This window comes from Rhyacophila brunnea, unplaced genomic scaffold (genome assembly GCF_057557595.1).
Source record: "Rhyacophila brunnea isolate RB1 unplaced genomic scaffold, BYU_Rbru_1.0 scaffold_3, whole genome shotgun sequence".
NCBI lineage: Eukaryota > Metazoa > Arthropoda > Insecta > Trichoptera > Rhyacophilidae > Rhyacophila > Rhyacophila brunnea.
This window is the reverse complement of record NW_028232965.1, coordinates 58,520,842-58,592,930: the sequence shown is the minus strand read 5'-3', so window position 1 is coordinate 58,592,930 and position 72,089 is coordinate 58,520,842. Positions and strand designations below refer to the sequence as shown.

The 72,089-nt window shown below is 33.7% G+C and overlaps 3 protein-coding genes across 4 annotated transcripts in view; 2 read left to right on the top strand and 1 right to left on the bottom strand.

Annotated features, from left to right (window-relative positions):
* The window catches only part of LOC147068621 (uncharacterized), a 17,221-nt gene extending 10,211 nt beyond the window's left edge, over positions 1-7,010 (bottom strand). The window contains exons 1-2 of the mRNA XM_085952696.1: positions 6,849-7,010; positions 847-902 (exon numbers count right to left, since the gene is read on the bottom strand). Coding sequence (XP_085808822.1) covers positions 847-902; positions 6,849-6,869 — 77 coding nt within the window. The 5' untranslated portion in view covers positions 6,870-7,010. The remainder of the gene's footprint in view (positions 1-846; positions 903-6,848) is intronic.
* A 33,006-nt stretch (positions 7,011-40,016) lies between these two features.
* Positions 40,017-49,297, top strand: LOC147068620 (GPN-loop GTPase 1). Its single transcript, XM_085952091.1, has 9 exons — positions 40,017-40,210; positions 40,372-40,497; positions 40,628-40,795; positions 42,635-42,831; positions 44,513-44,695; positions 46,238-46,290; positions 47,112-47,200; positions 48,805-48,921; positions 49,110-49,297. Exons 1-9 carry the CDS (start codon positions 40,123-40,125, stop codon positions 49,205-49,207), a joined length of 1,119 nt encoding a protein of 372 aa, XP_085808217.1. The 5' UTR covers positions 40,017-40,122; the 3' UTR covers positions 49,208-49,297.
* Positions 49,298-51,083: 1,786 nt separating this feature from the next.
* Positions 51,084-69,823, top strand: LOC147068619 (putative protein kinase C delta type homolog). Of its 2 annotated transcripts, none has more exons than XM_085952098.1 (5): positions 51,084-52,307; positions 61,163-61,398; positions 63,166-63,281; positions 67,980-68,065; positions 69,398-69,823. In XM_085952098.1, exons 1-5 carry the CDS (start codon positions 52,227-52,229, stop codon positions 69,614-69,616), a joined length of 738 nt encoding a protein of 245 aa, XP_085808224.1. In that variant the 5' UTR covers positions 51,084-52,226; the 3' UTR covers positions 69,617-69,823. The 2 variants fall into 2 exon arrangements, with proteins under 2 accessions (XP_085808224.1, XP_085808225.1); XM_085952099.1 differs by having other exon boundaries at positions 51,563-51,712.
* The last annotated feature ends 2,266 nt before the right edge of the window (positions 69,824-72,089 follow it).

Sequence of the window (72,089 nt, the reverse complement as noted above, 5' to 3'; positions counted from 1 at the left end):
ATATCATAGGTCTATGAATAGCCTTGACTAAAAGGTCATTCAATTAATTCTTACAAAGATCACACGATATTGGGCTATTGATAACAAGGTGAATGACATAAAAGTATGTTTTTAGATTCCATGTCAATATTGAACAGCGTCTAATGTTTACTGTACATATTATAACGAGATAAAAATTGCGGCAATAGCAATATTTTTTAATATCTACAACAACAAATGCCTCAAATTGACTCATTTATGAGTGTCGATAAACGCTGGCTAGATTAAAACGTATTGTCTCTTAAATATATTTAGGCTTTCATGCTGTTACAAAAACGTATATCTGGATATTTAAATAGTTATCTGTAGGATTGACAATATTTTTATATACTTATGTATGTGCTTCTTTTATTTTAGTGAATTTATTAAATCGCTGTAAAATGGCGTTTTTCGGTGAAATACTCCAAGTAACTCAATTATACATTCGATTTTTTATAATACTCGCCGAATTCTCGGAATGAATGTATTTGAGTAAAATTATTTGTTTTCTTATTGTATTAAACCCCGATATATGCTTACGGAAAAATGAAAAAGTTTGCTTTTTATAATTTATTTTAAAGAAATTGATTTTTGGATAGATAACATGCATGTTTATGTTTTTACATGTTATGTTGCAACATAATTTTTATTGCCAATATATATGAGATACCTATAAAGTGTTAAAATAATTTTTGACAAAATAAACCAATATTTAAAATTAATTGACAACACGTATGCACAATTAAGTAACTCAAACGCCACTGTTTTATTGAAAAATTATATGTATATCTAAATAGTTTAGTAATATGTTATAAAATTTAAACTTACTGAAAATTTTGGGGTCTCCCAGATACGTAGGCAACCGCAAATAATCCGATTATAATCTGAAAATATACAATAACCAAGTATCATTATATTTGATCGTAGTAAGCCGGAGCCGATCCTTCTATTATGTATGTGTAATCAATAATCATAATATGACAATTGTCAGGGGTTTGAAGTAAGATTAAATCAAAATTTAATTTAATATAATATATTTTGAGTAACTCATCCTGTTGTTACATAGTGGTAGTACTGGGATTATAATTATCTATTGATAAGTAGATATTTAAGAAAATTATCTGGTAACAGATTTTTCTTAATTAGTTACGAAGATGAAGAATATATGACGCATAATATGAGAATAGGATAAATACTTCAGCTAAAAAGATTCTGAGAAAACCGATATTATATAAATGTTTTAATTTGCAATAAATATATAATGTCTTTTAAACAAGTAATGAATTATCAGAACCTCCGAAACAATACTTTAAACAATAATATACCTAAACATTTTTCTGAAGTCAAATTAAATAGATTCGATACATCGATTCGTTGAAAATGTTATTGAATTATTTTATTATTGAATCATAACCATACCTACTTAAATTGTATATATTGTCATTATTTTATCATTAATTGTCATACTTCTCAAATTGTATTGTTTGATTTCATCGTAATAAAATTAATCCGAATTTGGGAAATTTTTATCTGCTGTGCGTGTGCAGGTTTAAAATTTTCATTTGAACTTGAATTAAAAGTATTAGGTATTAGAACGCCATAACCGATAAAGTCACCATTGCGTGACACATTAATTTAATCTACGAAGTATAAAGTATGGAACATGTAGAATTCTATATTATTAAAAATAATATGCTGAATTTAATATTCAGCGAAAGTATCAAGTAGTAGGTAGCGTTTGTTTAAGTTTGTGTGTTCTTCAAAATGTGTGTCTTAACATAACAATATATACGATAAATAGTTAAATTAATCAATTTATAAAATAATCTAATGTTATACATTGTTAAAACGTTCCCTGGTATACATAGAAAGCCAAGGGTCGAGAGTCGAGGGTTTGTACCGCGGCGGGTCTAAAATGAATGTTGTTTATACCGTAGGCTGTAGGTATTCTAAATCACCATTTTGTTTTTTTTTCATAGTAATATGAACGAATTCACGAATACGAATTTGAAAATACATTGGGAAAAATTAATAAATTGTTAGTATTTTTAGTTTATAAATAATATTCTTCTTGGGTTAATTTACAATAATAATATTCATTTTAATATTCCGACCCGTTTCACTTAAAATTCAAAAAACGTGATGTTTGAAGATGCCGTCTATCGCACGGCTAACATGTTTATATTTGATAGCACCATTAGGATCGATATATTTTGTATATATTTTTTAATGTTTATGAAATTGTAAAATAATTAGTTAATATTTGCATCCATACATACACACTCAATGGTACACTTTAATACATTATCTTATTAAAATAGCCTCTGCAACGGTCCCGAAGCAACAAAGAAAGAATGAGGAAGAACACACGGTGAGAACCAAAAAGCCCAAATTATACACATATAGGTTAACAAACTGTTAATAAACTGTTATTCTTATTACATACCTATTTAATTTATTTTATGTATTAACGGTCATAATAATATTATAACTGTATTCCTTCAAAAATTCTTAATATCAATTATTGTTATTGTATAAAATGATCTTACAATGGCCATTCATAGTCATAGCCGATAGCAGAAGTCACTCAGAAAAAATAAGTTATGTAAAGTGAGAAAATTCTTACCCAACTTTAGACTACTTAACCGTTTGCAATAATGACTTAATGATATTATTTTGGCGATCAAAATATTATCCTAATTCTACGCGCATTGACTGCTAATTAGCAATTATTTGTGCACGCGTCAAGTTTGGGCATTTTGTCACCTGCCACCCGTCACTTGCGTCACATACCATTCCGTAATAATGAATTGCTTTCTTCTTTTGTTTATTGAAAGAAATACGCAATGTATTGAAGCGAAATATGTGTCCCGAATTGGATTCAAATTAATTAAGTACCAATGAATAATAATTTACTGACGTTGGTAATAATCGTAACGCTATACTGTCTACAAACTAATCTATACAAACTGTTCATGTTCTGTTCATAATTGAATTGCATTAGAATGAGATATGATATAATCAGAAACCATAATTATGAAAATATGAAGAAGTAACTAGATCAAAGGGATGGAGTGAATACATTTCTTTGAACATAGTTCATCTTTGTGCATCATTTTTTTTAGTAAAATACCTTATTTATATAGGTAATAACCGCATTGCATAATATCATTTTCAAATAAAACACCGTATGTATTATCGATTCTATACATAAAATTTAAAATATCTCATGCCTATGATTTTTTTTTTAAATAATAATATTACCAACTGAGCTATAAAAAAATCACTTAGCGCCCAAATAAAATAAAAATAAGTTTATTAGAGACATAATATTTTTATAAGCAAAAGTTATGTTAGCCAAGCTCCAACCAGAAATGTTAATTTAAAATTGATTGTTCAACAAACAGTGACAGTAATATGTATATATTTGCGAGATCAACGCCCTGCGATGTCTCCAAATTTGTCATCGTTTTTAAAATACCAACTTTATAAAAGTGGTTCAGGTTCAGAGAGTAATATGTCGGTGCTTGCAATATGAGTGAGCGGAAACGATGTGGAGTTCAGCAGTCGATAGCAACCGTTACCAGCGGAATGTGTCTGCCAAATTTATTAATACATGAAACCAGCACACGACATCTTTGTAAGTGTAAGGTGTATGTCATAAAACATCCATTTTCATAAATTTGAAAAGATATTTTGCACCGTTTCTTGTTGTGCATGCAACGTAGGTACATGACAGTAGTCATGTAGCAGTAAAAAAGTAAATTATCATATTCGCTCCTAAGCAGACCATATAGGCTTATATTAAGTGGCGGTTATATCACAAGTTTTTTTTATGCTTATAAACAGCCGCTTTACTATCTCTGGTACCATGGGTGCTAGCGTAGCAGGGTATCAGTTTTTATTGATCTTATCTACAGCGTGTGTTTATATCTTATATATATAATCTTGTATTTATTTTGAATACATATTAAAAGAAATTATTAATTCAAATCGTGCATGGATTATTATATAGTTGACATGAAACGAATTTTAAGCATTTTTTTATATTTCTATATTTTACATGCTTAAAATCTTTCATAATATACCCACTTTCACTATCAGATGTGAGTAAAAAAAACATTACAATTTATGTAAACAGAATAAAACAAAATCTATAGTAGTACGTGTTACCCATATACAATGAGAATTAGTAAATTAGACCTCATTGACAATATATACGATAGCCGAAAACCCCTGTTCAATACCTACTAAATATGTTATTTTTATTCTAGGTGATGAAATATAATAAGTAAAAATAATCTCTGTGTCTTAAGATAATTTTGATTAGAACCTAATAATATTATAACCATGTTTCACTTCTTATACTAGCTAGCAATAAACAGTATTCTCTCATATTCATCAATACAAATATTAGATTGTTGTTTAATTTAATAAAACGCATTTTTTTGTAGGACTGTTTCTACTTTTAATCAATAAATTAGGACCGGTTTCGTCCGCCTCAGAGGGACATTTTCAACTGAATACATTTTTTTTTTAAAACAATATTTATCAAACAAAATCCAAAGCGACAGAAATAATATAACAATAGGTACATAAATTATCCTACCTATTGTAATATTATTTCTGTCGCTTTGGATTTTGATTGATAAATATTGTTTTTAAAAAAACATGTATTCAGTTGAAAATGTCCCTCTGAGGTGGACGAAACCGGTCCTAATTTATTGATTAAAAGTGGAATACTGCACTACAAAAAAATTGCGTTTTATTAAATTAAATGCAGTTCCACCATGAATTGACAGTTAACAAAATAAAAGACAAATATTAGAATCCTGAAAAGGAAAGTTTTTACGATAAAAATGTCGACTGGATGATTGAAAACAGAAAGGACATAACATAACACGCAGTTAACAATACTGTCGCAAAAGATGTCAGAATATTGACGAGCGCCCACGCATCAACACGTATTTTGAACTTATCGGCTTGCGCAGCAAAGTCATCGACCGCCATTGACCCTCTCTTCATCTATTTTATATAAACGTCGTCATCTTTATCTTGCTGACCTTCAATATAACTTTTATGGCACACTGTGAAAACTGGAGCAATTACATATCACTTACCTACTTAAGCAGAGAAGTATGGTTATCTTTTGCAATATAATATTATGATATGAACCTAAAGATAATATACTAACAGGTAGCTACTAATTATTGTTTAAGACTCGCGATTCGCATTTGTTTCTTATATTCTCTGGTAATCGGGATATATAATGAGTTATACGTTGTCAATTTTTCTTTATAAGTCGGTAACAATTATTTGTATCAATATATATTTAAAAGAACATCGCACCGCTACTGTTAAATTTCTAAAGAAAAATAATGAACAGTTCTATATGTATGTAGTTGGTTCAAATATGTAAAGCTTTGTATTGGATCAGTAGTATGTATGCTACCAAGTGAACTTGATTATATTATATAATATTCCCTTGTTGAGGGAAACCGGTTCTCATCTAGAATTAAACGTGTCGTTGCGTATTATAAGAAAATAATTAGATTTATTAATAATAGATATTTTAGGTAGATACCTACGACAAAGTATTTCTTGATTATATCGGTTTATACATAAGGAATTTTCTATATCTCTATATATACCTACCTACTTACTAAATAGCACTCATATTAATGTTCAAACTTAATAAATTATTAAAAATTGTAAATTAATTAATAATAATTGGCCGGAATATTATTTATCGTAGGTATTATACATAACTGGGTAATAAAACAAGTAGAGTAGATGATGTGTCAAAAATTATGGCCACGTTCGTCATTGTCAACATGTGTAGCTAACAATAAATTTATCAACAATGTCACCTACGTGATCTAAAAAAACAAAATTATTCGATTTCACATACTTATATCGTATACCTACTGTATAATGATAATTTACATAGTCATCTTTCAATACAGACACATAAATAATAAAATAGTTAGTTAATTAGTTTTACTTTAAGTAAGCAAATAGGTTGCGTTTTTTAGTTAGTAAAGGACAATAATTTGGCTACTAGGTAGCTACAATATTAAATTGAAGGTGTTTTTGAGATGAGTTTAAGAAAGGGTACATATTATGTTAAGTAACTACATAGAAAATAGATAAATGACAAAAAAAAGTATGGGCATTGCATTCTATCACAAAAAAAAAATGTAATCTACAAAAGTGTTTCCCAAACTTAAACATGAGTAACTTTATATTTAATTATTAAATTTGAATGGCTTACATTACGTTTTTTTATAATGTTACATTTAGAGTCAGATTCACGAACTAATACTATGGTAAAATATAATTACAGCAAGGTTGGTTGATAAGACTGCGTGAATGCAAATCATTCATAAGTCACTCGTTTCAGTTCTATTTATTTTGTACCCAACCGGTAAAGCAAAATGTTTCATGAAAAAATTTCAACTGCGTCCCGTTTTAAATGTTTATTATTTGTTTATTGTACATACGCGGACCTCAATTTGGGAAGCACTCTTCGACATATATACCGATAATGATATCCAAAAAAAATGTTTCTGCGAGAAATAAATTTAATTCTAAATCTTCAAACTGAAAGTAAAATGTGAAACGAATTCGCGATATTTCTGATTATACCCTGTATTTATTACATACCAAAAAAATTAAACAGTATTTTAGTATGGCTTTAAGTACGTAGGCAGAGTTGTAAATTACTATTATTTTGACAACGTTAATAATAAATAGTTGTAAATGTCAATATTACGCACAATGTTAGTTTCAAATAAAAATCAATAATATTTTTAATTATATGCACTAACCGCTTGTGAAAAGGACGACATATTTTTCGCGGCGTGTTTGACAGCCAAGCTATGTGACAGACAAAGCCGACTAAACTAGCTTTCTTAGTTGTGCGCCGGCGAAGAAGGTTTATGTCTTGTCCTTGCGTTGAACTTGCGCCGCTTCGGATGGCCGGAAGACTGAACGGCTGACTGAGACCGATCTACTTTTAAGTTTTATGCGGTTTTGGTAGTGAGGAGAGGGGGAACGATTTTCCAGCCGCCGAATTTGATTTCCCAATAAAATTAGATGGTCCGACGTTAACTTGCAACCGACTAGACGGGGGGTGGTAATCATTAAACATATTAATTACAATATTAGTATCATTGCCTGCCCATATGCAATTGTTGACCTCTTATAAGCCCACCTTAGAAAATTAACTAATTTACTATTATTTAAAATAAAACACAAAATGACAGTAGTACCTACTTAGGTATTGCACATGATCTAATAATAATCAACACCGGTTTCGTCCACTTCAATAAGATATTCTGTTTAGTAGATACTGTACCTACTATCAAAGTGGACGAAACCGATCCTGGCCATTATTAAATTGTGTGGAATAAATACTAGGTACATACTTGTTGTGTTTTATTTTAATTACTACGATATCTTTCCACCAATAATTGAAGTGAAATATTTTATTCTTACAGACATGGACATACATAAATAGTGTAATATATTGATACATAATTATATACTATTCCCAAGCAGACGTAGCACATTGCTCGTTCCAAATACGGAATGTTTGGTGTTGAATCCCGTTGACTAGGTGAATTCTTTCATTCCACTCCTCTATTTCTAGCCCATAAATACCTATTGGACGATAGAATGGTTCATAGATAGACATGATATATTCCTATTGTCTACTTAGGTTTCACTCTGCATTATAATTGAGATCATACAATTGAACTGAGATGCTGAGTCAAGAAGGCCAGGGATGCTTTTAACTGAGACTGAGAATGAGAATGGTAAGATGATATGTCTTTTCGGTCCCACTATATACGAAGTGGAGGCAAAGAGACTCACAGAAACAACGCTAAAAATTCTTTATAAAAACTAATTTTTTAAATGTACGTGTACAGACGCATGCTCCGTATCAGACGGAACGACAATATTACGAATAATGTCGAGGATGAAAAGTGCCAAATAAATAGTCGTCTTATTTTTCTTCGGCCATGTCCACTTAGCCGGACCATATAGATAGACAACACACGGCGTCTTCAAGAAACTCTGTCGCCTGGCAGTCTCTTTCGTCATTCCAGGTCATGTCCTTTCATCCGGGGGCTCCGGGTTCGATTTTTGGTGAGGTCACAATATATTTATGAGATTTTATCAAAACCTGGGTGTTCATGATCGTTTCACTTATATTACTACACTCATGGCCCCCTGGCTATAGCTCTGTGAGCCCCCCTTGTGGAGGCCATGACTACACTACTGTTTCACTACACTATTGTCATTGGGCCTCATGAACCGTTGTAGTACTAAAAAAAAGTATATACATGTATGATAAATTGGCGAATCTATGAATGACTAATAAGCTAAGAAAATAATACTTTTTGTTAAATATAATTATGTAGGTAAAGGTGATATATTATTTTCAAATAAGTAGATAATTGGATATTTATCTACATACCTACTAATAATCTTTAACGTGTTTTGAGAAGTATTTTGTATTTACTACGTCTTATATTATGTAAATATCTACATACTTATTATGTACTTATACATAATTATATGTTTTATAGCAGTTCTAAAAATTTACATGTAGACGATTAAGATGACTTCACTGCAGTCAAGTTTTATGAATGTAATTTATGAAATAATTATCTTAAGTATTAATAATATGCTTCATATTACTCACATCTTTATTCATACATGTTGCCCAAATATAAAATTTAATGATGCCTGTCAGTAATGATATACATTCAAATATTATAAAAATACATCTGAAATACCTACTTATCGAGATAACCACTCATGTTTGTATGCATGTAGGTACACCCACTAACTGTAATGTAAAGTGTATGCCTAATGCTAACCAATGTTTGTGATTAAATAGCTTATAAATATACTCGACAGCATACCTACTCTTTTGTATTGAGATTGCTAAGCTAAAAGAGCTTAAGTGAGAGTTAGTAAAGTTGACAAATATGAAATAAGACTTAATTGTTTTCTTCGTTTATATTTTGTTCTGACCTAATACCAAAAAATAGTATTATTTTCGTCACTGAATAATTCTCACTGACATACTTTTAAGACGCTAAAAATGACATAATACTGACCTAACTACAAAACGTCCTAAACCTATAAATAACTTATGTTTCCAAAAATACCCTTAAATGATGACTTCGCTGATACGATGATCGCCAAACAGGTAAGTAGATGAAGTCGTTCAAGGCATCCAGTACGATGATCGCATGAGTACAAGTATAAGTAGGTACAATCAATACCATTTGAATTTACCTAATCATTCAATTCTGGTGCGATCATCGCATAAGTAAAATCACACCATTACTCCCTTACCCTAAACGCAGGGGGGAGCAAAATTTTTGGATGGAGGGCCAAATTCAAGAATTCAAAATGAGCGGCGGGCCGCAAGTAAAATACCATTTTTAGATATACACTATTTTTTATCACGAAAAACAAACATTACAAAAAAATGAGAAGAATGAAACTGTGGTACATTTTTTAACATTTTTTAAAATTCAGGTGTTAATTTTGTAGTTGATATTTTCAAAACTGCTTGTACATGGGCATCGGATATATTTGATCGTAAAGAATTTTTATTGAGGTTCATGATCGAATATGTTTGTTCACATAAAATATATAGGTTGATCCAAAAATAACGAACATTTTTCTTGAATAATCTTTAAGTTGGTCGAATTTGTCTGAATTAAGGGCATTGTAAAATTTGAAGATTTCTTCACGACGATGCAATTCTATTAAATCAGTGTCACACTGCAGATCAATACTCTTCAGTTGTAGCTCTGTCGGTACACTATCAATCTATTTAAAATAGATCGCGTACTATTGCTAAACTTGTCTCAATTTTTCGGAAGTCACCAAATCTTTGTGAAAAATCATCATCCAGAGCTTTAATAATTTTACCATATTATTCAAATTTATATTCTGGTATATTCAGCAACTTCAAAGTTGGAAAGTGGTCCACGTTGTTATTCGATATTTGTCGAAGGAATAACTTGAGTTTTAATTGAAATCCATTCAAACTTTTTACCATATCATGGGCATATATTTTCTTTCCTTGCAACGCGGAGTTAAAAGTTTTTAAATATGTCACGATGTTCAACGTAGAAAATAGTGGTTACATAGTGTGAGACGAGAGGCAAGGAAGACGTACAAGGAAGTTATTCGTAATCAGTAGTAAAATTAATGATGGCGGGCCGCAAAAAAATACCCGGCGGGTCACATGCGGCCCGCGGGCCGCAGTTTGCCCCCCCCCCCCTGCTAAACTATGTATTTAATTGGATTGTTTATTACAAATTCCTTTCAATATTATTTTGATTCTCATAATAATATATCTAATCTATATAACAATATAACCACCAATTTTATTTTAATTGATTCTTTATTAACATTTAAGTGTATCAGAAAAGTCACCTATTCAGACCAGGATAAACGTTAATTTTCATTTCGAAATAAAGGTAATTTTGTATTTTAAGATAAAGCAAAAATCAATCGATATCCTTCTTTACTGAAGTACCTATTACGTATTGATATTGGTACCATGCAAATTAGAAATCTTCTTCTCGTGCCATCCTCTATTGGAGATTGGCCATCATTAGAGCAATTTTGCTTCTATAATATGCTACCCAACAGTTTAGTAGAGTTGCACTCGTACCGATCACGAAGGTTCTTAAACCACGAAACGTGATGTTGTCCTCTGTTACAAGTACTGTTGATCTTTCCTTGGGTAACGAGTTTGGGAATTTTGTTCTTTTAGTTATCATATAATGGAGCCGAGTACTGTATTTTTCTGGTTTTGATACTACGCAAAACAACTTAGTAAATGTTAATACTATCGACTGAGGTACTTTATGGAACTTGAATTTAAATCCATTAGAATCTTAGTAAACCGTTAAGTATATTAATTTATATATTATACAAAGTTAAGATAAGATAAGACAAAATAATAACTGAAACTGTTTCCAGTCTCATTTTCAATGACGACGTCGTAAATCTATAAACTCGATGATGAGTGTCAATAATAATAATGACCCTAAAAAATTGAAAACCCGTCTCTGCGATGGGCAAGGCTCTTGACACGTCTGAGTGATTGATCACCAACAAATTTTTTTCACATTTAATGGATTAACGGTGTCTATAAATATCTGCAATGAGTTAAACATGTGGAGAAGAAGAGCGGAAAAGGGAACAGAATGGAAGAGTTAAGTCTACTTGAGGCGACCAAAGAATAAGGACCACCCGGGCTATATTGCCAAGAAAGAAGAAATAATCGGAACCGAAAGACCGTTTCCTTTTCAATTTATGTACAATATCATTAATTTAACTCTGTTTTAATGCATTTGTCACTCTATTGAACTCATCTGAAATATATTTGACATCATAAAATCATACTTTTAATAATAACATTGTGCCCACTCGAAATATCCGTTACAGTTGTACCTAAATAGCATATATAGGTATTTATAAGAGAGACAAATATAAATATTGAGAAGTGTTTTATGTGAGTTAGTAAGTACTCAGTACGGTATATCACCCACGATAAAATTTTAGTGTACCCATTCTTTATGTGTGATCATAAACATTTATGTAAGTGCCTATCTATTTTTTTCATAACTAATGTTTTCCTCGTTTACATACATGACCGTACCTACTTTCGTAAACATATTTTTGACAGACAAAATTAATATTAACTTATATACAAATTGGGCCGTCGGCCTCGTAGTGGGTCCCAGGTTCGAATCCTGAGTCTGGCAAGTACCTACACAATGTATTGTTTTTGCATTTCTCATAAAAACAAAATCTATAAATACAAAACCTCCACTCTGTGGAGGCCCATATGATCTCATTAGGATCGGACATGGTAAATATATATATATATATACAAATCAACTAATATTACTAGCCTACTGTGAATTTGTCGATGACAATAGGTTATCTTCCTCTGCATCATCCATTACCGATCCCTAGGTCACCTATGTAGGTGGATCAAAGTGGCAACGTGCTACGTCCCTGTCGCCAGTCATTCTTTTTGCGTCTTCCCAGGTCACGTCAGCATCTCGTAACTGTACGAACACAATATATAATATATAAATAGATAGTTATAGATGGTATTCAACGACCTTCAAAAATAAGATAATCCGAATTTCTTTATGTTCTAATACAGACCGCGTTGAAACCCTTGGAATCTTCACATTAGATCTCGTTTTTTTTTTAAATGGTACCTAATCTACCTAGGTATTGTAAAATATACGATTATACGAGCGATAAGGATCATATACCGTTGACTAATAATTGATAAACAACATTATGTTTTCCAAAGGCAGGATTCGAACTCGCACTCACGTTGTGTTTTGATTATACTATATTTATATTATATATAGTTATTAGGCTTATATAAAAAATAATTGAAAGTAAAAACAACATGTATCTATAGTAAATCAGACGATATGTCGCAAATAAATAAAGTGTATCAGATGTTTCGAAGGGTTGAAGTGGTCAAGATGTTGAAACATCAGCTCGAAATAGTGTTTAGTGTTTGTGAAACTGTTGTCGTTATTTGTAGATAGGTACAAGAATAAAACTTTCATCCATACGATAATTCAAATAAAAGCATTAATTGAACCGGCACCTACGTAATAGAACTCTATTACAATGGTTTTGAAAGAAAATTTGTTTTCTTTGTTTCAAACCCATCAATTAAAAGTATTCTGAATATCTTGTGTGCAATTTGTAACGTACCGTAACTGCATCGTATAGTTGCTGTGGAAGCTTCTGAAAAGTGCGATTGATATCTAATAAGGCATAATATATACTAGCTTAAATTTGGTCGCAAACTTTTGTAGAAGACAACACCATACAATCTGGATTGGAAGTTCTGACTGGGGGTGGGGCATTTAAAAATTATTACTAAAAATCTTAATTGAAATATTTTTTATACAATCTACAAGCTTTAAGACTGTGGCATACTTTTTATTAGATATAATTAAAAAAAAAAAAAAAAAAAACTCAGGTAACCTCTTCTTATTAGTCCATGTCCGTTCCTTAGTCCGAGAATATATACATCACATTGTGCTTCCAGAAATACCTGGCGTTCGCATCTTTCTAGATTATGCCAGCATCCCGTAGCTTCACCGCATACACAATGTATCGAAATCATCCATCATCCAAATCCAGTCGGCTTAAAGAATAGGAAGGGCAGGTTAAAACTCTCTATAGGCAATCATAGCACGTGACCGAGCCAGGCTTTACGTCGTTTCTTTACTTTTAATATGACGACTGGCTGCATGGTCGGCATTTTTATTTCATCGTTTTTTTTTTTTTAATAATACCTACTACCCATCCAGTCAGTATCCGTCGCAAGTATCTGTTTTTTGAAGCTAAGTATACGGTTGCGTTCGTCAGCTGTAACGTTTCGCTACAGCAGTACCGGCAGAATGCACACGTTCATTTGGCGCCATCTGGTTTTAACCGAGTGCCGCTGTCAGTCCCAGATATTCCGCATCGAGTTGAGTTCATTTACAGTAGTTATTGGAAAGTATTAACAAGAAAAATCGATTAGATAGATCGGTAGCTTAATGGATAATAATCGTCCCCCAAAAAGTGAAATATATGATTACGAATCCCATCTGGGTCCAGTATGGATTTTTTCTATGCATTTAAAAAAAATACAATTGAGTATTTTTAAAACTACCTAAATTAAGTACTTACTTGATAGGTGATGTTTTTGACAATATTTGTCTTTACTTCACTTATTAACCCATGTTGAAAAGATCATAACCATGATGTCAACGGCATTATCATAATTTCAAACCTCACAGCATACCAGTGTTTCACAAAATGTTTATTGCATCGATTTTCGGTTACCACAAAGTACCTATTTCCTAAATCATTTTTTCGTTCAATTAAATTATTTTAAAACACATTTAAAACACTAAACACACAATTATAACATACATTTTGTATTACGAGCGTGAGCGTGTGCTATCCGGCGCTTGACTTTTATTTTTAAAGACTTTCACATGTCTCATTCCACCTAATTTTGATATCCGTATTATTTATGTAAAGTCTACCTTTATTACCTTCAGCACACAAAGTTTTATTGATGATAATATTGAACTATGTGTAAGTAATACATATTGTATTTAACTTGATATCGTCAATGTTACAAAGAAATTTAATACTTACTTAATAAAAAGAAAACTATACAGTCAGCTAATCTTTGAAATTTGCGAATTTATTCAATGCTACTTTATGTAGATAAAATTGGTCTTGGTCGATTTTTTAGTTTAATGTCTTTCTCCAAAGAGTTGACAGTTAACATCATAGCGATAAATAATGTTAGTATTGGATTTTCAATTGCATGCACTTATACTTTGAAACCCATTGACTGTGGACCCTTTAATTAATATTTAATCACCACATTTAAATAACATGCTAATTATATCTAATGTCGACCTGATGGGCAACGCACCAGTTGCATTGGACGCAGCGAGTAACTAGAAACAATATTTTTTTCAATGTTTGACAAACGTTTCAAGTATTAAGAAAGAAGATAGTCATTTAAGTGCTGTCGTATGACTCTCTGATTCTCCGCACGACGTCGTCATTTTAAGTGCTCTAGATTTTATTTACTGTCAGACGCAGCTTGCGAATCGTTCAGTTACTTGTTATAATTTATAACTACATCATTATACATACCTACTTACTTAGTACTTTAATGAAGTTTGCAATGCAAGGCAGACCAGATATTCTCACAAGAAGTTCAAGTCGCGACCTTCACTTGGCCATAAATATAACAATTCGATAGCATAATCGCCACCCATTTAACAAACGGGTGATATTTATTATTCGACGCAGTTTGCAGCATCATACACTGTGTAGATACAATTAAACTTGCATAGTATTATAATATCAATACTATAGGTATATTTAAACATTTTTTTTATATATAGGCTCTTTTGTAAATGTTTTTATAGTGTATTTAATCGGTACCTATAACTATATTTTACAGTTGATATTGAATACATACTAATCTAATTATTTAGCCATAATAATATTATAAAAATAATAGTTCAATTAATTAAATAATTTCACTTCTTTCACGTGTTTACAAAGTAGTAATATAAATTATAAATATTATAACAATTATTTCGTAACGAGGAACGAAGTTTTTTCTCAATTCACTGTAGGTATACCTGCGTATAGTATTCTCTTCTTAAATGTGAATTTGATCCAGCCAAGGAATTTGAATCCGCAACAGTGGGCGCTTTCTAGTTTACTTAATTACAAATGAAAAATAATAATACATTTTTAAATGTTTTATACCTAAGTAATACTCTATCAGAGAAGCCGATAGGAAGAGAATCGACGAGTTCAAGTTGTGGTACAGGCTGGGGATGTTCCGCATTTCAGGTATGGCCAGGTGTATAAATGTCCGTGTATTGGAAGATCTTGGTTTGAAAGAACGTCTCTCAGCCGGCTGCAAGGGACACGTTCTCCAATTCTTCGGCTTTTCTGGAGAGTAGAGTGATCTCTGGTAGCGTCGAAGGGAGGAGGTGGCGAGGGTAGGTATGCGCATTTTAAGTGAATCGACACCATCAAGAAAGCGACTGAATCAACAAGATCAGCACAGGATTAGATGAGAGAACTTTACTATAGATGAAAGCAGTGACGTCCCGTGGGGGTAGGCTGATTGAGCGTCGCTTGGGGGCGGCAGTTACTTGAAGGGCGGCAAATCGAGGAGAATCATTAGGTATATCTAAAAATATCTACCTACCTAAGCTTAAAACCTAATAACGGAAATATCTTTCCATTAAAAAATCAGCTCGCTGATTGGAAACAAAATGTATTAATTAACATACAAGGCTTAACATGGCTGTATTTATTTTTTCGGGTTCGCGATGTCTAGTTTACTTCCGTTGTTCTTGGAGGTCATGTTCTTATTGACCAGCAACAACACGTGTAGATTTTAGAATTATAAGTAGGTTAATACTTACCTATTTTAAATTTATCCAAATATTTTGCCAGTCACTCGCGAGTTTTGGAAGTTGTCAGGTGTATTTTTAAATGTATCTGAAACCGTGGTCTCACAATATTGTCTATTGAAGCAGAGATGACATTTAAATTAGATTTAGTGGTATATATTTTGTTAGTTAGTAATATATATATATATACTTACAACCAGCGGCGGCTCCTCTAATCCCATCCAGGTGCTACGCACTGCCTGCAGTTTTGAAGACATCACTCAACTTATCATTGTTATTCATATGTGTATCACTCACTTCGCGAAGTAGAACATGTAGCAGTATTATGAACAATACTCGGTTCATGGGCGCAAAGCGATTGCGATCCAAATGGATTTTCAGTTTGCTCAGGATTACAATGAGGTCATTGTATACTTCTTAAACGGTAGTCCAATGTTCCCATGGTAGCGTTTTGTGTAGCAATTTTTACACACTTTGTGATCGGCGCAGGAAATTAGGACTCTAGAAACAAAAACGCCAGTTTCTGTTTTATAACAATGTTGGCGAGTTAATTTTTAACAATTCCACATTTAAGATTTAATGAATCGCCAAACTTTTACGAACATACAAACTGCCGCATTTATTTCTAAACCACTCAAATACATTCAGTATAAAAATAACACATCAGCGGTTATTTATTTGCCTGACGCATTCATTGTTCGGAGCGTTAAGCCATAAACCGTGACATTTATTTTTCTTTATTAATATTAAATCATTCTGCTGAAATGAAATCAACTGTTTAAAAACTTTTTTATGAAATAGAATAAATAAACAAAGACATATTTAATTTACCTTCTGAGAAGTTCGACGTTTCGGTCTTTTTACACTAAGATATTATCTTAGCTTATTGACACGGCAGCCTTAGGTGATTAAGGTAATCATGGAGAGACGCTTTACGACCTTTACGTGGCTAGGACAAGTGTGCCTGATGCCGCCAAAGAGTGTGACACTGCGTACCCTTATGGCACAGCTTCAAAGGTTCCGTTGCCATGGCCGGCCCTCTCTCACCCTGCAGCGGTGCTACAAAAGTGACCTACGTGCTGCAGGTCTGACATGGCGGGATGCGCAAGAGTTGGCGTTGAACCGAGGGAAGTGGCGTGAACTTGTGCTTGCCCTATGCTCCAATGCTGGGTATAGAAGGTAAGCCATTGCGCACTACCAGAAAATGCTATTGTGAAGACCACTGGCCGCCACTGCTTACAACACATTTCTTAGATATTTTGGTCATGAAAGGATGATAAAAAAATACTGCATAAAAATGGGGCGGCATTTTGTCTAGGGACGTCACTGTATGAAAGAAGATAATTGGTAACAATTTTAATTTCAGTTATCACCATCTTCACTAATGAGGCAAAGAAAATGATGATAACTTCGAATTCTTTGAATCAATACATTCTGATGATCTATTTTTACTTAGTGTCATTTAATTTAACACGTATGCGTACTTTGGGCATTATATAGTAATATACAATGCCTTCTTATATTTAAATTATTTTCTCATATAAATACGATTTAAATGTAACTCAATCATAGGTGAGTACAAGATATTTCCAGCAAGTTGTAAATTATGAAGCTTCTTAATGATAATTTAATCAATAGACTGCATTAATGTTTCTCAACTAAAAATGTGGTCTGAATGTATACATTATGGCTTATAGTAAAAAGAGCAGGATATTTACACATGCGTAGTGTGATGCGCTGACAGTTAATTAAAAAATTGCGATCATGGAGTCGTTGTGAATAAGTTCGTGCTCTATCAATTGCGCGGAGTCGTCGCCAAATAAAACGTGTTGCAATTATTATTTACATTCTGCGAAATTGAGCAAAAAATTAGTACAGTGCTCGTGTACATCTATTATCGTTAACGAATGTCCGAGATTATTTTGCAAGACGACCTTCTTGCTAGCCAGAAACTAACGTGCCGTTTGCTCTGTACAAGTTGACAAACTTAACTACATATTATGTAGATGAGTCAAGTGATTGTTATCCGCATCAGGCATATTTAAGATTTATTATATAGTTTTATTTTTTTATATTATTACTCGAACACCTCCTACACTTAATATACTTTTTGTCCGTATTTAATTTAATTTAACTGGTATTTTTTTTAATTTACCCTTTTAAATGTTAACTTTAAATTAACTATAGGTACTATATAATCCTAATAAGTGACTACTTAATTTTATTAAAATTCACTATAAATTATTATTTACTCTAAACGCTTCAAGAATATTTTGAACTAAAATTACCTATATTATTTCACTAATAGACATTACGAATTTATGACTACCCTATAGTGCTTGGCCAGAGTGAACGCGCGGGCGGCGGGGCGGCGGCAGCTCGTGAAACTCAAACTTATAATCGTGTCTGTTATTCTCAAAAAAAGACTGTCTACGACACTGTTTCACACACGGTTATACGTCCGAGTTTTTATTTATTTATTTAAAAAAGACATTGAGCACATAACAAATTATTAATTAAAGACGTTTACAACATGACATTTAAAATAAGAAGTACGGGTAAATCAACTTAGCAAAGAAAAAAACAAAGCAAAAAATAATTTCATAGCCAAAGAAATAAAATAAAAAAGCATCAATAATTCAAGAAAAATACAAATTAAACAATAAAATAAAATTTTAAAATCAAAATGCATAATGCATCGCTAAAAATGTATAGTATATATTTAGGGAGTGCATTGACCAGTCGCACAGCCCTCGCTATTGGTGAGTGGTGAGCCTGACACGAGGAAACAGCCTTCACCCAAAATAGATAATGCCTGCGACCACCTATGTAATTAACGGGTACATAAAATCTCAAATTTTCCAGAATATCGGGATTGAAAACTATACCACGTGAGAGCAGGGAAAAATGCTTTAAGAGCAGAAGTGACCTACGAGCTTCAAGAGAATGAAAGGCGAGCATGCCTTGAAGAAAGTTAGTCGGGAAATCCTCGTTAGAGAAACTGTCAACAGGAAAACAATTATATACATTAAAATAAAGATGTCGAAGAAATTTCTTCTGAACACGCTCTAAAACAAGCTTATAGGACACTTCATAAGGACTCCAGATTTTGGACCCATATTCAATAATACTCCGTACTAACGACACATAGAGGGTAGGTACGGAAAACATTTGGATTCTTGAATGGCTTGGCTTGTCTCATGACGAATCCTTGCAGAAACTTGCTCGCGCGAAGTTGCGCACGACGCTGCCGTCCCGCTGCCGTCCCGCTGCCTCTTCGACCACTGTGTTCTTGCACTATGACACGCGTGTCGCTGGGTGACATTGGAAAATTTTAATTTTGTATGAGTTTAAATTTAGTTATTTTTTCCAAGTAGGTACCTACTTAATTCATGTAAAATATACTGATTATTAAAAATTTACTTTATCTTGCAACACTGGATTCTTTTATTGGCATTCGACCAAATTAGGCTATAATTTAAACAATATTTTTTATCGATGACTCGACTGAAACCTATTGCGTAGGTTTTTTTTATAAACTGCATCTTTAATTATCTTCGAAAAGTCTTCAATTATAAACTCCGAATAAATAAATTTACATATGAACATCACCTATATCTATCTTCTAATATATAAAAAATAATATTTGTTTGTGTGTTTGTTTGTTTGTTCGTATTGAATGCACTGCCATACCGTTCATCCGATTGCGATAAAACTTTGTCAACTTATTGCTTGCACTTTCGCGAAGAGTATAGGCTATACTAATATATAAAAATGAATGTCTGTCTGTCTGTATGTCTGTCTGTCTGTGTGTCTGTCCCGTATGCGTTCCTATACCATTCATCCGATTGCGATGAAATTTTGGTAAGTGGTTGTATGCACACCCATGAAGGTTTCTGAATTAGAAAAATCATCATCTTCTTCTTCATTCTATTTTCTTTTATTCATATGGTTCCTATACCATTCATCCGATTACGATGAAATTTTGGTAAGTGGTTGTATGCACACCCATGAAGGTTTCTGAATTAGAAAAATCATCATCTTCTTCTTCTTCTTCATTCTATCTTCTTTTATTCGTATTGTTCCTATACCATTCATTCAATTGCGATGAAATTTTCATCAGTTGTTGTGGTAACACCCGTAAAGGTTTCTGAATTAGTACAATCATCTTCTTCTTCTTCTATTCGTATGTGTTCCTATACCATTCATCCGATTGCAATGAAATTTTGATCAAGTGTTGTGCTCACGCCCGCAAAGGTTTCTGAATTGAGACAACCATTTCTTCTTCTTTTTCATCTATTCTATCTTCTTCTATTCATATGCGTTCTTATACCATTCATCTGATTGCGATGAAATTTTTGTAAGTTGTGCGCACACCTGCGAAGGTTTCTAAATTAGTATTATATAAAATACAAAGTTTGTTCCATCCAATTTTGGTTTGTTACTGCATATTAATAACATTAATAACGTTTGCATATTTTGGATTCGATTTTAATTTAGTGTTCTTTTGTTTGACCTTTACTTCTATTAGAATTATTTTCATATTGATATATTGTATTACACAGATATTTTAATATTAAAAAAATAATTACCTCTTATTATTTTTTAAATATCTAAGATAAATATAACCACGAAGCGACCCTGTGCGAAGCCGGGTACTTCAGCTAGTTATTAATAAAAATAACTGCACTCCCTCGTGCTCTTGAATTAGCAACACTACAACACACAATATTTTAATATTAATCTACTACTCCCAATTTGTTTTAATATATACATAATTTAGCCTTATAACAAGACCAATAACGGCAATTATTAACAAATTAGGTATTTTCGAACTACATATTTTATAACTATGACTTTAGATCTCTTGAATACAATAAACATAAAAATAATTAAGTACAAGATAAAAAGAACTTTTTATATACTTACCACGGTTTTAAATCTTCTGTTAATTCATATAAACTTGACAATTCTATGTATTAATAATTTAGGACAAATAAGACAATTGTCAACAAATCATTTTTTTGCTATTATGCAACAAACAAACAAATGTAGAATACTGAAATGTCATTTTGATTTCTATAGTAACGCACGTATATATTAATAATTTAGTTGCTAGGACCACCGCCTTAGCAATAATAGTGGATTAGATTACGGATTTCTTCCGAAATAACTTTTCATACAAAACAAAACAGAATTAACTGAAAATGAATTCAATTCTACTTAAAGATGGCTAAAACTATTAAAAGAATGCATTGGCATCGTGTTCTGATATATTCTAAAAGTTTCAAATGTCTAGCTAGTCGGGAAGTTAGTTAAAAATCGATAGCAAGATTTGTACTGGATAAACAACCATCGGACAAACAAGAATACGAGCTAAGAAAAACGTGGAAAAAATATCTTAGAAATGAGTTAAATGAGTCGGAAATTTTATTATCAATTATCACAATTAGGTAGGTACCTACTCCAGGTACAGTAGTTTTTCAACAATAAAAAACATTTATTTAAGTTTTGTATTAATACAGAAATTTTAATAGCAAGAAATAACTTACATCTAAATACCTTTTATTTTATTAAATCTCTCATATCAACGAACGGTCGTAGACTGCAATCTTCTATAAACTATAATTAATAGCGGTGGCAAACCCGCGCGCGCCACGTTTGACACGCGCGGAAATTCTACTGAATCGCGAAAAAATCTCAACAGAGACAATGCGACACATCTAGAATTTCAAAGAGCTCTGACGATACTAAACGGCAGACAAAAGTAACAAATCGATTCAGAATCTGTACACATTTTATTTATTTTCGGTAAAAAGGTAGATCGAGAAAGAAAGCTAAAATAATCTAATATAAAAAAAGAAGGATATAAAATTGTATCGGCTTAGATTTTGTACTGCAGTTATAGAGGGAAAGCAACCGTGTGAGAAAAAATGGAAAAAAAGCTAAATCTGGTCTCAACCTTCATTCTGGAGGGATAATTTATTTTGGAGAAAGAAAGCTAAAAAATGTGGATGGAAATCTGAACGGTCAATTGAAAAAAATAGCTTTGTTGAACTGCTTGAAACTGATTCTATTTTTTTGATAGATTTTGGCACTTACAGTTCGCTACCCCTAAACTAGGATGTCGTTCAAATCATTTTAATCGCAATATAAAACAAATAAAGTTACTTCGCATCATTCAGTGCGCTCGTTCATCACAAAGATATAATAAATCCTCCCATTCGGCCTTCCCCAAAGTCCGCGATGCCTTCTTCAAATGTGGCGGTCTCGTCTGCTTCGTTTTGGAGAGTCGTCGTCTCCTCCGGGTAAGTTTCGGTAACCGTTGAAAAGATATCAACGTCCGTCGTTTCTGGGTTGTTGGAGATATTTTGGCGCATTTTCATTATTTCAACAAAACCTTCCGTTTCATCTTCGTTAGAATCGTATTCAAAAGCTAAATCATCCTTAGAATTAGTTGTATCTGTTGAGTGTTGGATATTATCTTTTTCCAATATTATCCCAACATTTTTTAATGACTTAGACTGCAAATTCTCATGATCATAAAACGGTTTCTTAACTTTTTTAATTAGAGCACTTTCATCATTTTTGCTTGATATATGATAATTCTTTTCAATGTTGACTTCCTGGTTAATATTAAATACGTTTTGAGGGCTATTTGTTGGATCGGTTATATTGGCACCGTCTTCGTTCATTCGGCTTTCGACCTTAATGTCGCTGTCCGTATTTGAAACAGTACCGCGTATATTGACGATAACAGTCGGCTTGATTACCATTTGAGATTCTCTGTTCCCTATTTGACTGTGCCCGTTCAAATTGTTATTCTGGGGACGGACGAGCGTCGCCGGAGCCAGCGAAGATGTTTCGTGAATAGACCCTTCCGATTCTTCAGATGGCGTTTCGCTCTCATCGAGTTCCGTGGCTTGTTTGGTGACAGACGTTTTGCTGGGGCGCGGTTGAGGCTTGTCTTTTGGCTTGGGACGTTTGGTAGTCGGAAGCGGTCTTCTCGGCTTCGCCGGAGAATATATTTTCTTCGAACCCTCCGTAGTTATGGTTTCAATTTTATCTAGGAGGGTGTCAGTTATTTTTAACCTAGAGAGTGTGTCGCCTAACGTAGGTTGATATGATATCTCTAAGGATTTGGGAACTTCAGGTTTTCTTCTCAGTTCGTTTTTGGGGTGCAATATCGTGAACCCTATGACGCTAGGAATCATCATTTGGTCTTCTAAATAGTAGTATTTGTATTCTGGGAAGTTTTGTTTCTCGGGTAAGTTTTGGGTGTAGTATTTCTTTATATTGGCATAATTCACCTGATGCTTTATGGTACTAATGGCATCATTGAATGTTGTCTTTTGCGTGTGATATGATTTTGGTTCTATGTCATCAACTTTTATGACCCTTTTCCAATCTCCTCGGTTATTCCATTGTATTTGACTGAGAGGAGCGGACATCGTAATCGGCTGAAGCTTCAAAAATTCAAATGGATAACCTTGCGACTTATATACGAATAAAATCAATAAGACGGCTTTAAATATCTGAAAGAAAAATTAAAAAATAAATGTTTTATTTACAATTTGTTGAGGCATTATACACTACGAAGGTCAGTGAATATAAATAAACATAAGATACACTAATGAGGGTATTTTTACGTATGTATAATAATATTTGTTCATCGGTTTACTCCTAAATTATTGTATCTATTTATTTACTAGATTAAGAATCGAAAAATAAATATATAAGTAACATTAAGACAGAGTTAAATGGGAAAATAAGGTAATTGGATTTAGAAAAAATATAATAAAATGTCTTGCTATTTAATGGCATGTATGAAAAGTATTACCTATATGTACGTTTTACTTAGAAAAAATAGGCATTACTACTATACTTACTATGAGCCATAATTAAAATCTATAATAATTTTATTATAGTGATATATTTATTGTATTTTTCTCTATATTTGTTGGATGCCTATAAATCTCGATTTGATTATGGCATCCACTCGGCCGAGTAAGGCATATCAGAAAGAATGTAGGTATTTATCCATTTGTATGCATATAAACAATGCTTTAAAAAGAAAATAATAACGATGATAATAAAATTATATGTATCAAGCAAATTAAATACGATTTCTGAGAGTTTTGAATGACACAATAAATTAATGTAAATATAACAATGGTTATATTTACAATTATTAATGAAGTTTTTTTTTTCTTTTCTTTCGACCATGTCCGATCCTAATAGGATCATATGAGCCTCCACAGAGTAGAGGTTTGTATTGACAGATTTGGTTTTTTACGAGAAATGGATGTCAGCCACTTGCTCAACCTATTAGGTCCATACCCTGACACACACAAATTGAAAAACAATATGTGTACTTGCCAGACCCATGATTCGAACCTGGGACCCACGGCGTTATAGTCGAACGCTTAAGCCGCGCGGCCACTGTGGGTAGCATAATATCCATTGCATGATTTTTTTAAATCTTTAAATATAGCAATGTTAGGAACAAATAAATGAAGTTAATTAAATATCCACTGAATCAACAACTAGGATCGTCACTTTACTAATGTCAAGCTAATCACATTTATAAAAACAGATAGATACAAATTCGCAGTAAATCGCTGAATAATGTAGAGTAGAAGGCACGTAGCTAATATTGTATGTGCAAGCCATATCTTACACAAATGTCAATCTTAAATACATTTATTATCCCGTTCGTCGAAAGTACTCGTATGAATCAATGAGTGCGGATAGAATTTGCGGCAAACGATTAATAATCTTAGTTTAGTTGAAAAAAATTATAAATTTTAAAAATAATTTCATTTGATTTCATTTTTTTTATTCGCCATATAGATATTATATTATTTTATTATTATTTATTAATATTATTTATTATAATTCAGTAAATCTTACAGTTGAAGGATAACTGTACAATAATTAATGACAATCTGCGTTCCGACTGGCTAAGATGATAAAAGATAAATACCTACATAGGTTAAATAAATTATTGTTCATGAAAATTCTTTTTTTTATGATTCATTTGCAAGACATTTTATTCTATCTATTTCCGTACATATTTTTACAGTAGGATTTGTATTGTACAAATTTATAAAACTCTATACAATATTAAATTTATTGCTGTTTTTTATCCCGTTATCCCGTGGGGTATAAAGTACCTAATGCACATTTACAGGGGAGGAAATATAATGATAATAATAGAATATAATGATTTTGATGAAGAAAAAACAAGAGTGGTGCAACTTTATTTTTCATTCTATTTAGGATCGATTATTATTAATTTACCAGCGATTCAATTTTCTGGCAATTATTCATTTTACATCTGATACATAATTAAAAAAAAAACGTTAAGGTGTTATTCCATCACAATCGTGGGGATGACATTTCAGCTTAGGCTAAGGCAGTTTGCTAGGGATGTCACTAATAATTCATGTATGTACATAACACATGTGATACGTACATGTAGGCACTACATAATATAGGTATGTACTACATACTATAGTATGTATTGTTAGGTAGGTATTTAATTACGATTTTCTGCAACCTATTTCGATGTCAATATTCGACAATAATTATTAAGAGTACCTAATAGTTTCTGCTTATCGAAAGTACATTTATTTTGAATTGAACAAATTTTGAAAAACTATACAAAATTATCGGAAATATTTAATAAATACATGTAAAATTTTATTACGACTCACGTGAAAATCCATGACTAAGAAGTGATGCTTTCTGTTCGAGATTCAATGCACAACTGTGTATTTGGCCTAGTGACTAGTTAGCTTTGAGAAGTAGCTCTTGGAGTTTAGGTTCACATCTTGTTCTTTTCTTTTCACTTATTCTTGCTGAAGAAACTAGAATATACGATCGACTTGTGATAACTGCAAGGCCTCTGGACCACTTGCTTTCTTGAAACTGGTCGTAAAAACCGCATTTTATAGGAAAACTACATAAGTACTTACTTATATATGAATCTACCTTTGGACAACATTTTATAATACTATCCACACACAGTTTCTACTCAATATCTTCAATAATATTGTCAATTATAGATCTGACTGACGTATTATTTACGGCTTCGGAAAAATGTCTGTAAGGACCTACCTACCTTAACTGTTTTATTCTATATTGGTGGAAAATAATCATCAATTTCTGTACTATTAAACCCAAAGTTTTTCCAGGATTCAGACTCGGAAACGGAAAATTCCAGAGGGTTTCTACCAGTGGCGAAGGGTGGTGGTAGACTCTTAAGATCCGCCATAAATAGTGAACAATAAACTTTGTCAGTCATACTCATACATAGAGTTGGGTATTTCCCGAGAAAATCTCAATCTCGAGATTTGGGATTTCCAGAAAAGAATTCTTGAGATAACGGGAAATTTAAAAAAAAAAACTGTAAAAAATCCTAAAATCAGTGTAAAAACAGACAAATTCCATTTTTTATGTAAGAAGCCAAACAAATAGAAGTAGGAAAACAAAAATAATTCAAAACATTACTTATTAAAATAGAATTTCAAAATACACAGACTGTAAATCGCTGCGTCTGACAATCGCGTACGCTTTTGAGATAAAAAAATCCCTAATGTTGAAAAATTGCGCTCATTTTGAATCGACGTTGGCTTAATTGTTTTAAATGCCCCGATCAGTCTTTGAATGTTTTGTGTTTTCTGTCCATTTTTTTATATAGAAAAATCGTTTTTTCAATTAATATTTGATAATAAAGAAATTTCGAATCTCGAGAAAAGATTCTCAAGATCCGGGATTTCCCGAAATGTTAAAAATATCAATTATCGAGATTCGGGGTATAAAATCTCGGAAAATTTCTCGTGAATTCCCGTCGGGAAATTCCCGAAACCCAACTCTACTCATACCTACGTATATACGGTATTCTCAAAACTGCATGAATCTACCCATTTGAATGTCAAAGGAACTGGACGAATCAAGATTTTGTATGATTGTAATTATTGTAAAGCGTTTATATGGTGTCACCAAAAGTTTTTGACAATTAATTTGATAATGCGCAGCTTAATTTCTCCAGAACTTGAGTCATTTAATACGAATGAACATCACGGATTTAGAGCACGCGAATCAACGAAAATTATCTGAGAATGTGTTTCATTATTTCTTTTTTTGTAAAGCAGGTAATTGGAACAATAAAAATACACAAACACCAAGGAAACCCCCCAAACAAAGCTGGGTACAAATGCTAGTATTATCATAAGAGCAATCTTTTTCTCGTTTTAAAAACGCATGTAATTTCTTAAGGAGTCGTCCATATTTGACATCTGAGGTGGTCTGACATAATGCGATTATTTAAGACGATGGGGATAAGGGGGAGGCTTTTATAAAATGTGACGTTAAAAAACCAACAAAGTACAGTACTCTCTCAGTAAACCGCCACCCCAAAAACCAGACAAGTGTCCAATGAGTGAAAACGGCGGATTATAGTGAACACATACAAAATATGGTAAAAATTAAAACAGATATTTCGTAAAAACAGTTTTTTTTGAGAAATTTGTACTAGCAAATTACGGTTTTATTTATAATCAAAATCAAGTAAGTATTTAATAAATTAAACATATTTATAAACTAAGTTTATTAGCTTTTTAATAACTGAAATACAAGTTTATTAACTGGAGCAACATTCAACTCGGTGCGGAATGTCTGGGACTCACGATTGTACTTGGTCAAAACCAAATGCCGCCTATTCGACGCTTGCATTCTGACGGTGCTGCTTTACGGTAGCGAATCATGGCACCTTACGAAGGCTCAGAGCAACCGTATACTTAGCTTGGAAAACAGATGTTTGCGACGAATACTGGGTGTGCGGTGGCATGACAAACCGGTCTCATCTGCGTTGTATACTTGTATGGGGCGGACTACTGAATTTAACAATCGAATACCGGCGAATTATAGAGCTTGATTTTGTGCTTTCAACTAATAAAAATAACGGTGGATTACCGAGTACTGAGTGTACCTGTACCTATAGTAAAGTTATTGTACAAAATATGTGATAATAAAATGTTCTTCAAGAAAGAAATCAATAATTTGCATCGAATTTATGAGCCATGTGGGAGTGTCCAAAGAACATTTATAATAGGTATATAACGTGATGATGTACGATCACAATAATCGATTCCACTATCGCACCTGCTTGTGACCCCCACTGCTTTCTCTCAAGATAGAAACTAGTTTTAAAAAGAATTTCAGGAAGATAATAATATTATGGAGTACATATGAGAGAACATAATAAAGGTAGCTGAAGTGACAATCGGAAAATGAAGGAAGGAATGCGAATCATACAACTTATTCAAATAGATTCATTCTTTCGAGCATTTTCGCCTGCGGCGCTAACGATCTCTATTTGTATATTTTAATCTAAATGACGAAGCCCACTAGAAGCCGCGTTCGGGGCGCTCACTACGAAGTAGGCCCCCTTCCACCCGCGCATTACCCTTCACCTATGTAATAAGGGGCACGAGAAGCTCAAAATAATTATTATTATCAGCGTCTCTCATAACAAAGCAATAAAAATATTATATTATTTCTCGGGGCTTGTAATTAATATTCACGATGACATCATTCTACCAGCAAAATATCGGACACGCAGCAACTAAACAATGAGTTCACTGTTATTAAATAATGCCTACCATGCCCGTCTATCGACAACGCGTCCAGAAGCGGATAAAGTAAAACAGCGCGCGCCTCTTTTGCTTGCCGTTTTCAATGAATGGGCTACGTTGTATTTTCGTTAATTCGTCCTGCTGAGAAGCCAAACCACGGGTGAATCATGGGGCGGGCGGGCATAATGCGTCGTCAAATCCAGTGTGCTCTGGCGTATTTGATTATGTTGTATTTTCGATGATTCACGCGCCACTTGTGAAATTTTGCGCGAGTGCCCCGCTCGACGCGTTCTATGGGCGCTATCGCTAATATGTATGTTTAATCTAAACTCAGCACGCAGCAGTAAAAGAGTTAAGAGTGACCTGGAATTTCTGTGTTCTGATTTTGGATTTTCTCAGCACAATGATGCCTCTAACTAACTCTAGTAGGTTATGAACTTTTGGATATGTACAATTTAGCAACATCAATTTATCGCTTTCACGGTACATGTCTCCTCTTGCACGCGAATATGTGTATCATCCAACTTTAGTTTTTCTACTCAGGTTTCAGTCGTGTCGTCCGCTTCAAACTCCAATTCCCTCTTACGAAACCAACAAGTTCAGGGGGTGGAGGTTTGAAGGCGGAAACTGCAAGCTACTTTACTCATTGATGAATAAAGTATATTGGAGTGAGTTGCTCGAGATTTGTGATGTGAATGAGGCGGTACAATGTTTGTATAAAATTTTATATAATATTTTCGATCAATGTTTTTCGAGGAAGTCGCGATGTCGTGGTGGAAGGCGGTACCCGAGGTGGTTTTCTCGAGAGATTATTGTGGACATTATGGTCAAGCATAACTATCATAAAACATGGAAGGATGGACATGATCAGATTGACTATATCATTTTTAGCATCTAACAAGCTGTTCGACTGGCCTATCGAACATACTATATCATGGAAACGGTAGGAGATTGCATTCGCAAAAATCCTAGAGTGTTTTGAAATTATGTAAAATCGTTAAGAAGAGGTGGTGGATATAATATGTATTGGAAGGACGACGAGGTGACCGGATATGAAGTGGTGGAAGCATTTTCTGGTCATTTCAACTCTGTCTACGCAAGTAGTATTCCAATCTGGATGCTGCCTCAGCGTCAAGAAAACCGTCATGTGGTGCCCAATCCAAAAAACTAAAGAATACTCGCTCTTTGGGACCTAATTATGTCCCTACATTATTTTAAAAGATTGTATTGACTTTGTCAAAGGCCCACTTTCGAAATATTTAATCTCACAATGGTGACGGATATCTTTCCGGAAACGTGGAAGATGGTCGAAGCTTACTTCAATCCATAAGAGTGGTACAGAGTCATCAGTGGAAAATCACAAGCCGGTAGATGTTCTCTCTACACTAGCAAAAGTTCTTGAGATAATCATGCGCAACATGAATTCTCAAAAGCCGTTTATTATGAGTATATAGAGTCATTTATAATGAATGAACAGCATGGATTTAGACTATTTAGAGCATGCCGATCAACGGAAACCAGCCTGATGGTATTCACTGATTATATTGTGTCATCAGCGCTGGACAGAGGCTACCAGGTTGACTATTCCTACAATGACTTCTCGAAAGCGTTCGATAGAGTCGACCATGACATCCTGTTGGGAAAACTTCTCGAATTTGTTCGGTATTTGGGTAGTTATTTTAGGAATCGACAGTAATACGTATCGTATGGCCTTTATCAGTCACAGACCTTTTACATATTATTTCGTGCGTCCTTCAGGACTCAAACTTGGCGTCGTTGCTGTTCACGATTTTTATAAATGACATAGCATTGGTAATAAATAATGCTAACAAATTATGTTATTATAACAAATTATGAATTCAAAGCGTTCACGACATGACATAAAATAAGTGTTAATAATTTTTAAAAATAAAAATACGGAGAATAAGTAATAAAATAAGAAAATAAATAAAATAAGTAACAAAATAAAAGTAGATGGAAGCACACAGAATGAACTTTGATAGACCCTATCTTAAAAACTTATAAAACAACGTTCACCTAAATTCACTTTCACGTAAGTGGAATATATCAATATCCGAAGCGATTTCATTAAACATGGTTACTGCCCTCCCAATTGGCATTACTAATGGCAGGTTAGTTCTGCACCGTGGGAGAACAAACAACGGATGCCCTCCATTCCTAAGGTAATTGTCAGAGACACACATGCCAACACCACCAAGAATGTCAGAGTTCACATTTACGCCGCGTATAAGTCTGACAAAATATGTAGCTAAATAAAGATCCCTCCTAAATATTAAGCTACAGTATGTAAGCATCCCTAAGAGAAAATCAGTCGGATAGAGCCACGGATAATATCCATACAGCCGAAAGTAAAGGAGTCTTAAAAATTTCTTTTGGACTCTCTCCACCATAAGGCCGTACTTCAACTAATGCGGGGCCCAAACGATAGACCCACTCTCAAGTCTACTTCTAACTAAGGAGTTATAGAGAATTTTTAGTACCGTAACATCCGAAAAGACCCGGGAAGTACGCAAGACAAATCCCAACATCTTTAGCGCCTTTTTACAAATGGTATCTATATGACCACTAAACGTCAGTTTACCGTCAAACGTAATTCCAAGATCTCTTACAGATGATATTCGCGAGAGAACTCTGCCATGCATCGAGAACTGTAAAAACAATACTCGTGAGGCTTTAGTAAACGATAAAACATTGCATTTATCAATATTGAAGTCCAGTTTGTTACGCCTGCCCAGTTGGAGTTGACGACAATCGTCTAAGGTGACAACTTCCATGAAGAGTTTCAAGTCGTCAGCAAACAACAAAAACATAGCATTTTTAATTACCAATGCTATGTCATTTATAAAAATCGTGAACAGCAATGGCCCTAAGTTTGAGCCCTGGGGGACACCAGAAAATGTGCAAAAGGTCTGTGACTGATAAAGGCCGTACGAAACGTATTGTTGTCGGTTCCTAAAATAACTCCCGTATAGCTTCAAAAATCGATCCGACAATCCAATAAGTTGGAGTTTTTCCATTAGAATATCGTGATGGACTGGTCAAATGCCTTCGAGAAATCATTGTAAGAACAGTCAACCTGGCTGCCTCTATCTAGTAATGACGACACATAATCAGTGAATACCATCAGGTTGGTTTCCGTTGATCGGCCTGCTCTAAATCATCCATGCTGTTCATTCATTATAAATGACTAAATTTTTGGAGAAATCATGCTGTGCATGATCATCTCCAGAACTCTTGCTGGTACTCTGTACCACTCTTATGAATTGGAGTCACCTTCGACATCTTCCATAATTCCGGAAAGATACCTGTCTCCATTGTAAGATTATATATATATATATATGCAAGTGGGCCTTTGACAAAATCAACACACCCCTTTAAAAAAAATGTAGGGACGTTATCCGGTCCCAAAGAGCGCGTATTCTTAAGTTGTTTTAATAAATCTAAACACGTCACCTTCATCAATTGGGAAGAAACGGATTGGGCACCACACGATCGTTTTCTTGACGTTGAGGCGACATCCAGATTCGGAATACTACTTGCGTAGACGGACCTGAAATGACCAGCAAATGCTTCTGCCATTCTATGTCCAGTCACCTCTTCGCCCTTCCAAGTCATCGAATTGGCAAATCCACCATCCTTTCTTAACGATTTTATATAATCCCAAAACGTTTTAGGATTTTCGCGAATGCAATCCTTTACCGATTCCATATAATATGTTCGATAGGCCAGCCGAACAGCTTGTCTCACTCTCATACGATAAAGGTTAAACATTTCATAGTCGTGCTGACCATGCTTAGCCTTCCAGGCTGTATGATAGTAGTGTTTGACTCTAATGTCTCTAATAATCTCCCGAGAAAACCACTTCGGATATCGTTTTCCACCTCGACATAGTGACTTCCTTGAAAAACATTTATTAAACACATTATAATACAACATTATAAAAGTATTGTACCGCCTCATTCACATCAAAAATCTCACGCAACTCACTCCAATCTACTTCACTCATTAAAGAGTAAAGCAGCTTGAAATTTCCACCATCAAACTTCCATCCCCCACACCAATTAGCTCCATGTGAGGGAATTTCTGTTCGCAGCGGGCGAATCGCATGAAATACGTGTAAAAAACCAATGTAGGGTGGTACACATCCTCTCGTATCAAAGGTAATGTACATCGCGAAATTGATAAAATAGCGTTACTGAAAATCCTATCCAGGAGTCCACCTTTAGAGTTAAGAATATCATTGTACTGGGAAAATCCAAAAACAGCAGCAGAAATTCCAGTTCACTCTTGACCCTTTCACTGCTGCGCGCTGAGTTTAGGTTAAAATCTCCCATCACAATAACCCTCTTATCCCCAAATACGACGATACTAGATAACATTTTTTCAACAAAATGTTTATACGCCTCCACTCCACTTGCTGGAGGAAAATACACGACACAAACGTAGACAGTTGTTTCTCCGTTACAGGTTAGTTTAACCCAAAGGTCCTCATTAGAAATCTCCAAAATACGAAAACGTTCGGCCTGCAACCCTTTCATATTTCTAACTCCCAGGAGGCAGCCTCCTCCCTGCCTGAGGCCTTTTCCGGAGTCTCGATCCCTTCTAAAGACAGCATAATCACCACCAAAATATTCACGACTGAAAACACTGTCATTAAACCACTTTTCAGTTAACGCTATGACGTCATAGTCGTCAGCTAATACGCCGTTCAAAAATTCCACAGATTTTGTCTTCAAGCCGCGAACATTCTGATAGTAAAAAAACAGTTTATCTGAACGGTGACTGTTCCGAAGTCAGCTAATTGGCAACCGTGGAGTTTCCACTCTCGACACCCATTCTTTAATGAATGAGTGACGTGGCCAGTTATCCGCCTTCAAAACAGTGTTCGTGACATCAGAAGGGATACCTACCTTGAAGGATGCGTAGTCCCCTCTTGATTTAATTTTCACGACTGTGAAATCAGCGGTACATAACTTATTTAAATAGGTTAAAACATCAGCCGTTGTTATATCTCTGTGAAGCGGGCATGTGATACTGCTTCACAACAGTTTTCGCCAGCGCTCGGAATGGACAGGAACGCACCGGAGCGCCGTTGTGGTTCGTGGAATTCCAAAATATACCGTTCCGGCTCGTGGATTCATTTAAAATTGCGTTGCGGTTCGTTAGATTGAGATAATTATATATGAATGTATCTTTTAAAGTTTTTCTCAAAATTAAAAATTAACGAAGTTATGTTATGCCGGGCGTGCAAGGGTTAAAAATAAAAATTATGACATCCCTAAATTTCTTTCAACCTTCTTATTTTGTGTCGATATGTCCATGCCCAAATGCATTGTCTAAATAACAAGAAACAACCAGCTGCAAGCGTAAATTACTTTATTACCCAAAAAAATGTGCCTTGCTGACACTATTTGAAAACTCTTAAAAAATAAAGTATACATTGTTTAATAATTTCTAAAGGATGAAACATTTCAAATCTCAATACAATCTTGCCTTTGACTTACGCATTGTTAATTTACTTACCTACTAATTTATTATATTATTTTATTCGGAGTGACAAAAATTATTACTTCGCCATTTATTTTCGGGTGAATGAATTGTGTTTTCGATGGTTAAATTAGTACAAAAAAGTTTGATAATTTGACTCGTGCAATCCGCTATAATATTCCTATAAGTTGCCTTATATGCCGGCGCTCCATTGGCACGCAAGTCAGACGATTTACAGTCTTCGGACTTTTTTTTCGCGTGGAGCACCCCAGTGGGTCTATTCTATACTTATCGAACACTAAATTGATAAATAGTATCAAACTTAGGGTAGGTTTGTATCAAAATATTAGCACTTATTGTAACAATTACACGTAGCCGGTTTTTATTGTTGCAATAAGTGCGATATTTTAACAGCAGCAAGATAGGTGCTGTTAAAATATAGCACTTATTGCAACAATAAAAACCGGCTTCGTGTAATTGTTACAATAAGTGCTAATATTTTGATACAAACCTACCCTAAGTTTGATAATATTTTTCACTTTATCACTTTAGCGGTCGATAAGCATAGAATAGACCCACAGGTCTGCGGACTTTTTAATCCGCAGACCAGGCTCGTTGGATTTCAAACATGTAAGATATTTTACCTCCGAGTTGCCAGACTTCGTCCGTCGATCGCAATGCAAATTCGATTTGATATTAATACGCAATCATTCGGACCGCAAAAAAATCTGTAATTGTTTTAAACATTTTCATTGATTTATTTGTTAATTTACACATTATAAAATGAGAGATTTACCAATTATTTTTTTATTTGTATTTATGAAATTCATAAAAGAAAACGTAAATCTTGTGTTGTTTTCACTGCTATATTATTTTACGCAAGTCTACATATAAATAACACAAAATTATAGGGTTATCAGAAGACATTACGATAATCGCAATTTTTGACTTTTGACAGCTCGACTTTTTTATTCGTTCATTGATCAGTAGCAGAGCATAGACAAATCGGACGATTTATTGTCCACGGACTTTTGGCTCGCCAATGGAGCGCTGGCATTAAAATATTTTGTATTATTTAAGATATAAATACGTTTCTAAACAAAATTGTTTATATTATTAGTTTGGTGTTTTTTTGCTACATTCTAGTAAGTTTTGTGTTTTAATTTTAACTGTGTGTTTAACTTGATTTTTTAATAAAAAATTGTTCTAAAAGTTGGTCAAAAATGTCATCAGGCGAAACGTGTTAACCGAAACTATTGAAAAATATTTTGTCGCAGATAACGTAACGCTGGCCACATACCTACACAATTTGATCATTTAAAAAATGATATTGAGTGGTTATTTATAAAAATAATGAAGGTATAATAAAGTAGTAGGTAATTCGTGTAAATCTGCTAAAACCACATTACATTACATTAGGAATTCACTCCAATAACCATTGAAGTGGCAACAGATGGTATTCATCTCAACAATTAACTTTTCTTAAAAAAAGCTTATGACGTGTCGTAAACCCCTCTTTTTACGATGTTTACATTTGTTTTGTAATTTACATTATTGTTGAATTGCGACTATAGTACAATAAATCTTGTGATATAACTACTACATTCATTCATTTATTTGCCATAGGTCATGATGAGTACCTGTGGATGAATACTTTCCTTATAATAGGCTTTATAATATAATATTTTAAAAAGTCTATTATGTTAAATTCGCTTTTTCTTCGTAACACTAAGTGGATAATCACCCTTACAATTATCGTTTTTAATAAGTACTTTCCTGTGGGATACAAATTCGCCATTTTTACATACTTAATTATATTATTACATATATACCTATATACTATTGTCGCTGGTATCCAAACTGATTTAAGATAATTCTGGCCACACGCACAATTTGATAATTTTGTGGATATTTATAAAAATAATGAAGGCTTAATTACGTAGTAGGTACTTCGTGTAAATCTGCTAAAACATTAGGAATTCTTTCCGGTGGACAATACAGTGGCAACATCTGTTCTGTGATTCAATAATTATTATCATCTCAACAACTTGACTTGTGTTAAAAAAATATTTATGATAAGTCGTAAACCCCAATTTTCACAATGAATAATGAATGATTTTTTCTACAAAAATGTGTTTGGGCCATTGATGGTTTGGGCAGAAAATATTGAATAGCCTTCTGCAGAGTTTATTTATTTGGGACGTTCCTATTGTATTACAATTATTATTACATGTATTGTAGCTTGTGACTTTAAAAATAATAGAAATAATACATAGGTAGTGTGGAGAGAACTTTTACTTAATTTTTGTTTGTAAATTTGTTTAAAAAAAATATAGGAATATCCTTTAATAAAAATGCACGACTATCATAATATCTGTATTGTATGTAGGTACCTATTATCATTTCCATGGCAATAATAACGTGAGTAGGGAAGGACAAACAATATAGATTGAATCGTTTAGAATAAGTAGGTACTAACAAATTAGGTACCTATGTGTCCAGTGCGGACATCTAATTATCTTAGGTGGTGTTAGTCATAGATTATTAAATAAATACGGTGGTAGATGTATATTACAATAATTGTAACCAAAGCATCACCATTGTTACATAACATGCATACAATACAATATTAGTCCTTATAATGTTGAATATAGTAGGTACTAATTAATGACAATTTTATATTATTCTATAAGAATCGCGCTTAGCAACCTGAGTGTCACCTTCCGTCATGTTTTATCTTATATAAATGAAAATGACACACCATTGGTAATTTAATTACAAATAATGCTATGTTTACGTTGTTTGGATGACTTGAAACTTTTATTAGATGTAGGTACGGCCTTCTTATAGTGGAGAAGGTTCAAAATAAATCTTTGAGAATCCTTTAAAGCTGTGTGGATAGTGGATACTATCCATGGTTTTATCCGATTGATTTCTCAAGACGTATGCTTACATACTGTATTCTGAAAGTTAAAAAGAGAGCTAGGTATTTAGGCTACGTACTTTTTCCAACTTATATCTACCCAGTACAAATGAGAACTCTGCCATTATTGGTACTTAGTATTGATTTTATTATATATTATTTTATAACTTTCTTGATAATCTAAGTTGTTTGTTCTGCCAAGGTGCAATAATTGCTAATGATAATTGGGCAGGAAATAACTATGTTCAACCAAATCGCTTCGGATAATCGTATATTCCACCTGCGTGAGAACGAGTTTATGTGAACGCTATTTTATAAATTCTTTGTATAGGTAGGCACTTACTGTTTTTTCTAATACTATTTCTTTATTTTTTAAACACTATTTTAATACTATTTCTTGATGTTTGATATTCTGTGCTCGTATTTAAATGGAATTTGTAAAATTTTCTATAACTACGTAAATATTTTTTTAATTTGAATCTATAAGGTACTTATGTGGATATGTTGTTTGTTATGACTAATTAATTACAAACTTATCTATCCCAAATGAGACAGTAAGTTATAATCAGTGACGAGTGGTGGTAGAGGTATCATGCACTGGTTATAGTGGTAGATAAAGTAAAAATAAAGAATAATACAATTTTTGACGGTATACTTTGTTAAAACAAGATTATTTCGCCTGCGGCGCTGACAATCCTTACCAACCTGCCCAATATAGATCCACGTAAGAAGTTTAAAGTTTATTGTTGCATTTTTATATCAAAAGTACGTACGTACGTAAAGAAAGGATTAGCATAAGTACTTAGTTTCGGAAAATTATACAGCGTTCCTGTTCGTGAAATTTTCCATTTCGAGCACTGGTTTTCGCTCGTCCAGCGAGGTTTCCCCGAACCGCGACACGCCGCTTCCGTGCAACGGTGGCCGATCCATCAACAATCCTAGGCGTAGGTAAATCTTCAGCTGGTTTCGGTTGTGAGGCCTCGGGTGACGATGAGTAGTCCTCTTCTGGGGCGACTGCTGGGATAACCCCGAGTGCAGGATAATTTTCTTTCCAGGACGCAACCGTTCTAAGGCGGCATTTTTTGAATTTGTATCGATTTGTTGTTTCGTCGATGCTCGACGCTTACTTTGCACTCGCGTTTCAACAGTCGTTTTTGAACTTGCTGTGCTAATTGGTTTCACCGTATTATCACTAATTACGGCGGACGTAATTACTGGCGAAGTACACACTGTATTCACTCTATTCGAGTCACTGGGAGTTGCTTTATTTAATTTAAATGAATTTATTTTGAGGAATTCCTCAATTCCCTTCACTTTATTCATGAGTTTTTCTATGAGCGCACTTTGTTTGATTATGATATTCGTTAATTTAGTAACTTCAGCCATTTTGTTTCAAAGAAATAATAAAACAAAACAAAAATTTAGTAAGACAACGCTATGTATGTGTTAACTGCGCGGCGTACAGCAATGTATGTATGTATGTAATGAGAACTCTGCCATTCTGGGCAGTGGTAACCTGTGTGTCACTGATAACTATCTTAGAAATAGAGAGCATCAGTTGATTATTTCCCCAAGGTACAGGATTAACTTGCCATAGGCAATGCCAATATTGGGAGGGCGATAACTACTATGTTCAACCAAATTGCTTCGGGTGTTTTTATATTCCACTTGCGTGAGGGTGAGTTTAGGTGGACGCTATTTTATAAATTCTTAAAATAGGGTCACCTTAGCAAACTCAGTGTACCTACTTCTTTGAACTTCTATAGATGTAGGTATACTAATTGAATTTTCACTGCTTTTGTATGTTTATATTATATTGTTCTCTTTTTACAGGTATTTTCATTTTTAACGCTTCTATTACTTTTTTTCTTCTTTATAATAATGTCATGTTGTAAATTTATAATTTGTAATGTCCACAATATGTTAAAAAAATAAATTGACTTGAATAAATTGAAATTGAAATTGAATGAATATTTTAAAAAGTTTATTGTTTCTTGAAGATTGATTTTCTACATAAGAAAATACGTGAAAAGTATCTAGGTAGGTAGGTACTATTATTCTGGTATCACTGTGTTATAATTTGGTGCATAAGCACTATAATTTCGTAATAGAGGAAAATTTGGCGAGCTGAGAAAAGACATTGTTCGATTGGACAAAAGTCCTCGATTCCCAGGTTCATTTTTTGGGCAGAAGAGTTTCTCAAATTCACAATTCTATGTTTTGTGAGAAATAAACTAAGTACGTCAATGGAAGATAACGCGTACTATGTATATTTTTTCCCCAAAATTTAAACGGTTTTAATACTCGACCTTTGCGACAAAAAGATGGCAATCTGGCAACACTGCTCAGTGGTGACGCATAAATCAGCTATGGTGCAATGTTGCCAACCGTAGTATAATTATAGTATTTATACTACAATTTTGGTCTGGGTACTATGTATGATATAAAACAGGTAGGTATAGTACGCCCAAAATACTATAATTTTGAATATTGGAAAAAATATGTGAAAAGTACTAAAATTTCGATATTTCCGTTCGATAAATTGGTGCAAAGCACTATAATTTCGCAATACCTATAAGAAGATATGGAGAACTTAGAAAAAAAAATGCTCGAAAAACCTGAAAAAATCTCTTGACTTTGGTTTAAAATGATAATTCTTGAATTCTTCGGTAAGTATTTTTGGTCGGAAGAGGTACCTAAATAAAAAGAGGACTCGGAGTTTCTGAAATTCTCCGTTATTTTTTTCTGATAAACAAAAAACCTATCCATTTTCAACAGATGACAACGCGTACTATATTTTCCCCCCAAATACTATAATTTTGGAGGCTCTGTACTATAATTCCATTTTGAAAAGATGGCAACACTGGTGGTTTGACAGTTCGCGACTTGAGTCGTAGTCGACTAAGTATATCGCATTTTAGGTTAAGTTTGTGTAAGCGTTTGAATCGTCAATTTTTAATTGAATTTTGAATATCACTCTATATGAACGGCTATGGAGACTGATTGTACGATATCTGAGCCGACAGAGCAAGATGTGCCTATTATACCACCTAAACAACCGATATGTTTAATTGTTTTGGGTAAATACCTTTTATTTTGTAAAAAATGTTATTCATCGTAATATTCGTACCGTTTTATTAATTGTTGAGATACTGTAGCCCTAGTGTTATGATATGCTACGTTCACAAGTTGTAGATCGATTATTTTGATATTATTATGTATATTTTTACCAACTTGACAGGAATGGCTGGAGCAGGAAAAACTTCGTTCGTGAAAAGACTATCCGCTCATAATTACAAGGAGTATAGACCATATTTAGTAAATTTAGATCCAGCTTGTCGAGATGTTCCATATCCAGCAAATATAGGTAAACTATATATTTTATTAAAATAATGGTTATTATGATTTTACTACCTTACTTACTGTATGTAATATAATAATATGATACCTAGGTGTGTAATATTTGTTTCATCAATTCTATTGTGAACGTGTTCCAGATATAAGAGATACAGTGAATTACAAAGAAGTCATGAAACAATATGGATTAGGTCCCAATGGTGGCATTGTAACATCACTAAACTTGTTTTCGACAAAATTTAGCCAAGTGGTTGATTTGATTGAAAAGGCTGGAGATAAACATAAATACTGTATAATTGATACTCCAGGTATGTGTGTCTTGTATTTAAATATAGATGTATGCAATTTGTAGTGACAGGAAATGCGATTATTAGTCACACGTCTTATGTCTAGTCGGCTAGTCCAGACCAAAATACATATTACTTATATTATGCGTAAATAAATATACAATCAGCTGTTGTAAAAAAAAAGGCTGTCAATTCGAATTATTCAAAAGGAGACTCCATTCCATTTCACATTGTTACACATTATTGTGATATTTACTAAGTATTTATATTTTTTTTCTTTTTTAATTTGTCTCTTGGTGATTAATAATAAATTTTGTTAAGGTGATTCATCAGTGAAACGCCAAATAATTTTCTACCATAGGCGCGACGAAATTTTGCACTCGCTCCCATTCTGAGAGAGCATGTAGAGCTGGAAGGACGTCATTTTGCTTCGTGATGGCGACGGCCGTAATAATTCCTAAATCGTGTAAAGATGACTTAAAACGTTACCCATTTACTTTAAAAAGAAAACATGTCAATGAATATATTATTATTGTCACTGATAAAACAATAAACAGAACATTAAATGGACACATGTTGGATTTATAAGACAAATAATATTTGGTTTGACATGCCTCATTTGCACCCGCGACCCGCAAACCGCGCATCGCCTAGCGACGATCTTTTTAGACCGTGTCTCAACTAATGCATGGCCTTAAGTATCGCTGCTTGTTCAATATAGATCAATATGGATGTGAATTTACCAGCTGACCTGCGCATACGATAAAATTATCTGCATGGTCAACAATATACCCTAGCGCATGGTTGGCGAACCTTTTTACGCATGCGTGCCAAAATTTCCCAAATATAATATATATATAATAAAAGCTATCTGACGTGCCGAGCAGTTTTTCATGGAGAAACAATAGTTTCAAAAATTCAATTTACTAAAAATTTAAAAAATGATGGTGTTCTAGATACCACTCACAAAACATAGTACACAAAGTATAGCTTTATCACTTTTTTCAATTACGCCATACATTTCGGTCCACCAATTTTGAAACGGTCTGCCAGAATTACTACTACTTACTAGCTTCACCAATGTTTTGTTTGTTATTTGGCGCAGTCATTTTTGTGGGCAGAAATGAAATTGTTTGTTAATGTGTTCATTATTTTGGTCTTTAACGTAAAAATTGACACCTGAATTGCTTCGATCAGTGATCTCAAGCATTGTAAATCGGTCAAAATAAGAGGCTCGCGACATAGTAATCCCCGCTGCCTGATGAGGTTAGTGCGTTAAAATTATATGTGACGCATAAATTCTAAGGACCAACCTATGCAATTATATATTTAAATTTAACATAATGCTTATTCTTGAAGAGTATTTGCCTGCTATTTTTTATACACTGCGATCTGCCATTTATTATTATTATATGTATTCTTTCTCTTCAAACGTGTGCCATGCAAAATCATCTCGCGTGCCACTAGTTGTACGCGTGCTATAGGTTTGCCACCACCGCTGTAGTGCACATTTTTGATGTTTACATATTTTATTTCAGATCCACAAACATATTAATTTTTGATTTTGTACAATTATAATCTGGCTAAAAGTAAAATAAGGTATTTTTTAATTGATTTACATACATATTGAACATTAATAATTGTCATCAAACAGTTACTTACGTTAGTCTGAGTTTATGGTTTATATCATGTAGGTAGTTAATTTAATAATAAAACAAAAAATCAGATTAAGTTATTTATTATAATTAAAACTAACTATGTACATTTTCATTTTGATAAATTTATTGTCATAATGACCACTGAGTTTCGCACAAAACTCAATACATGGCTTATATAGAATCTATTGATTTTTTCCTCTAGGTCAAATTGAAGTATTCACATGGTCTGCATCGGGTGCTATCATAACTGAAACTCTGGCGTCAACGAGGCCAACTGTAATTGTGTATGTCCTGGATACCGTACGGAGTGTCGCTCCCGTTACATTTATGTCTAACATGTTATATGCATGTTCGATAATGTACAAGTCTCGTCTACCATTTATTGTTGCCATGAACAAGGTTTGTAATTGTTTATACTAAATTCATTCTTAATATTACAGATTTTCTAAGAAACTGAGAATTTCAAATTTGAATACATAATCGTTGTTATAAATATATCACATAAGTGTGAAAATTGATAGTTTTGACAGAAAATATGAGTAGTTAGAGCGACCCCGAGTGACAGGAAAACAATGCAATAGGCCCCACGTAAGAGCAGTTGGAAATAATAATTGTAATAATAATAAAGTTTACCGTATGTAATAAAAAGAATTCGCAATCTGCGCAATTTCAAGGTTGAGTTTTTCCACTATAGTATATCAGATTTATAGTAGACAAAAAAATATCAGAAAACAATATTAAACAATGTAATACAAGACTTACCGAGGAGGTTGAAAATCTTATTACTGCTTTTTATGGAGATGCCCATATGCGCCAAAGTCATACAGTACCAACCCACTGTCAATGTTGACTACTGTGAAGTTAACTGCACAATAGCGATATAAAAAAAAACTACATAGGCTGTAAACCGCCTCATACAAATGGGCCGACCAATGAACTGCCCGTGTGTGATATAATTATTTGTTAATAATCAATAATGTCAAAATCAATTTTAAATTTCAAAAACTATGAATGCGTTAAATCTAAAGTTTATCATTCTCAGGAAGAATATTTTTTTTCTTGAGAATTCGAGATTGATTTATTGATTTCTCTTTTTATCTCATCCGGGCCAACGAGAGTTTTTTTTAGCTTTTATTATTTGAAAACTTTTTCAACCAACCATTTTTTTTAAATTACGATTGTGGTCGGCAGCTTTCTATTTCTGTTTCAACTGCCCTTTGTTATTTTTGCCTAGTAATGATTTGTCTCAAAGGCTTGTAGTGAATTGGTGAAATCTTACTATAAAAGCCAAAATGGATGTGGTGGTAGGTGTCCATGCAGAAAGGCCAGAAAGGTTGAAATAATTATACTGTACTTGAGCATGTCAATTTTTTAATATGGCATGACCAATGGCATTTTTCATAACAGCTCATAATGATGACCTTTATATAAAAATGATCTGTCTTTTAATGCGTATTTAGTGTGTATGTATGTATTAACTCAATATCAATCAAATAATACTTTTGAATAATTAAAATACATTATTTATTTCACTTGTGAAAACAATGTGCTTATATTAATTATCAATCTATGTTTACCAGTACGTATTATACTACTTTAAATAAAGTGTGGCATAATTCAACTAATATATCACATCTAATAATCTAATATAAAAGAATGCGACAATCCAAAATTATTATAATCCAGCATTTTTTGCCCCTTTACTTGGATACGAAATTGTTTTTGTTGGATACTGTGTAATGAATTTGTAAATCAGCGGCAAGACAAAGGCGTTGTTGCTAGGTTTTTTAATTTTGCTTATCTCAAAAATTAAGTTATTTTTATTTTTTTTTAAATACAGGCATATCTATTATGAGATTGTGTATTTAAAAATACAATTACTTAAATGCATTTAAAAAAAAATGTCGCTTGTCATGTTTTCAATTTAGACAGCCGTTCTGTTCACTAGGTGAGTAGAGGCACAAAAATTGTGAAAATTTATTATACACAGAGTTATGTACTGTTGCTAATTCTACAAAACTTCTTAAAACATAAAAATAAACATTAGTTTTGATATTTGGAAATAATTTGTTGTGAGCAGGTAGATGTTGTGGAGAATTCATATGCTGTGGAGTGGATGCAAGACTTCGAAGCATTCCAGGAGGCGTTGGAAGGCGAATCGGAATCTTCATATATAAGTAATTTGGCTCGGTCAATGGCTCTCGCCCTGGATGAGTTCTATCGTGGCTTGAAAACATGCGGAGTTTCCGCTCACACAGGACAGGCAAGTTTTTTGCACAACATCTCTTCATAAATCTACACCAGATCCTCTTTTTGCACGGGGGATACGTTCCAAAGACTACCGTGCAAAACAAAACCGTGTAAAAAAAGATAAGGTGCCCATACAAAAATGGTAGATAGGTTCCATTACTTAAAATCAACTCAAAATACGAAATTCTTGAACTTAAAAATAAATCGAGTTTATTTATTATTTATGCTTACATAAAAATATTTATTCATAAAAATACATAGTTTTCGATTTAAATTAAATTCATCATAGAGAAATCGTATATTCATTCAGTGTCGCTACTTGACAATAAACGTGCCCGTTTGCTGTTTTCGCTGGTGAAAAATCACTCTCATTGCTGGAAATATTTAATGACGTTGACGCCGAAGCACGCGGCGGGTCTCTCGTATCGAACCCGAAGTGACTGACTAGTGGCGCCATGTATGTATGTATGTATGTCTGGGAGGCATCCGGTGACAACATAATATGTATGCACCAGTGGCGTGCGGTCCATTGCAACGAAATTTTTGATAAATATGTACATCCATACATAGTTTTATCCTTTTTAGGTTTTTTAAACCGTGTTAAAGCAAAAGAATCAGTATAAATAAAAAATATTCGGTACTTTTTTATACCGTGTTATTTCGAAACCGTGCAAAAAAAAGCCATGCAAAAAGAGGATCGGCTGTACTTCATAAATAATTGTATAACATATGTATAAAATCACAGATGTTGCCGACAATCACCCTCCATCTAGAGCATGGGTGGCCAACCTTTTTAGCAGCCAGGCCAGATTCTAAAAATGAGATTTCCTTCCGGGCCGCACAACCGACTTTTTTATTATACAAAACAAAAAAGAAATATATATTAATAAAATAAAACATAAATGAGAATCAAACATATTTATTAGATTAGACGTTTTTTAAATAATAAAAAAAAAAAAAAATATAAAAATAAGAAATTTTAGTGAGAAGTTTGTTTTTGTGTGGCAGAACTAAGTGCATCGATATCGAGTGAGGTTGTTCCTACATGCAAACAGTTTTCCAAATGCAAATCAGTGATTCGTGTTCTCACTCGGGATTTGATTTGCTTCATCCGACTAAAAAGCTATTCACACGTGTAAGTGTTTCCAAATAGCGAAGTCATCATTAGAGCATGTTTGTAAAATGCAGGATATTTCTCCTTGTCCAAATATGTTTTGTAAAACTCTTCCAAACCAACCTGATGGAATTTCTCCTTTAACTGTTCATCGCAACATATTTCACAATGTTCCATTTGTAAATTCACGTCTACGGAGAATGGCGTTGCAAATGGAACAAAATGCACACGGTGCTTTTTAAAATCTTGAGCCAATATTTAATCCCAATTTGGGAAATTAGCATATCTAGCGGTAGCATTTGATTTATTATTATTTTTATTTTCTCACTGCTCCACGGGCCACAAGGTGACACCCAGTGGGCCGCATGGGTTGGCCACCCGTGATCTAGAGCGATCCAACGTATTATAATAATATATATTTACAATTAATTTATTTTCCAGGGTATTGATGAATTTTTCAAGCTCGTTGATGAAGCGGCCCTCGAATACGAAAAGTGAGAATTATTTTATATATTGCTTATATCAATCAGTCACTAATTCTCATCTATCAGATTAAATTAACCATTATAATATAAAATAAATTAATTCTTAGCATACTTTTTCTGCAACTGTGGATACTGTGATTCAGGGGCTGGAACGCAAGCCTCTTGCCCCATTGGTTTGATCATCTATACACAAGGCTGCCATTTGCCTGCTTTGGCGGCTATCGAGAGTAGTTTATCATATTTATGTATTGAGCTAGTATAATTGTTATAATAAGTTAGCTGTTTAAACTTTCCAAACTGTCTATCTCACTCAAAAAGTTAACACAGCCATGAGAGGTGATGTTAAAACATAGCACTTATTGGAACAATTATAACTAACTTATTGTAACAATTATAGTACCTTAATACATGGATATGATAAACTACCCTCGATAGCCACCGATAGTAGCCTTGTGTATAGAGTAGATGCAATGATTTTAATCAATGTGTGTGTTTGGATACAGCACATCGACTGGCCAAGTAGCTAATAACCATTCTTTGTTAAAATACGATTACACCATGGAGTTTCATACTATGCTTTTTTATACTATATTTGTTTGACTATTGAGATGAAAATCTTAAAATAATATATATGGTTATCATGGCCTATCAAGTGTTCTGTAATTTCAGTTCAGTGGTTGAAAGTCGATGTTTCTATAATGAATTATAAGAGATTACTTCAATATAGTAAAAAGCATTTGCCACTCTTATACTTTTACATGTATAACTATAATTATTGCATCCTGAAATCAACATCATATATTATATATATATATATTTATTTTTTTCAGGGACTATAAAGTAGAATGGGAGAAACGAAGAGCTGAAAAGACAGCCAATGATAACAAACCACCTGACATCAAAGAAGAATCGACTTCCGGTGACTATCACATATTATATTTTTATTATTTACATAAATGCTGTCTAATCTCTTCTTCTTTGGCCATTAGCTGGAGCATAATATGGACACCACACGGTGCCTCCAAGAATTCCTGTTGCTTACCAGTCTTTTTGCATCATTCATTGCAGGTCATGCGAGCATCCCGTAGTTCTGTCGTATAAACTGTAGATAGTATTTAGCGGATTCCTCCCAGGAAGTTCTCTACAGGCGTCTGCAGCACGTGACCGAGCCAGGTCCTACATCGCCTCTTCAATCTCGACCTGATGTGAGGCTGCTTGGTTTGCTCTCTGACTTCCTCGTTACTTTTAAAGTCTTCTCCCATGATGGATACCCCCAGGTATTTGAAGCTACAGTCTCAATGTTTTGATTGTCGCTAATCAGGGGGAAATCTATACCAGGACAGGTGCTATTCCACAAAATGTTGTTTTTCTTCGCGTTGGTTTGTCATGCATCCTGTCGATTGTCTCTTGAATGCCCTACATTGAGTTGTCGAATAGAACGACGTCATCGGTGTATTCCAGGTTGCACAGCTTTACCGTGGAGGTGACATGTGGTTTTAACTTTCGTAGTATGAAGTCAGAGATGAATAAGTATGAATAAGACATAGCAAGGACGCAACCCTGTCTGACTCCGATCGTGACCCTAAACCATTCCGTGACAGTGTCACCAATTCTGACAGCATTCGGTATTCTCATGCAGGGATTTGGTAATGGCGATGTTCTTGGGAGGGATCCCGTACACTCGAGGTATCCTCCAAAGGTAGCGGCAATCCAGACTGTCGAAAGCCGACTCATAATCCACAAAGTAGCAGGTGAACGGACTGTTCAGCTTATGACTCTGCTGGAGAAGGTTGTGTATTTGATTTGCACACGCTTATCCAGATAAAAAAAACCTTCCTGATTTTTCCTGAGGACATGCTATATCGAGTACCTTATTGTCATCAAGAGGATGTTTACCAAAATCTTTCCCAGAACGCTGACTAGCTTAATGCGTCGGTAATTGTCGCAGCTAAGAGGGTCACCTTTTCTGTGGCGGGATGATTTCACTGTTCACACATTTCCTCGGACAGCGCTCTTTTCCCCCACATTTTTTATCGGATGAAACATCAGGCTTTACTTTCGGAATTCAGGATGTATGCCATCTCCCTCCGGTGTCTTTCCATTCTTGAGACTTTTTACGGGTGATTTCATCTCAGTGTGCTTCGGTGGACAATCAGAAATATTGTTCGCTCGGGGATATCCAAAAGTAAGGCTTATAGCCGTGAGGCGTATAAGGCGTAAAAGGGTATGTCAATGAATCCAAAAGGGATGGACGGTTCTGCAAATGATTCTTCCAAATCTTCTTGACGCATTCTGCATCTGACCTTGACACGCACGTGTCTAGGTCTTGTTTTAATTTTTTTTCATTTTAAAACTTGTGTAGCAACTAGTTGATGGAGAATCATCCTACATATTTGGATCGGACATGATCGAAAGAAAGAAGAATAAATAATTTTTGATTATTTTGTGGATAATACAAAGCTAAATTAATAACTGATTATAATAATATGATAATAAAAAACATTTTCGTCAATTGTTCCATAGGCAATTCACTTATAACTGAAATAGAGGCAGGCCGTGAATTGACAGACATCTACTTGCGCCACCCGGCCAATGAAAGTTCAGAGGATGAAGAAGGAACAGAAACCGAGGCTATTTCAGGTATTGGTCACAAACATTATACATCTCTTTATCTCACCATTATATATGTCCTAATCAACATTGCAAAATTTTTTGTTTATATTCTTTCTTATGTTGTAATCTAGGTTATGATTGGCAAAACTTTTGAATGTTCTATCAACTTATAAGTAACTACCAACTGTAGGATGACAATTTTTTGTATATTTCAGATGATAATCGCAAAGATGTGGCAGCTTTCCGAGAATTTCTTAAGAAACACATTAAACCTGAAGACAAAGAAAATGATTTACCAGACATAAAGGAATGAATATCTAAGTGTATGAAAATATTGTGATGAATCTAAACTATTATTGTAACTACTTTTTTGAAATAAAAAATTATTTTGTATGAAACAACACATTGAATTGTCAATACAAATATTTTATATGCATCCCCAGGATATTGGAATGACCAGGACTCGGCGTTTCGTTGCAATTTTAGGAAAGTAAAAAAAAGTTTTTTCCAAAGATGTTAAAGAAATCTTTCAGTTAGATGGAGCCTTTTGTAGTTTTTTACTTTGGCTTTGTGCTTCACAGTTTGATTTTTGTTATAGTTGAATATTCTGATTTGCTTGGGCATTTGTATGTATGTTCTTGCATATTGAATGGCAGTATAACATGCAGTAGTTTGTTTACTTAGAATGTTGACATTTTATTTTTTAAATTCAACCAGAATGCGCCACAGAGACTTGCAAAATGCCTCATCATATAATATTAATAATATTGATAATATGTCACTCAATGTTTGCAATGTCGACAGGTCTCATCACAATACAGAAGCTCTATCTGAAAGTGTTGCCAGATAGTGATACATAAATACAATATAATATTGTGCGGAGTCAATACAATACGTTTTAGTGAATTCTGAATATCAAAATTCTGTTATTTTCGACACATTATGACTCAAAAGATTTTGAAAATGAGCTCTGTACATGGATGTTGTTTAACAGCGTAATATAATTTCTATAATATATTTTCTTTTAATGCATCGTGTATATCGTATTATTTACTATGTCAAAAATATTGTTTTTGTTGAAAATATTACGCCACCTATTCTTAAGTGTTGGACTATAACGCCGTGGGTCCCAGGTTCGAATCCTGGATCTGGCAAGTACACATTGATACAAGTACACAATTGGCAAGTACACAAGTAACCTCTACTCTGTGGAGGCCCATATGATCCTGTTAGGACATGGTCGAAAAAAAAAATATTCAATATTATGCCAATCAGCCTAATTTTGGTCGGCTGGCTATCCATAGGTTAATTATATTTCGTATTCAGTAATATGTATAAACACGAAAATTAAAATAGTTGTATTTAGTCATTAGACCCTTTAATTAAAAAAAAAAAAACTAAAATGCCCATGGTCGTATTGGATCCCGTCTTCAGAATCAACTTGAATCTAGGATTTTTTTATCATATTCAATCCTAAAAAGATCATAATCGTATATTATGGGTCATTCCAATTTACGTTATAGCTAATAAAATTAACGTTAGAAAGTAGTTCAATGTGAAATGTAAAACAGTAATACGAGTCTTCAGCATAAATTGGCTGATTTTGCTAATTTCAATAATATCCACTCTCACCATTTTCGATCCTAAGAGGATCATAATATGGGCCTCCTGGTTGGAGTTGGGGTGGAGGTTGTGTGTAGATTTTTGATTTTTTATTTGTGTTTGTGTATAGAAATTGATGTTAGCCGCTTGTTGAACCTATTAGGTCCAGACACATTGAAAAACAACATGTGAATTGTATAGACCCGGGACCCATGACATTATAGGCTGACACATTAAGAAGGTAACAATAATAATACGCTGTGGTCAAATGGATATAACATGTTTTTTTACGCATCAGAGTTTAAAATACATTACTCACCAATGTACTTAAGTATTAAAATTTCGACAAACTATCAATGGAACCTATCGGAATATAATACTAGGAATGCGTTTGAAAAAATGCGCAACGGACGCGTGGCGCGTTCAGCAAAGTGCTCTCTCGAGTTGGGAAAGCGGCGTCGACTATTTTTAGAGCGCGCGGCGGCCATCTTGCCCCCCGCCTCGAAAATAAAAGTAAATTCCTCGCGACGAGAGCGTTATGAAAACGTTATGGCGGCGACGCCGACGCCTCTGCTCCGAGAGCGAGTGAGTCACGAGTTTCGCGCCCGCGCGGCGAATCGTCTCAGCCGGCGCGCCTCGAAACAAAACAAACCCTCGTCGACCGTTTTATTCCCGAATGGCCGCACTCTATTTGCGGAGACCCGCAGTCGGACGAACGGTGCGACTTCAACAGCGGACCTCCGAAACGGACGGACGCCGACAGTCATTATTTTCCGAAGATTCCACCTGTAATGCATTCATACATGAAAATCCAAATGAGTCTCGATAGCCGATCGCTGAGGCGTCGCGGTGAAGCGCGCGCGTCGTGCTGCCGAGTTTGACAGGGCGTGCGCGACGCCAGAGAGACGGACTGACGTCCGGCGTGATGCAATTGTTTGTGATGATTCGTGAATTGTTTGCAGTGACAGTTGCCATCTGGACGATTCCACTGGGCGGGCGATATCGCGCGCCGCGGCGGTAGGGCGTTTCTAGGGTGGACACTTCCACGCTCCGCAGGGCGAGCGCTGTATTAATAGTGAAACTGGACAGCGACGCTCGTGCTGTTTTTGACAAACATTCTATTGATGGACCCTGACAACATCACATTTTCAACGTTTATCTACATTTTATGTACAGTAAGAGCGAGATTGTATATTTCGCGCGAATGACTTTGAAGGTTAGTGCATTACACGTCTGAATCACCCGCGAATTGTGATCGTGCGGACAAAAAAAAGATAATTAGGCACGCATTTACACTTCACAACATTTTTATTAATTTTTCATCGTAACTAATAGTTTTTTTTTTAATATACTTACATATGAAGTTAACTATATCTAATGTATTATAATAATATATAGTATCTAGGACGTAGGTATAGATGAAATTGTTTGAGTATGTATCAATTTATAAACCTGGGAGTGTTTATAGAAGACTATGGAAAAGTGTCTCCCAACTCAGTTGTGTTGTGTATTAGCCCGCACGTGGCCACCTGTTAACTGTTTAGTATTTTGAGTGCCGATCTGTTCAATTTTAATATGTATTGGCACTGCATCATAATATCAAAGAATAACAATAATATGAAGACAGTGCATATCGGTGCGTGGTAGTAATGTGGCGCTGGCGATGGCGCGACGCGGAAGAGACAGGTGTGCGCGTGGTCGCGGACGAGTGCTAGTCGGGCGATAAGAAGATGATGTTCACAGGGGCGCACGGGCGGCGGACTCCGGCCGCCCCTAAACGCCCCGCGAGACCTCCGGATAGACACAACTCGGTAACTCCTCCAATTACTTATCAAATAGGTACCTATTCATTGAGAGGTTGTTTATAATTAGATAATTACCAAAGCCAATCTTTACATTAGGCCAGTAACGTCAGTTTGGCATTCAAAATCGATGGTCACATTATTTCTTAGCTATCAAAATGCGCTTAATTTGGATTGAATTACCTATCAGATTGTAAAAAGTAGATGCATATTTACATGGCCGGATTTGAGCTAATACAATATATTGGCGCCCCATAAAAACAACATGTCGCAAATTTGCGACATTATGCAGTAAAGGGTTTTAATGAAACGTATTTTAGAAAATGTTAAATATTTGTAATAATGTAATCTTCTTGCTTTTTTACTGTATGCTATTGCACGTCTTTCAACAACGAATGTTTTGGCTGATGCATGCAAAATTGATGATTTCTGGGTGTCATAACGTCTGAACACTAGATTGGCTTTTTCAGCCTAGTCAATACCAAGAAAATCTTTATACTATGTACAATATTTTCCATCCCTGTCTTGAATATCATTGAAAAAAGATGGAGATATAAAATAAATGTTCTATTGTTATTACTGTATGAGTATAAGCGTATAGTATTCAGAAAAAAACTATATTAAAATAATATTTATGGTAGAAAATATCGAATCTGATTCGGTCAACTCTATTGACAGGTGGCGCCTACTTTCAAATCCCCCTAAAACGCTTTTTGAAAATTTTTGAGTTAGATATGTATTTCTGATGAATATTTTTGTTACCTATAGATATGATGGGCAAAGATTCTTTAAAAAACGCCAAAAATCGTTAATACGTATGATCAAAAATTAGGGCAAATTTCAAAACCTGCTAAAATGGTTGGGTGTACTTTTCAAATGCCCCTAAAATGGATAAGCCAAAATACAATGACATATTCAAAATACTCTTTAGAATGTACGAATTAAATAATAACTACTTACATAAAATTCACAGATTTAATAGATATGAGTTTTTCGCATTTTTCTCAAACCTACCTAAAATCGTTTTAGGGGGTTTTGAAACTAGGCGGTTCAGTTGACAGTTGAGATTATTTCACGACGATTTTCTTTGACGGATATGACGCAATCGATTCGACAGAAGATTTAAAATGGGACCTTGAAACAGTTCAAACCTATCATACAATTATTAAATTATACCGAAATCTTTAAAATATCGTATTTCTTATAAAATAAGACTATATAATGTTACCCAAAGCATAATAAAATACCTGCAACCTGCAACTAATATAAAAGTGGTCATAAGATCACTCAAACAGATACGTACTTGTACGCAATAAAAATTAACCACCAAAATTATTACGTGTCACCAGACATCGATGTTGTCGTTATCTTCAATAATGTTTGGATAGGATACATCGTTATATTACATAGTTGGAATTTAGGCAGTGGAGAGCTTCAAAATAAATCAGTCCGTTCCTCGGGGCTCGAAGCCACAAACCCCGCCAAGGCCTCATTATATTCAGGATTTATTAAATGTAGGTATGTCATATAACTACTAATATACCTAATATGCAGTGACGTCTCTAGACAAAATGCCGCCCCTAGGCAGTGCCAAAATGCCGCCAATTTTTTTTTATACAGTACTTTATAATATCATCCTTTTATGTATCCAATATCTAAGAAATATGTGTTGTATGTATACATTAATAAGAATATATATCTATTTTAAATGCCATCTCTGCTTCAATAGACAATATTGCGAGTCTACGGTTTCAGATGGGTACATTTAAAAATACACTTGACAACTTCCAAAACTCGCGAGTGACTGGCAAACATATTTGGATAAATTTTAAATTAGGTATGCATGTGTCATTGCTGTTCACCAAGAACGTGGCGTCCGAGGACAACGGAAGTAAACTAGACATCGCGAACACGACAAAAAATCCTTATTCATACCTAATTAATACATTTTGTTTCCAAACAGTGAGCTGAATTTTTTAATGGAAAGATATTTCCATTATTACTAAATTTAGGTGTCTATTTATATATATACCTCGTGATTCTCCTAGATTTGCCGCCCTTTGGGTAACAGCCGCCCCCAAGCGACGCTCAATCTGCCTATCCCCACGGGACGTCACTGCTAATATGTAGAGCGTAGAGATGAAGACGCTTAGGTAGAATCGAAATATTAACAACTGTAATACACATAGGTGTCAGATACGAAATACACCCTGAAAATCACACACGTGTGCAATAATAATAACACTGACTTCTATAAATCTACTAAACGTTACACTTAGTTTAGATTGATAAAGTTTCTATTAATAAACAATAAAAACAAAATAAATAAATTATTTATGATTTATCCTTCGATTTGCCACCCTTTGGTAAATGCCACCCTTCACCAGTACCTGTCTTGAATATTCTAATTCGATGCCGATGGTTTACCAATAATTTCTAATACGTTAAATAAAATTCAATATTTAATTACAACCCTAAGACGACCTAAGAGATTCACATGGTTTTTCTAAAATCGCTACGTTTTCAATCAAGACAAAAAATGAATTGGATTGGAATTGGAAATGGAAATGTGTATCGTTACACCGTTACAAATTACGTAGGTAGGTACTGAAATCCAGCACAAAATAAACGAATGCTGGAAGAAAACAACAATTGACATCCCTTCATTGACATCATACATACAAAGATACTATTTCATTTGTACGGATTATTTAAAAATCTAAAATATGGTGTGTAACGGCATATTGCTATGTGGTTAAAGTTAATAAAATCGCTTACAAGGAATGCCTGCGATAGCTTCTCGGATTCTTAGAACGGAGTATGTAGCTATTAACGATATATCCGACTATCTGCGAATAATGTGAAAGTAGTAACTTTTGCATCTTATCATTCAAGGGAAGATCTCCGGTAGGCTAAAAGGGTAGGCTAAGTGGAAAATAGCCGAAACCTCCGATGACGGGTATTGCAGAAAAGAAGATGAAAGTATTGTTGTTTTTATTTAATAAAACGCAATTTTTGTGTAGTACTTATTCCACTTTTAATCAATAGATTAGGACCGGTTTCGTCCGCCTCAGAGGGACATTTTCAACTGAAAGTTGTTTGTTATTGAAAGTAGTTTTATTAAATAAAAACAACAATACAATGTAGTTGCACCATGAATTGACAGTTAACAAAATAAAAAAAATTAAAGATGAAAGTAGTATCTAATTAGGTCTACGGTTTTTTGCGAAATGATTTCTTCACGTCCTTTGCCTCATTTCTGAAATTACAAGCGTTGTCAATAATTGCTTAACATCTAACTAGACTAGAGCAATCCTACACTGATCTTGTTGCTTCAATCGCTTTCTTGAGTGGCTCCATCTGGAAGACGGACGCCCTCGCAGCCTCCTCCTGGAGATCCGGAAACCGGAGATCACTGTTCTCTCCAGACTACCTGAATCTATTCTTATCGTGTGGCCGAAGAATCGTAGAACGCGTCTCTTGCAGTTGGCCTAAAGACGTTCTTCGATGCCAGCGAAAGTGTTTTTGTCAAGCAATACCAAAAGTATAAACATTGTCGTACAATGTTTTCCACATAACAATATGTTTCTCCACCCAAATGTATGTATTATATGGAAATATACCTGCTAGCTCAGATGGTAAAATAGAGTAACTGTCTTTAAATTTGTGGCATCCAATTTTAGGGCAGGTATAATGTTTTCAGTGCAGCAAATTTAAATCGAGGTTTTCGTCACGTCATAAATATATTTGTTTACTATGATTCCGACAAATTTCGTACAACCTTTAACAGAAATATATACCTAAAGTAAATTAATTTTATTATTTTTTTAATAATTCATGGACTTGATTCGGCAGTCTTCATAAACTGTTCTTATCTTCGAGCATTCGTTTAAAAGTGATTGCGAAGTCTTAAAATATTATTTTGTTGTAGACAACGTTGAATACGTCGCGCCACTATTACCATCTCATTAGAGATCTTGAATCTTGAACGTTCAGTTCTAGACGAATTGGAAAACAAAAATTCCTAAACAGAGATCTAAAGACCTAAACCATTAAATTAAAATGTTGGATTAGACTCAGTTTTCTCATCATGATAATAAGTTTTACGACTAGCAATACCGAAAGTTCAATATCTACATCATACTTATACGATTAATAATCATTGTTTGTGACGAATTTGTCAATAATTTGTGCGATCGCCCCATTTACTTAGGTAATTTTGGTGACGCCGCACCGCTCTCCAAAACTACATAATACGATTAACGGCTCTTACTCTATTATAATAGTGTATATTATCAAGATTCTGAAAACGTTACCCACTTAAGACACACTGCATACATATTGCATGTTATTATTATTATTATTATTATGTATATTATATCGACATATTTGTATCAGCATTCTGTGTAGGTGTTTTTATTTATAGTCAAGCGGATTAGGTACATACGTTTAGAATAAACAGAAGGATCTGAAATGTGGATTATTATAATGGTTTCACGATGATCTATTTTGGAAAACTATTTGAATATGTTTACAAATCCATGCATACCACTGTATGTTATATTGAGAAATAAATTTATATATGTAAGACCGAAGCAAAGTCATTGTAAAATAGGTATGACGAATGTAGGATGGAAATTGTTCCAAAAATATATTAAATAATTATAAGGAATAATTAAAAAGAAAACCCACTGCCTACACAGTGACGTCTCTAGAAAAATTTCTGCCCGTTGGCAGCGCGAAAATGTTGCCCATTTTTTATACAGTCTATTTTATCATCCTTTCATGACCCAAATATTTAAGAAATATGTTGTATGGATACATTACTAATAAAATATATACCACTAAATCCAATTTAAATGCCATCTCTCTCTACTACAATAAACAATATTGCGAGTCCACGGTTTCAGATAAGTACATTTAAAAATACACCTGACAACTTTCAAAACTCGCGAGTTGACAGGCAAAAATATTACCTACCTATAATTCAAATATAATTCACAAATCTGCACGTGGCATTGCTGGACAACGGAAGTAAACTAGACATCGCGAACCCGACAGAAAATACAGTCCTGTTAAACCTTTATGTTAATTAATACATTTTGTTTCCAACCAGTGAGCTGAATTTTTGAATGGAAAGATATTTTCGTTATTGGTACTAAGTTTTTAGTTCCTATTTCTATATAATACACCTAATAATTCTCCTCGATTTGCCGCTCTTCGAGTAACTACCGCCCCCAAGCTACGCTCAATCTACCTACCCCCAAGGGACGTGACTGTGCCTACATATGTGTATAATAATATTACCAGCGCTCGAAATAACAAATTTTAAGAACCAGAGCGCTCAATAATTTTCCTAAAATTTCCCTCATTTTTTATTTTATAAATACCTACATATGACGGACATATTTGATTGTACTAACAGTCTTTAACTTCTAACATGCATATACATAGGTATATCTACTGACAATTTGATTTCTACGAAATATACTGTCAAAAAATGTATTATTCTCTTTTCTTCCTCTGTCCTCATCCAAGAGGTCCAATCACCTACCTCCACTGGACGTGCGTGTTTTGTAATTATACATATACATTATAAAATAACATACAGTGATTGAAAATGTCAAAAGGCGAAGTCCCAGTCTCTAAACCCAAATCATATAGAATAGTACAAAAGTCTCAATAATTATAATTTATTATTATTATAACAACTAAATATTTGCGTGCATTCGTGTATAGTTATATTTATTATTATTGGAGTAGGTAACGCTTTGGCTAGCACGCGTTCATGCAACAGACTTTGTTTTTTTATGACAACAAAGTCTGTTCGCTGAAGGCCGAAATCGAAATCGCCTAAAAATTCACCCACCAACCACCTATTTTAGATTTTTTTTCATAAGAATTTTAGGTCCTAAAGGGTGACTTTTAATTTGGCTGTCATATTAATATTAAAATATACAATTTATGTAGTTTATGTTTGGGTAATAAGTCAGTATCATGATCATTATATTGAATATAATTAGGGATTACAATACCGAATGAATATATCAATACCGGTATTTCTTATTGAATACCGGTATTCGTCAAAACTTATTATAGAAAAAAATAAGTACATACGTATCTATTAAAATCTATTTGAAATACTATTTTTTTGCAATCTACATACATTTATTATGTTGACCTTTATAAATATGTATTGATGATAATATTTTAGAACTGTTAATTTTTACAAATTACTAGTCCGGGTACAGGAAAATCTCTCTGAAATACAACGTTTGTTGGATGTACTATCAACGTTAGATCAATAGTTATAGAATAATTGAAGACATTAATTCGCCACGAATATCTTCTTTTTCGAAATACGTTAATTCATCGCCACAATTCTATATAAGTATATTTGAGGGATTTTGTTTTAATATTATGTAACTTTTGTTGGTTTCGGTCAATATATTTGCGTTTTGGCAGCATAAAATTTATACACTATATATTTATACAATATAGTAGTAAATAATGAAAAAATAACATTAATTCATTTTCGAAAATATAAACGTGTATGCTTTCTTAATACCGAAAATACCGGTATTTCGGTATCGATAAATAATTGAATACCGGTATTGCAATCCCTAGATATAATAATGGAGAGCACACCAAATTCAATTTCGTGTCCTATCTGTCATGTTATTAAATATTAATCAATAACTAGGTAACTGTCTTGTGATATAATGTCAAACTTGTTAGTGGTTAAGTGAGTATTTTATTGTAATGATTTATTGTTTTTATTTAATTCTTAATGGAATGCATTTCCACCATGAATTGACAGTTAACACCATAAAAAAAAGAAAACTTGTAATGTTGCTTGAAACCACAATATAACTTAATAAATGTGGTAGGAGGTCGATGTATTGGGAAATATTATAATGCTATGCAAAAAGGTTTCTTTTCTTGCTTGAAAAGTAAATCAATTCTATGACAATAATATGAAATCTTACTTAAGTTACCTACAATTCAATCACTTCAGCGTTCTTATTATATTTGCAGGCTCTAATTTTACAATAAACCTTTGAAAACATGTCAATATCTCTGGATAAGACACTAGTATTCGTAATTATTATGTCCTCGTACGCGATACCACGTCGTATCGGTGTCATTTCATTTTATGTAATCATTAATCGCTTCTTCAATTATTTTGAAAATAACCACTGTAGAAATTTGTGTTGTTTACAAGATTTTCTTGTACAGCAACTCTTTAATTCTAAAAGTTGTCAAATTCTTTCGAGATAATAATGCATGGCAAGAACAGGTGTACATACATGAAGACGTAAAATTTTAATAATCCGAAACAACTTTGTTTCTTAAATTTTATAGCAGCTATGGTTGATCGAATACATAAATCATTAGGTATATAATTTACTACATACTTTAAGATACTAAATTAAATGTTAATATGATAACATAGTATTAATAAAATTTATGTATAGTAAATTAGCAGCTAATAAGCTAGATAACACCCACGATGGCGTCATGGGTCCCAGGTTCGAATCATGGGTTTGGCAAGTACACATATTGTATTTCAATTTGTGTGTGACTCAGAGTATGGACCTATAAGGTTTACTTACTACATTACTCGTAAAAACAAAAACTGTTAATACAAATCTCCACTATATTATGATACTATTAGGATCGGACATGGTCGGATTGATAGTGTGAATAAGCAGCTAAATGCAAATTTAAATACACAATTCGTAGATAATGGTAGTGTTACAGTAAGCTAGATTTTAACATATTGAATCTATGTTAATGAATGATTTTGCTTCCATGTGTATCATTTTGAACGAACGTTTGATAAATTAAAAGTTTAATAAAATTAACACAGCTCGTGAGGTAAATTAGCATAATAACATAATACCAATACCGTTTCTAGTTTTTAGACTGCGGTGCTTATGGGTATTTTTATCAGTTCTAAATGCCTTTGGATGTGTTATGATCTTAATAATTATGGTTGCATTTCTCTTTAAAAAAAAAATCGAGACGAAATGAGGAAAATTTCGTGGCCAATGAATTTACATACAAATTTGACTAGCATTATGATAAAATCTTGAGTTACAGGACGTATTAAACCAATTAAACATAGGTACCGATTGATTTAATAAGAAAAAATATTTTTCTTCGATTAGACCATTTTCTTTCATTTTTTTGTGTTGACACGAGGTCTTTCTTTATTGAACAGAATTTGAATGTAATATTATATTATGTTATAAATACTATTGAATACAAAATATGGTCGAGTGTAGGGATTCCAATACCAAATGAAAATATCAATACCGGTTTTCGGTATTTCTTATTGAATACCGGTATTAATACCGATGATCATTGAAGCATGTCGGAAAAACAGAGGTATCTATCAATAACCTAATAAATAATAATAAAATTATGTATAGTTAATATAATTATGATAGAACTGCTGAATTTTACAAATACCTTGAATTTGATTTCGTAATCGGATTAAATATTTCTGAAACTATATAAAAGTCCATATTATGTTTTTGTGAAACTGTGTATTCTATCACATCTGAAATATCAGTTCGCCCTTTTCATATCCTTATTTTTTTAAATTATTTAATTACTTAATGGTTTATTTAGATCTTAAATGATTTTAAATACCGGTATTACAATCTCTAGTTGTGTGACGCTATGTAACTTTTATCACTTGACATTCTCAGTGTTAACGACCATTTTGCATTGAGAATATATTCACTCGCTCGCAATACAATCAACTTAGCATTATTATATTATTATTAAAAAATAATGGTACTTACTCTACATTTTTTTTTCGTTTTATCACGCTACAACGAAATATTTTCCAGGGATTGACACGAGTGCCGAGGGCGCGTGTTACCCACGCGCTCAGTCCTGGCGTGAGTGGCGCTGGGAGTGGCGGAAGTGGCGGCGCAACCAGCGGTGCGACTAGCGGAGCGGCGAGTGGTGGAGGTGGTGCTAACTTTCTTTCTGTTCCGCTCAATTGTGAAGGCGCCGCTTGTGAACCAAAACGGTCCAGAGCAAAAAAGATATCTAAACGAAGAGGAGCCATTAAACATCACAGGTACGTAACTACGACACGTACGTTAAAACAATATTACATACGTATTACCTATATGTATATATCTGACGGGTATATCCATCAATCAAAAATCATATATACAAATATATATATATAAAACCTTAGTAAAGCATATTGTCAAAAAATATGAAGAAGACATTAGAAAACTAAATCATAAAACCAACAACGTAACACTAACAAAATGGCTGAGCGGTGCCGACTACTCTACAACATAACTCCATAACCTGTTACCTTTAAAGTTTTGACTGAAGAAATATTAGAAGAATAAGAGTGATTAATGATTGTATTTTCAATTTTACTTGACAAAGTATCCTGGGAGAAGTCCGAGGGAAACGATAAAAGTCAAGATTAATATGCATAATTTGCCGGTAAACAAATTGTAGAATGGTTTTTAAACTTTTCCTGTTACACAAATGCACATGCACAATCTATAGTGTGAAACTTAATGCATATCGACATTAGTAAACGTTGCTATCAAATTAAATGTACTTATCACTAATTCCAACGAAACAGTAAAAACCAATCCCTAAATGCTTTAGTATTTTTCTCTTCTGTGGATAGAGATGTTAGAAATTTTCGTTTGAAGAGTTTTAAAATACTAAGCAGGCATCAGAAGGCCGTAAGCGAAATCATAGTTAAGTATTTTTGATAGATTATGGAAAAGCAGGTAGTAAGTATGTAGCATAGAAAACTCATTTTTAAGTCGCGATTTTTGTGGGAACATTATTAAATCAGTATGATATTTATTATATGCAGATCTCCATCCAATGTAAATACAATTATATTGAAATGTGAAATATAGACATTCTTCAAATTTGGCCATTCTCATAATATAACGGGTTACAAGTTTTTCCATGTAAATTTTTGCGTCTTTCAAATCTTTATGAGTATTTCTTGCCGAATTGTGTTTAATTTTAGTGTAAACAATATTTTGGAACAGATGTAAGCTTATACAAAAAAATTGTCAACGACCTCTTCAAAATCCCATTTTGCATTTCGATTTAGTCACCGTGAAAAAAAATGTCTGTAAGAAACTTCCCGACAATAATAGTCAGCTCATTTCGTGGCGACTTTCTTTTCAACAATGTAGGTACCTACCCACTAATACTTAAAATCTGAACATTCATTAGTCATTATAAACAATATACGAGATTTACATTATCGATATGTTGTGGCACATATATGTTTTGGTTCTACCACCCACTATGTCTCCACGCCATTTCTGGCATAAACTGTGTCGTGGCGAACGAAAGAACCCAAGACACTAGTTTTAAATAATGTTCACTTGAGTGTGAATAATAAATTCTTTGTTTAATTACTCCTATTGTTGCTTTAGTTTATCTCACGTGATAAGAGATCTATTTACTTAGAGAATACGTTTTATAACTTTGCAACTTTTCTTGCACTTTTTACTACACTGATTACCTCGCATAAAATTAGTGCAAAATTATATTCACTTGTATTAATTTATGTAACAATAAGAAAATAAATAGATTATATAATATGTAAAAAAATATTATATACATCATTTTCACCCTGGAGCCGGCGTGCAAAGTTATGAAGCAGCAACTCTGCCGTATGAGGTTGAACAATAATTAAAATGTATATTGTGTGTTGTTCTTTATAAGTCGAACTGTCAGAATTTGTGGACAAAATAACTGGTATAATATACCTCCTAATAATATAACAGTGAAAAACAGTCAAAAATAATTTTAATTGTTTTAAAGTTTAATGACATGTTATTTTCAGAATTCACGAGGTGAACGGCCATCGTTTTGTGGCGAAGTTTTTCCGTCAGCCAACTTTCTGCGCCTTCTGTAAGGAGTTTCTATGGGGATTCGGCAAACAGGGATATCAATGTGTCAGTAAGTGTTTTATAAATTAATAATTATCATTCGTCTCTATTTAACAAAATGCTTAGAAAGATTTGCGACCATTCTAGCACGTACTGTGAAGTAATAAAGTTAGTGCAATATTACCTAACCGATTTTTTTTAACGGTACATGTTCAAACACGCGCGTTAACATAATTTTACTCCCTACTTCAATTATAGTTTGTCAATGTATGGCTACGGCCGAATGTTGTAGCTTAACCACTGGGGAATGCCAAAAGAAATGGCGTATTTCAAAAAAACACTACCTTATTCTTAGGTCATTAATTATTATAAAGCAATCATTATTCGTAGGATGTTTATCACACTTGAATGGTCAAGGACATAGCTTATAAATAGTATCTTTAGAATTATTTTTGAATAATAAAATGCCTAATTCTTGTCAAATTTGGGATCACAGAGATTATCAGTATATTTTTTTATCGTAAATATTTCACTATAATAATGTCGATATAAATTATACTAATGGTTTTATAAATGCGTTTAAAAATTAATAAATGTGAAAAATATTAACACCACTGCACATTTATGTACTGAACTATGACTATATTCTAAAACATTAGAGCGAGAGGTTTAAAAGAATACTATTTTATGTAATAAAAATACTTTATGCATTCATTAAATGCTTAAAATAAATATAAGGGATAATAAGGCTTCAAAATTATATAAATAGATTATCTACAACGTTTAAGAAGTGTCCAGGATCATGGTTTGAAAATATAATAAAAATTCAATTTTGACCTACGACGAGCATGTGGGCCGTTAATGGCCGATGAATTTTGATAAAGTATCATAACTCCAAGAATGGAGATGAAGTGTGGCGCGTACATCACATCCGAGTTGTCTACGGGGACTTTTGGGAACTCAACATTATCCAAACTATTAGCGACTAAAATGACCGTATGAAGATAGACTGGACATAGGAAGATGACTTGAGGAGCCTAAGGTCCACCCTGGGCTCTTGCACCACCAGTGTATATTATAACCCCTCCATAAATAAAGAAGCTGCGCAGATTGTAATCATTCTGATGAGCATCGGTCGGTTCGTGGACTTTTTTTACAAGTTACCAAACTTACTGCTAGCAATACAGATTCATAATGGACACTTAATATTTCCAGTTACACAAACCAAACAGGACCCTTTTAAATATTGGTTATTTATTATATAAACACAGTATTACATTATAATAGTAAGGTAGAAAATACGGGGTGGTTTTCATCGTGTTCTCTTTTTTCCGTCCTATTTTTAAAAGACCCTCGCAACTAAGGAACACTCTTCACGCTGTGGTCGATCTATAACCGCATTCTTTTGAGTGTCATTTTTTTCTAAACCAAATTGTTTGTTTAGCCATGAACCATGAGCTGAATTCATGCGATAAATATTGATGCCATGTGTATTCAGAATAATTATGATAGGTACTTAGTTGATTCACGGATAGTGTACTGTCAGCGATAAATAAAACAATAACAGAGTTACGCTCGAGTTTCGAAGCTTTTGAAAGTTTGGCAGTCGGCCGCGTTGGCTCTACCCATCATTAATTCGATAACAAAAACATTTTTGTGTAGACATTTTAAATACTTATGTATATGTTTTGCTTCTTAGCTATGAAAGACTTTGCAAGAAAATATCCGAAAGATCTATACAAGTACCTACAAAGCGTATTGAATTTAATAGCTGTTAACCTATAGGTTCGCGCATGCAAATAATGCATACAGCTGCATTATAAGATCTCCGTGTCTTTGACCTATATAAGAAGAATTCAGCTCAGAAAATGAAATATTCCGTGTTATAACTTGTCCAGACCTATTCTCTCTGTACCTACCAGAATAATGTTGTTATATAAATGTAAATGCATTTTGATGCAAGTTTTTTCTAAGTGTTGTATGATGAATCATCATAATCCTTCAAACAATAACATCTGTGAAATATTATAAAATGTAATCGAGTATTTTTGAGTTTGTTCGGTATCAAATAAAGCGACTTTTTCAAAAAAAAAAAAAAACAATTTAGCATTCCTTTTTAGCCGGTACGCAATTTTTTAATGAAGTTATTTAAATGCGAACCGGTCTTTATAGAAAATAATAATTTGCGGCTAGCTTTCATACCGCAAAATACACTAATCTAAATATTGTGTTTCTCGGTCTCATAAATAATTTGGGTACCTACTATAATAATCCATATTATGTGCATGCCTATATGTAAGAAATGATACACAATATCAGTTTAATATGTAATTTACTATATTACCCAACTTTTACCAGTTTAGGGGGTAATTTTACCGGGGTGGAGAAAATTCGCTACAAGAGAGATGGTCATTAGTCACATTCTCAGCTCATTGTATATTTGGATGTAGTGGATATGATGGTGTGATGAGGAGGTGACTGCTGTGTGGAATGAAGACTTGGAGTTACCGGCGGAGATGGCGTGTTTATTTGATAGATTGACACGTACAGTTTACATAGATACAACGATAAAAGATAACAGCGAGGTGGGTATTTTCGCCCAAAGCACGATGATACTTAATGACAGTTCTCAACTAAGATAAATATTCGTTCAATCGCGATGGCTTTTTTATTGAAACCCATCACGATTGAAAATGCTTACACTGAGTATCCCAGGCCTTCGGTGAGAAAATGCATTTTCAACATAATAAATATTCCTAAGGTGAAATTTATAAGCAAGAAAAATATATGTATTAATAGATACTTAATGGAATTTGACAAACAGTGTATATTTTCCTTTTGGTGAGTATACATAGTGCCTGAAGATGCCGAAAGGCGAAACCCGGGTCGCAAAAAACGACTCAAATGAAATAGTACAAAACTTAAATCCATTAGAATTTAAAAATATATATGATAATGTTATTTTCAGCGTTTCTCACTGATTCAGCATTATACAAAACTGACGACGGCCTATGGATAATAATATAAACAATAATAATTAAATACATAATATTTGAGAACTATTCGTATGTCAGGATTTTGCTGACACTGCTTATTATTCGGGACTCGTTGATCGCCACACGTATTTTAAAATTTAAAGTAAACGTTTATAAAAAAATTAATAGCATGTCAATTTGAGCTTGCCACTGGATTCAAACCCACGGTTTTTGAAGATAGGACTACTTGGCAGTGAGTGCATTAATATCCAACATTTCGTAATTTCAGGAGGAATGTTAAATTTATGAAAATCATCAGTTAATATTATAATATGATCTGATTTCTCGTATACTTTTTTCAAATAAAATAAGTGAGTTAATATGTATTTTTTTTTTAAATACTATGAAGCCAGTTCCTGTACATGCGTCGCAGTTAGGGGAATTGTGTGACAATTTGCAAAAAATGTTCACGTTATAGTGAATCCATCGCACGTGTTTTGCGATCTTTGGAATTTGTTACACTTGAAGTCCGTGAGAGGAGGCGCAAGAAAGTTTACCCAGCAATAATAGACCTTATGCCTATTAATTATAACGACAATCCACATTCGCCAAAAATATTATTTCGTAATAAGCCCCTTCAATTAAAATACGGCGATGATTTATAATATGTCTTCGTCTCTCGTCTTATCTTTTATGATAAACATGTTTATAAGCAATCTTCGGTCTCGGCCGATGCCACTTATAAAAATCATGTTATTTGCCTTGGTAGGCATTTGTAAAGTAAAATTACTTGACAGAATTGGATCCCGCATTTAGTATATTAAGTTATAAGAAAGACAGGTGTATCGATAGTTTAAAGGATAAAAGTGATCACCCAGAAAGTGAAAGGTATGGGGTTGAAAACCATTCTTTTCTAGAATTTCTCTAATGTGTATGTTTTTGAGCTTTTGTTAAATATGTACATATTTCAATCATTACTGTTATGATTGAAATATTGGAATTTGATATTATCTTACCATAGATTTTATGTATATCTTATTTTAAATATAAACATTTTTTTGTAGATTTTATAAGTGGGTTCATACAATAAACCTATATGTGTAGGTAACTGACGAATATTATTCAAGACCTAAGTTTGATCTTTTAATGCTATCTGTCAATTATTGTAAACTAACCATCATTTTAAATAAATATAATACAATAATTAAAATGTACTTATGTACGCGCGTTAGAAGTTATACTTCTTTGGCGTAACAAAACAAAACTTGTGATAAACTAGATTCTTTGACTAGCTCTTAGTTATCTTGTTAAATTACACACTCAAGATAAAGTACCGCTTATTGGAACGCCGTTGGTTTATTTCTATACACTCTAAATTATATAATGGTTTCTCGTTGTTTTTATTTTTAAAGTACCAACTGTCACTCTGACGTTTGATCGTTTGTTTATGTAAGGAATTGCAAATGGTCGACAATAATAAATTCGCTGCCTAGGCAATGGAACAATTCTAAACTTTAATATTATACTGTATAACCGAGACGATTGCAGTACCATACCGTGGCGTAAAGGTAGTGCGTTCGGCTGATAACCGAACAATCGGTGGTTCGAATCCAAACGAGTGTGTTTTTTTCGTGTTAAAAAATAAATTATCTGTTACATGTCACACGCCAAAAATACACTCTGATCTGATTCCCCAAACGCGCCAAAAGAAGTATAACTTCAATAAATTTTCGAAATTCGGCGAAAATTAACTTTTGCAGATTAATAATGGGTAAATTGTCTTTTGTTTCTAGCTTGCCAGACAGCGGTTCATAAAAAGTGCCATGGAAAGTTATTGGGGGCGTGTCCTCAGTCGAGCTTTAACTCAGAGAGTACAATTGTAAGTAAATGTATTATTTTAATGCAGCTTTTCTATTTTTTTTTTCTTTTTAAATCGAAACATATTTTTTGCTAAAAATTCTTCTGCTATTTTAATTTGGCTTGCATTCCATTGGATTTATCGGCGACACTCGCGACCGCGATATCCTAATATAATTTTATCAGATTATCACATACGAGTATTCGCATCGTCGTGATACGAGTATAATATACGCTGAAATATCTATTTACTCACTCAAAATACCTATAAGTAATTATTCATAATCATTTTTTATAGTCAATATAACCTCCACAGAGCGGAGATTGTATTGACAGATTTTTGATTTTACGAGAAACGGAATTAAGCCTCTTGCTCGAACTATTAGGTACATACTGTGGTCCAAACACATTGAAAGACAACATGTGAATTTTCCAGACACAAGGTTCAAACCCAGGACCCACGACCATATGAACCAATACGGTAACCGTTCGCCAATTTAGATACCTATAGGTACCCATTCGCTGCGGACATTTTAATTAATATTTAATTACCACATTTAAATAACATGCTAATTATGTATAATGGCCACAATGGGCAACGCACCAGTTGCATTGGACGCAGTGAATGGGTTAATATTGTTTTCTTCACTCTCTGTTTTAGTAGTGATAAATCTATATGATCCTTTTATGTTATGGATTTATCAACAGCTATTTTATGATTAACGACATATTTTAAGGTTCATCTGTTTATTTGTAACACTATAATGCGTAAGTTTAGTAGCACAACTATACCAAGTTTTAATACATTGGAATAATGGTACCTAATGATGATTCCACAAGGGATGTCACTAGGCGCTAGACACGTACGAAATATAGTCAAACAAGAATGCAACTAGTGACTAGAAAAAATGTAAAAATGACACACAATATTATAAATCTATCCAAATTGGTCCTCATTTATTCCATTGAATAAATTTGTATTGCAAGCTCTATGATAATAAATATCACCATTTATTAATAATATTATATTATATTCATAATCTAGAAAAAAAAACTATTTTAGATTGTAACACCACTTTCAATTTCAAGACCTCTAGTAGTAGGTAATATCTAATTATCGACATTCTTTGTGTTTACTATTTACTATTAGTATTAATAATTATATTGCTGTAAAATGTAATTTTATCGTGTTCCTATTTACTATCTCTATGGATACAGATTTAAAAAAAATATGTAAGTACCAACTGATAAATAATGCTATCAACTCATCAAATATGATAGGTCTGAAATAACTGCATTTTAATGAAATTGAAATATCTGACGTGGAAATAATTGACCAAACGATTAATTTTAGTATCTTAGGGAGCGGTTCAAGATTGACCTTCCTCATCGATTTCGTCCACATTCCTTCGTGTCTCCGACTTTTTGTGATCATTGCGGATCGTTGCTTTATGGATTTTTCCGACAAGGACTCAAATGTGAAGGTATTTATTTATTTATTAGAACTATATTCTTTTGCAACACGGTCATCAATTTATATGTAAAAAAGATGAAAAATTCAAAGCGGATTTGAATGATATAATAGTGTCAAATTATTTTGAATAAGGGAAATACATAAATTGGTTAGGTTAGGTTAGGTTAGAAATAAACCAATTAATCTTATTTACCGTGATTTGGAAAAAAGAATCACATCAATACCTTTACCGACCTCAGTATATTTATTATGCTATTATTTCACTCTTTGGAGGCCCATATTATAATCTTCTTAAGATAGAACATGAAAAAAAAAAAGATTTGAATGTAAAAGTTTGTTTAGATTATTGATGTTAGTTTATTATTAATTATTATTTTCCATTAAAAATACTTAATTGTAAATATATAATTTTGAAATCGTTTTCAAAATATTTGTATATTTAAGTGAGGTCGATAAAACAGATTCCTGTGTAAAATATCGATAGTTTTAACATACTCAATAATAGGTAGCACTATTTTCTATTCTATCGAAAGTGAGAATGGTACTGATAGTACAATTCATATTATAGGTACCTATATAAATCAATTGTCTGCGAAATGAAATGCTAGATGGATAATAAAGGATACGTGGTGTTTTGGTGTACCTACGATTTACGATGTACATACTTATCATATTATAGTTTAACTTTATTTTTAAAAATAGGATGGATATTAATCTATATATATAAAAGAAAGTCGGGTTAGTTACACCATTTATAACTCGAGAACGGCAGGAACGATTTTTATGATCTTTGATTTGTTGGATTTGTCTCAGCCCCGAATAGCAGAATAACTATTAAAACATCGGAAAATTTTACGGAAAAGAAAATTATGAATAAAATTAATTTTCTCATACATTTTGACATTTTGAACAATGAACCATTCGCAAATAAAAGAAAATCACAAAAAATTTAAATCCGTATACAACGCCATCTCTTATACATGACAGAAACAATAAACAAGAAACAAACAAACAAAAGAAAGAATGATAGTCGAAATGTCTAACTGACAATGGTGTGGTATGCCTAACATTTCGTGCTCCATGTCAACAGCTGAATTTTCTTGAAAACGATACTCATTGCGATATGACAATCGCTGAAGCAATTGTTTCTGCATCTCTAAGTCAGATACGCACTTTATTTACTATCATTATTTCGACATGCTTCTCATCGAATCCACCTGAACTGTAAAACAAATACAAGGATGACATGTCAGAAGACATTTTACATCGAATTCGTGTCAGTTCAGGGAATCCCGATCTCGAGGTGAATGAGGAGATACATAACCAGGCTTTGCTTTTGATCGAATACATGTGTCACCTCATGTGTGGCAGTTTTTTAGTCAAGTTAGGAATGCCAACGCCACATCGTGGAATGAACGACGCTTTCAATCGAGAATTGGAACGTTATCGTGAATATGATCGAGATGCATTGAACCAATCAGTTCGAACGAATGTACCACTGTTGAACCCTCAACAGAAGGAAGTGTACGATACGTTAATACGTTAATGAAGGCAATTGATGATGGAAATGGTGGCTTATTTTTCCTCGACGCGCCCGATGGAACTGGGAAGACATTCCTCATGTCATTGATTTTGGCTACTGTTCGTGCGAGATCCGAAAATGCTGTAGCAGTTGCTTCTTCTGGGATAGTGACCACGTTGTTAGAAGGATGCCGAACGCCTCATTCAACGTTGAAATTTCCGACTGAAAAACCGACATGCAACATTGCGAAATACTCAGCAATGGCCAAAGTTTTGTTAGCAAGTAAAATCATCACCTGGGATGAATGCTCAATGGCGCACAAACGCGCATTGAAAGCGCTCAATCTAACTATGAAAGATCTGCGCAATGACTCAAGAATTTTTGGAGGCGCAATGATTCTACTATCTGGCGATTTTCGCCAAACACTACCAGTCATTCCAAGATCGACCGCTGCTGATGAAATAAATGCTTGCCTTAAATCATCGACTCTGTGGTACTATGTGAAGACACTTCAGCTGACGACAAACATGCGAGTTGCATTGCTAAACGATCCATCTGCCGAAGATTTCTCCAAGCAATTGCTGACTATCGGTAACGGCCGTGTTCCTGTCGATGAATCGAGCGGATTGATTTCGTTTCCACTGAATTTTTCTAAATTTAACTAAGTACGAACTCATCAACAAAGTGTTACCAAACATCATTGCTAATCACAAACATGACAATTGGTTGAGTGAACGAGCATGCTTGCGGTAAAGAACAAAGATGTGGATCACTTAAACTTCACAATTCAAAATCAAATCGTTGGTCCACTGCATTCCTTCAAATCTGTCGACTGTGTAACAAACGAAGACGAAGCAACCAACTATCCAACTGAATTTTTAAACTCATTGGATCTGCCTGGCTTGCCACCGCACAATTTACGACTGAAGGTTGGCTCGGTAGTCACCATTGAATTGAAATTGAATTACGATATGTGAACTTACCAGACCCAGGATTCGAACCTGGGACCCTCGACATTATAGACCGGCGCTTAATCCACGCGGTCATCGT

Excerpts from the sequence above, each read along its gene's own strand:
- LOC147068620 (XM_085952091.1), top strand. The coding sequence starts at position 40,123 with ATGGAGACTGATTGTACGATATCTGAGCCGACAGAGCAAGATGTGCCT. Across the intron at positions 40,498-40,627 it reads TCCATATCCAGCAAATATAG|ATATAAGAGATACAGTGAAT; the intron begins GTAAACTATATA and ends AACGTGTTCCAG. Across the intron at positions 46,291-47,111 it reads GCGGCCCTCGAATACGAAAA|GGACTATAAAGTAGAATGGG; the intron begins GTGAGAATTATT and ends TATTTTTTTCAG.
- LOC147068619 (XM_085952098.1), top strand. The coding sequence starts at position 52,227 with ATGATGTTCACAGGGGCGCACGGGCGGCGGACTCCGGCCGCCCCTAAA. Across the intron at positions 52,308-61,162 it reads CTCCGGATAGACACAACTCG|GGATTGACACGAGTGCCGAG; the intron begins GTAACTCCTCCA and ends AATATTTTCCAG. Across the intron at positions 68,066-69,397 it reads TTAACTCAGAGAGTACAATT|TATCTTAGGGAGCGGTTCAA; the intron begins GTAAGTAAATGT and ends GATTAATTTTAG.